The sequence below is a fragment of the Hyperolius riggenbachi genome, chromosome 4, assembly GCF_040937935.1.
Source record: "Hyperolius riggenbachi isolate aHypRig1 chromosome 4, aHypRig1.pri, whole genome shotgun sequence".
Lineage (NCBI taxonomy): Eukaryota > Metazoa > Chordata > Amphibia > Anura > Hyperoliidae > Hyperolius > Hyperolius riggenbachi.
Window position 1 is genome coordinate 94,184,144 of NC_090649.1, and position 72,089 is coordinate 94,256,232.

Consider the following 72,089-nt stretch of genomic DNA (forward strand, 5'->3'; position numbering starts at 1 on the left):
TATCTATAGCACCCTATATGACCTGAGGAAGTTTTTGGAGCCACGAAACGCATTGTCTGAAGTGCTGAATACTAATAAATTATTTAATTTCTTAGAAAAGTCGATGTCTCCTTATATAAGGTAGGCAAAAACCTCTTTTGGATTAATTGTTATAACCGCAATCATATACATTCACCATCAAGGGCACCTCCTACCTCTCAGTATCCTGTTTTACAACCCCACCATGTGGGTCTTCACGACACTTTACTGAAGTGAAGCCTTTTTTAAAGCGGATCCGAGATGAAAAACTAACTATAACAAGTAACTTGTCTATATATCTTATCTAAAGTTTACATAGTTTACACAGAAAATCTAGCTGCAAACAGCGTCAACAGAATATGATTATTTACCAAACACACAAATGGAGAAACTCACTCCCAAACAGTTCTCTGCTGCTTTATAAAGCCTGCAGGCTGCTTATAAGCCAATGAGAAATGCACACATATAATACACCTAGCTTGCAGTGATTAATCAAGCAGAAGCTGAGCAAGTCAGCCAGTCAGTTGGAGAGGGCTTCAGTTGCATATAGACAATGGCTATATGACCAGCAGGGGGCACCAGCGTGCAGGATATTCCCTCTCATCTGCCCCCCTCCTAACTAAACTGCATGGGATACTACAATAAAATTAAAAACAATGGTGCATGAGCCAGCCTGGGGCCCCGGGAACTCTCACTGCCCGGGGCCCCAGAACCAGCATCTAACACCATATGTGAGCGCAGCCAAACCCTTGGAGCTGCCACCCCCAAGGCCTGTCTCCTACTGCTCTAAAACTTACCAAACACACAAATGGAGAAACTCACTCCCAAACAGTTCTCTGCTGCTTTATAAAGCCTGCAGGCTGCTTATAAGCCAATGAGAAATGCACACATATAATACACCTAGCTTGCAGTGATTAATCAAGCAGAAGCTGAGCAAGTCAGCCAGTCAGTTGGAGAGGGCTTCAGTTGCATATAGACAATGGCTATATGACCAGCAGGGGGCACCAGCGTGCAGGATATTCCCTCTCATCTGCCCCCCTCCTAACTAAACTGCATGGGATACTACAATAAAATTAAAAACAATGGTGCATGAGCCAGCCTGGGGCCCCGGGAACTCTCACTGCCCGGGGCCCCAGAACCAGCATCTAACACCATATGTGAGCGCAGCCAAACCCTTGGAGCTGCCACCCCCAAGGCCTGTCTCCTACTGCTCTAAAACTTACCAAACACACAAATGGAGAAACTCACTCCCAAACAGTTCTCTGCTGCTTTATAAAGCCTGCAGGCTGCTTATAAGCCAATGAGAAATGCACACATATAATACACCTAGCTTGCAGTGATTAATCAAGCAGAAGCTGAGCAAGTCAGCCAGTCAGTTGGAGAGGGCTTCAGTTGCATATAGACAATGGCTATATGACCAGCAGGGGGCACCAGCGTGCAGGATATTCCCTCTCATCTGCCCCCCTCCTAACTAAACTGCATGGGATACTACAATAAAATTAAAAACAATGGTGCATGAGCCAGCCTGGGGCCCCGGGAACTCTCACTGCCCGGGGCCCCAGAACCAGCATCTAACACCATATGTGAGCGCAGCCAAACCCTTGGAGCTGCCACCCCCAAGGCCTGTCTCCTACTGCTCTAAAACTTACCAAACACACAAATGGAGAAACTCACTCCCAAACAGTTCTCTGCTGCTTTATAAAGCCTGCAGGCTGCTTATAAGCCAATGAGAAATGCACACATATAATACACCTAGCTTGCAGTGATTAATCAAGCAGAAGCTGAGCAAGTCAGCCAGTCAGTTGGAGAGGGCTTCAGTTGCATATAGACAATGGCTATATGACCAGCAGGGGGCACCAGCGTGCAGGATATTCCCTCTCATCTGCCCCCCTCCTAACTAAACTGCATGGGATACTACAATAAAATTAAAAACAATGGTGCATGAGCCAGCCTGGGGCCCCGGGAACTCTCACTGCCCGGGGCCCCAGAACCAGCATCTAACACCATATGTGAGCGCAGCCAAACCCTTGGAGCTGCCACCCCCAAGGCCTGTCTCCTACTGCTCTAAAACTTACCAAACACACAAATGGAGAAACTCACTCCCAAACAGTTCTCTGCTGCTTTATAAAGCCTGCAGGCTGCTTATAAGCCAATGAGAAATGCACACATATAATACACCTAGCTTGCAGTGATTAATCAAGCAGAAGCTGAGCAAGTCAGCCAGTCAGTTGGAGAGGGCTTCAGTTGCATATAGACAATGGCTATATGACCAGCAGGGGGCACCAGCGTGCAGGATATTCCCTCTCATCTGCCCCCCTCCTAACTAAACTGCATGGGATACTACAATAAAATTAAAAACAATGGTGCATGAGCCAGCCTGGGGCCCCGGGAACTCTCACTGCCCGGGGCCCCAGAACCAGCATCTAACACCATATGTGAGCGCAGCCAAACCCTTGGAGCTGCCACCCCCAAGGCCTGTCTCCTACTGCTCTAAAACTTACCAAACACACAAATGGAGAAACTCACTCCCAAACAGTTCTCTGCTGCTTTATAAAGCCTGCAGGCTGCTTATAAGCCAATGAGAAATGCACACATATAATACACCTAGCTTGCAGTGATTAATCAAGCAGAAGCTGAGCAAGTCAGCCAGTCAGTTGGAGAGGGCTTCAGTTGCATATAGACAATGGCTATATGACCAGCAGGGGGCACCAGCGTGCAGGGGGTGGCAGCTCCAAGGGTTTGGCTGCGCTCACATATGGTGTTAGATGCTGGTTCTGGGGCCCCGGGCAGTGAGAGTTCCCGGGGCCCCAGGCTGGCTCATGCACCATTGTTTTTAATTTTATTGTAGTATCCCATGCAGTTTAGTTAGGAGGGGGGCAGATGAGAGGGAATATCCTGCACGCTGGTGCCCCCTGCTGGTCATATAGCCATTGTCTATATGCAACTGAAGCCCTCTCCAACTGACTGGCTGACTTGCTCAGCTTCTGCTTGATTAATCACTGCAAGCTAGGTGTATTATATGTGTGCATTTCTCATTGGCTTATAAGCAGCCTGCAGGCTTTATAAAGCAGCAGAGAACTGTTTGGGAGTGAGTTTCTCCATTTGTGTGTTTGGTAAGTTTTAGAGCAGTAGGAGACAGGCCTTGGGGGTGGCAGCTCCAAGGGTTTGGCTGCGCTCACATATGGTGTTAGATGCTGGTTCTGGGGCCCCGGGCAGTGAGAGTTCCCGGGGCCCCAGGCTGGCTCATGCACCATTGTTTTTAATTTTATTGTAGTATCCCATGCAGTTTAGTTAGGAGGGGGGCAGATGAGAGGGAATATCCTGCACGCTGGTGCCCCCTGCTGGTCATATAGCCATTGTCTATATGCAACTGAAGCCCTCTCCAACTGACTGGCTGACTTGCTCAGCTTCTGCTTGATTAATCACTGCAAGCTAGGTGTATTATATGTGTGCATTTCTCATTGGCTTATAAGCAGCCTGCAGGCTTTATAAAGCAGCAGAGAACTGTTTGGGAGTGAGTTTCTCCATTTGTGTGTTTGGTAAGTTTTAGAGCAGTAGGAGACAGGCCTTGGGGGTGGCAGCTCCAAGGGTTTGGCTGCGCTCACATATGGTGTTAGATGCTGGTTCTGGGGCCCCGGGCAGTGAGAGTTCCCGGGGCCCCAGGCTGGCTCATGCACCATTGTTTTTAATTTTATAACAGAATATGATTATTTCTTCCTGTGATACAATGACAGCAGCCATGTTCTGTTTGTAATCATTACAACCAGGCAAAGCTGATAGCATCTCCAGCTCTCTGCCTGTGACAAATTCAATCTGCTTTCCTCCTCCCTCCTCCACTCTGCCTCTGAAATCAATGGCTAGTAACCTCCTCCTCCTCCTGCCCAGACTGATCTCCCATAAGCCCTTGCTACAGTGCCAAGGCTCTCTGAAAAAGCTGTGGGCGAGACTTGTTTAGTTTATAGGGAATTCGAGTATTAAAAGAAAACAAAAAAGTATGTAGCTTGAGGAAAGCCCTATAAACTTTATGAAAGGAACACAATTATGCAATGAATAAAAGTTTATCTCGGATCCACTTTAAGGAGCAGCGACCAACCCTGATAAAGACAGAGTGGGGGCGGGACTTCCCCACAAGCCCAGATGAGTGGTTGCTTCTTTCAGCAACCCACAATTGTGAGTATAACATACTCTTGCTCGTAGTCCAAGTACCCGACGATAATATACCAGAAGGGCTCCCGATGCCCCTGTGTTTTTTCTTTTGTTTATCGCAGTCTCTACTACTATAGCCATGCCATTCCTTCCCCCAAGTATACCTTAGCTGTGCATCCAAAAAAAACCACCCCCAGGTTGTCTGTGCCCATTTGTGATTAAAGGTGCAGTTTCATAAGGTACAGTGCCTTGCCTTCTTCGTCTGTTGAAACTTTTTTTTTTTTGAAGTGCTGTACCAGGAAGATTGGTAGTCCAGGAAGGATGTCAGTCAACGTGCATGGCAAAAGTGATTGGCAGTATAGGTGACACTAAACACCAGCACAGCTTCCACAGATTTCTGATACTGCCCTTGAAGCCACTACATATATAAGGCAGTGAAAAAAGTTGAAAAACACAGTGCATCCCTCTGACCGGATTTTTCCTAAAAGAAGAAACAACAAAATCTTCAAGCAGGAAAATGTCCACTGGCCTACGGAGGTGTAAACTTTTGGCTTTTCAACACACTCGGGATCAGTTGTCAATTTACCTACAGTGACCAGATCTCTAAGGCCCAAGCTGGGACAGGCATAGGTGTGGACTGTACTTGACCTTGCATAGTGAGGCTAGGTGCACACTTAGCAGAAACGCTAACATTGTGGAAACCGCGATTTTGCCACTAAGGGTCTGTACACACTGCAGCCCTTTTAAAATCGCATGCGATTTTTAAATCGCAAGCCTTCATGAGAATAGGAAAAGAGCATCACACCAGTGTGTACAGGTCTCCACGATTTTCATTATTTTTCAAAAGACCTTGCGATTAAAAAACGCATGCGATTTGAAAAGCGCAGCGCAAGCACAGCAGTGTGTACAGGCCCTAATGGAAGTCTATGAGCCGCAGGAAAAAACGCATATAAAAAACGCATATGAGTTTTCAAACATGCGTTTTTAAAAACGCATATTTTGTTGAATGGTATTCAAAAACGCATAAAAAACGCACATAATGAAAGTCAATAGAAACGCAATGGTATGCGTTTTTCATGCATTTTTATACGCGTTTCTTTTTTATAAAATTGTTTTGTAATGCATATGCATTTTGTATATGCGAAACGCAAACGCATTAAAATGCACGCAAAACACTTGAAAAACGCATCTGTGGTAAAAAACGCTAACGCAAATGCACCAAAAACACACACAAAAATAAAGGCGACATTTCACGTGCTTGTACACAGACAGGAGAGCGGCCACAATAACAAATACAACAATTTCTAGTTAGATATGTTTAGACTGCCCTTGCGTAGGAATGGTGGGCTCAAGAATGATTCTGGAAGCCTCTGGATTATCAGAGGCTCCCCCCCCCCCCCCCCCCCCCATCATTCATCTTTAAAGAACTGAACAGGCCAGAAGGCAGGCACAGAGCCAATTGTGCGGTCACAGAGTGTGTCAGCTGGGACATGCAGTGGCGTAACTAAGGAACTTGGGGCCCCAGTGCTAGTTTTACATGGGGCCCCAAGCACTCTGTTGGTATGGAAACTAAAAACCTATCAAGGACAGCTGCAGTGTCAGAGGTCTATTTAGAGTAAGGAAACAGTTTAATATGCACATATACAGGTGTCCATTACCAGCATAGCACCAATGAAAAGCTAATAAGATGGATGAAGTAGAGCCTAGGTTCTCAACGTGTGGTACGCGTACCCCAGGGGGTACTTCTGATGGTTCCAGGGGGTACTTGGGCTTGATATACTTAACCAAGCATAACAAAATTAAGAGTTTTAGAAAATGATACATCTTATTTAAACACCACCTAATTAGTGTTTTATTTAAATAAAAGCAATAGTAAATGTTTGGAAATTGTTTAGATCAAATTATCAAGTACAACGATTCCATATATATATTTGTAAAGGGGTACTTGTGATAATGTTTGCTATGCTGGGGGTACTTGGTGAGTACAGGGTTTTAAAAGGGGTACCTACCAATATAATGTTGAGAAACACTGAAGTAGAGCACCTAGTGGGCTTCTCTACTCCAGGGGCCCCGGTGCAGTCGCAACCTCTTCATCACCTACTGCAACACACCTGGCCACCTGGGACGGGGTCCCTAATTCTTGGACAGCTCCAAAGGAAACTGGTAGTGTTGTCCGGATCATGAACGATTCGGATCTTTGATCCGAATCTATTTTGTGAGTCGAATCACCCGAATCATCAAAATGAGTGATTCGGATCGCAAAGGGGGCGGGGCCAGGAGCGACACGCCCCCTCTCAGCGGGCAGCGGGGTCCTGGAAGCAGAGCAGAGATGCATCGCTCTTTTGAAGGGGAGGCAGCCTTGCACAGCCACAGGTAGATGAGAGAGAGGGGACATTGGTGCCACTGCCAGATATGTAGAGCACACATACTGGCTATAATGTGCTGCTCATTATAGGCTGTCTGTTCCGTAGTTGTGCACAGTGAACAAATGGGAAACTTTTGGCTCAGCTCAGTAACGTTACAGGCAGCGTGCTGGGCTAGAACAGGGCAGGCACTGTAATTGCTGTGCAATATGATCCTCATGCACTGCTCTAAACAGCTGCACTTTACTTCTGGGAATGCTTTGAGGAATGGGAGTTGGGAGTATACAGATGGATATATAGGTGAAATATATGTAAAGCATATGATTGCAGCATGTGGGTATTGTGTGCAAACAAACATTTCTACTCCCTGCTCGTCCCTCCTCCCTTCTCTGTCCACTTCCTGCCCTCTATCCAGCTTCTCCCCTTCTCTGTGTGTCCATCCCCCTCCCCTTCTCCTGTCCTGCTAGTTATTTCACCCCCAATGCTTCCCTTGTAAAATGATCCGAGATTCGGATCAAAGATCCGGATCTTTTCAATGATCCGATTTAAATCATCCGGATCATTGAAAAGATCCGAACTTCGCATCTCTAGAAACTGGTCACTGTAATTTACCAGCACAGTTTAAAGGATACCCGAGGTGACATGTGTATGGACAGTGCCTAGCACACAAATAACTATGCTGTGTTCATTTTTTTCTTTCTCTGCCTGAAAGAGGTAAATATCAGTTATGTAAGTGGCTGACTCAGTCCTGACTCAGACAGGAAGTGACTACAGTGTGACCCTGACTGATAAGAAATTCCAACTATCAAACTCTTTCCTAACAGAAAATGGCTTCTGATGCTGGGGATACACGAGTCGACCAGCGGCTCGATTAGCCGCCAGATCGACCCCAGCCGCGTCCCCGCTTGTCCGTGCGGATCGATTACAGCTCACCCCTGCCGGTGCTTCCTTATCAGCTCTCGATTCCCTGCTATTGTCCGCAGGCGGGAATCGAGCGGGCGGGGGTCGAGCGGCTTGATCGGGCCAGCTGAATATTATCAGCTGGCCAATACACGGTGCAGAAACGTACCGTGTATCCCCAGCATTAGAGCAGCAAAGAGATAAAAAGGGACAATAGTTCATAGATTTTAGCTCTGGCTTACTTCAATGAATGTGTCATTGAGAAAAAACAACAAAACAGTTACAACTGAAAAAGTAGATTTAAAGAGACTCTGAAGCGAGAATAAATCTCGCTTCAGAGCTCATAAATAGCAGGGGCACGTGTGCCCCTGCTAAAACGCCGCTATAGCGCGGCTTAACGGGGGTCCCTTCACCCCCAAAACGACCACTGCGACACTTGGTCGCAGATTTGGTCGTGATTTATTGCTTCCTGGAGGCAGGGCTAACGGCTGCAGCCCTGCCTCCAGTCGCGTCTGTCAGCGGCGCATCGCCGCCTCTCCCCCGCCCCTCTCAGTGAAGGAAGACTGAGAGGGGCGGGGGAGAGGCGGAGATACGCGCTGACAGACGCGCGTGGGGCAGGGCTGCGGCGGCTAGCCCTGCCCCAACCAGGAAGCGCTCCCCGGGTGTATCGAGGGGGATTTGGGGGTGAAGGGACCCCCGTTAAGCCGCGCTATAGCGGCGTTTTAGCAGGGGCACACGTGCCCCTGCTATTTATGAGGTCTGAAGCGAGATTTATTCTCGCTTCAGACTCTCTTTAAACATATAATAAAACTATGGAATATCTTAAAAAGTCATATTTAGGAGAAGGAAGAAGATAGATACAATTGTTTATTTCATTAGTTAATTTTCGCCCCAGGTGTCATTTGGTCCTTTTCTGCACTAGTGTCAAGAAGGGAGAGATCACTCATGATGATAAGAAATGATGAAACAAGTTATACACTAATAATAGGCTGCTGGATTTCAGCCTAGCCACATAGAAAGCAATACTGTCCCACTTCAGTGACCAGAAATACACTGTACAACAGCTCCCTTTCCTGTGACATCTCAGCCCAGTCAGCTCAGCAGCACATGCATAGCGTGGAGCGGGTCCCCTCCCAGTCTGTGGTGCAGCACCGCCGCTGCAGGAAGCCGCCACCACGCCCAGCCTTCAGAGCATGAGAAGGCAGAGGGAAAGCCGCAACTCAGTTGCCACAGCAACAATTACGTCATGTCGCCCTGCATCTTATTGAAAGAAACCCCGTGGCCGAAACTGCAACCTGTCCTTCAACCTAGCCCGGCCTCCTCTGCCGCCTCCAGTCCCGCCTTCCGCTCCCGCGCTAAACTCTCATTGGCTAGACGGGCTAAAGGAACGCGGAATTGACAGGCGGACCTTTCCTCCGCGATTGGCTGGCGCTTCGTCACTCCGCCCCTTTGCCAACGCCTGGTAATTGGGTTAGGTAGATTCGGGAGGGTTTCTTTTACGCCGAGGCTCAGTGTGGTGTCTCTCGTTGTCTGTCTTGTCATTTCCACGCCGGTCAGCGGCTCGCACGGTGAGGAGCGCCAGGTGAGTGAGGCGGCCGCAACCTTTACTGCTGCTCCGTCAGTGGCGGCGTTCTTCCACCTGGACGGTGTGTTTCAGCGCTGGAGCTGCCACCAGGCGCCATTACCACCGCTGCCTGCAGTGTGCGGTGGCTGCGCTCTGTCCGCTTCTTGCATTGTGTGTATGGCGGGGAGGGGGCAGTGTGACGCCTGTGTATGGCTGCCTGTGTGTGCAGTGCAGCCACACCTGCTGAGGGTCACCCCATCACCTGCCACAGGTCAGCTCAGGATCCACTGCTGCTGCAGAGGGATACTACTAAAGTAGCAGCTTTGGCTCCCCCTCATGGTTCTTTTTTGTAATCTGAGAGGGGGGCAGAACGTGGTAGTTGGGCCCTCTGACACCCACTAGGCACCAGGTACCTGCCTCTGTGCTTGTGGGTGATCCTGCTCTGCTGATGCTACATGTTATGCTGGGCTGGGGATATTGGCTGCTTCAGTCACCATGCAGGTGCTTTGCATGTGCTTTTTGTGGTTTTTCTCCCATGCCTGCTCCTGAGCCTTCCCCTGATTGGCTGATCACAGCCTTCTCCAATGTGACTGCTACTGGCCAAGAGATGTATGAGGCTGATCTGAACTGTTTGTAGGTCGACAGGTAAATTCTAATAGGCTGGTATGAATTGCCTGCTGTTGACCAGCCATTCAAAAGTTTCAGTCCATCTGCCACATGTGTATTTCAGCTGAAATTGAAAAAGGTATCTGTTGCTACTTTATCTCACCAAGAACTTGTTTCACATTGCGCTTTGATTTTACATTTTAATTATTTATTTTGTGTAGATTTTTCTAAAGGCTAAAAGTTCAATATTTCCACTAGATAATTGTGTGCAAGCAAGCTTTGGATATTTTTAAAGAAAATTGATGTAGTATTTTGGGGAGAAGCATTTGGATTAGTAAAGGGAGGGGGAATCAAATTTTTCATTTGAGTTTTGTATTTTCTTTTTTGCATACAAAGGTTTCTGAGCTCTGGATTATAGTTGGCTAACTTCTGTCACTTTTAAAATGAGGAACTAATTCCCATTCTGTTGGCTTCTGTAGTTCCTGAAGGAATTCAGGTTGCCCCTTGCTAACAGGACTTTAGTCATTGGCATTCTGTACATGTGGGATATGCCACTCCAGCTGATAGTCATCTGACTACCATTGCCATCTATGTCATATGGTTTGTTCCCAGGATGTAGTGTGCTTGTGTATAGGTTTTACAAGCAGAAAATGTATGGTGTGCTTTGCAAGCTCTCCCACCAGTGGTAGGAGGGTGATTTCCCTGTCACCATGACATATTTGCTCTATGAGTGAAGTATTCCTGTGCTCTTGTTGGATGGTTAACTAGCAGTTTGTCTCAGCACTGTATTTAAAAATTGCCATTTTCAGCTAGATGAAGCAATGTAGTGGATTGTCGTCTGGATTAGTAAGGGAGCATGAATATGTGGACTAGTTTGAAATGCAATGTCTGATCACAGAATTCCAACATGTGTTGATTGCTGCTTGGAGATTGGAATGGTTAATTTCTTTTCTCAGGATTTAGACCCATTTGTAATCTGAATGCTGGTGTGTATCTATGTAGCCAACCTGTATTTGATCTAATTTATACAGACTCTGCTGCTCTGCTTTTATTATCTCCAGTTAGAATGCATTCTTTGTATTTGCATGTCTGTCTGTGTGTGTGTGTTGTAGTTGATTTGAAAATTGCAGCACTTGGCTTTTCATTGAGCTCTGCTAGCTTGCATGCTCCGTGAAGCTGCTAGTGTGCTTCTGGGCTCGGGGAAGCTTGCTCCCCTGAGGGGTGGGAGTAATGGAGGGAGAGGCAGCCAGGGTGGGGATGATCCATGGAGCCTGGAGACAAAAGGCAGGGCAGAGATCCATCCCTCCTCCTCCCGTAGTTTGATTTCCATTTCCGTGCTCCTCCTGTCTGACTCATAATTTATTTTTTTAACTCCTTTTGCAAGGAGATATTCCCTTCTTTTTGATGATTCTCCATTTTATTCCATTGAATGGATTACGTGCACTATGGTGCATTTAGTAAGGCATTTCTAGGGCAGCCATCTATTATTATTTTTTTTTTTTTTTTTTTTTTTTTTTTTTATAGCTTTTGTGTCTAGTGAACTAGCCTATCTCATAATTTCTGGGCATCACTATAGGGCGTAACTTAGGAACGTTTTTTTCATTCCTTCTGTAAGCTTTATATATTGCATGTATAATACAAATACCCTACAGATTCTGTCTACTCAAGTAAACAAAATGTGGTTCTTAGCTTGGTCCTAGTTTAGGGGACCCTGAAAGAGACCTCATAGGGAAATTCCACTAATGTGATTGGGTGGCCAGCACCACCCCGAACTGCTAAGTTTCTACATCAGTGCTGTGATTGGACAACTGTTCACTATCAGGTTTACTTTGCTGGGTCCCCTAAACTAGACTCGCGCCAATAGCTTTAGCCTTTTTGCAGAAATGCATCTTCCCTTTATAATTTTTATAAACTCTTGCCATTCATTCTCTTACAGGTTTGGCTGCCTCTTTGTGCTTCGGATCCAGCTAAAACTCCTCACTTGATCCCATCTTAACTTTTCATTCCACGTTTAACTTTTGTTTGCGCTACCAAAATACACATAAACCATGGCAAGCAAGACAGAGCAAATCCAGAAGGCCAAGCTGGCAGAGCAAGCTGAACGTTATGACGATATGGCAGAAAGCATGAAGGCTGTGACAGAATGTGGGGAAGAGCTGTCTAACGAAGAGAGGAATCTCCTTTCTGTTGCTTACAAGAATGTGGTTGGCACAAAGAGGTCCGCTTGGAGGGTCATGTCCAGTATAGAACAGAAAAGTGGTGACCCGGATAAGAAATCACCATTGGTTGTAGAGTACCGGGAGAAAATAGAGGCTGAACTCAAGGATATTTGTGGGACTGTGTTGGTAAGTTGCTTGCCCCACGTGAATTGACCAATATTATGGAACTACCTCTGCAGGCAACTGTGTAGTATAGTATGGTGACTAATCATTTATGGTGGTTGCATCAAAATAAAACTTTTTTAATTTGCTGCTGCTTCACAGGTGATGGATTAAGTCATAGCTTCCGTTGTCAATTAAGTTTTAAACTTCACTGCTGTGTTTTACGATTGCCACAGATCTATTGATGTCTGAGACTGTACGTGGTGAAAGTGGTTTTAATAACTTTTGCAACTTGATCTCATGGGTTTATTGTGTAGTTTCATCTTTTTTTTTTTTTTTTTCATGTATTCTGTACATTTCACACGTGAGGATTTGTAGATCAAGTTAGGGCACCCCCTATCACACAGCTGATTTAGCCCTATTATGGTTGTGGTGACAGTCTGATGAAAGTCCATAGGGAAATTGTGTGGATAGTACCCTCTCTGCCAATTAGAATGCTTCAAGTTGTATTCGTTGCTGTAATTTGAAAATTGTTCACTGTGGACTTTCATGCTGGTGAGCAACTCAACCATAGTAGCTCAGCTGATTCTGCCGGTTTGAATTGTGAAGTGGTGACTTGGTTGGTGAAAGTTGCTGATAAAACTTTGGCTCAGCTATTCAAGACTTGTTCTGGGAGCAATAAGGAGACTATCATTGTTGAGCTACGCTGCCCCTATTCCTTATCTTTTAAAGTGCATCTGTACTAAAACTGTACATCATGGGTCCCCAAACATTTTGGGTCGAGGGCTGGGTCAGACTGCTAAAGGGCTGAAGTATACATAAAATGATGTAGAAGTCTTTGCTGGCCAGACAGTGAATCATACCCAGATGACAACCTGCAGTCCAATTGGGACAGCGGTGTCACCTAATGTGGAATTAGATTGGAAACCAGTGAAATTACCTAGAGCACCCAAGCAGTCTGAAAGATCTGTAGCATGTGACTACAGGTGATGCTGTTACAATTTAGTTCTTGCATATTTAGCAGCTTCTTTGCACTGGTTCATTGGCAGCCTTTTGGTATGACTGCCCTGGAATTTACTAAAAGGGCCCATTTCCACTATCGCGAATTCGCATAGCAATACAAGTGAATGGGACTGTGTCCACTTGTCAGGATTCATTTGCGTTTTTCTGTGCAGAAAAAATTCGCATGGCAGAGCCATCAGAATTCGCAAACCGCTATGCGAATCGCATACAATGTATTTAATAGGAAATTTGCATGCAGTTTGGTTATGCGAATTTTCATGCGAATTCGCATAGAAACAATGGAAAAGCACACCACCACTGCCATGGTTAAATTCGCATACATCGTCGTCGATGCAAATTCGCATAGACCCGCATGCGAATTTTTCCCGCGACGATTCCCACCGCACAAGTGGAAATGCAGCCAAAGGGCAAGTTTTTATTAAGGTGGAGTCGTATTGAAAATCCTTTTTCCTGGTGACACTGTGCGTGATGAGGTTGCAAATAAGTGAACTTAAAGTGGAACTCCAGCTTAACCACTTTACCCCCAGCGGTACGAATTTCTCCGCCCCTTTTTTCCCTCCTAAAAAACCAGGGACGGAGAAATCCGTACCTTCCGCGCTCCCGCCGCTGTCCGCGCTCCCGCCGCTCGTGCGCGCGCACCCGCCACTCATGCACGCCGCTGCCCGCTCGCCCGGAGATCAATGAACGGGAAAATCCATTCCCGTTCGTTGATCTAGCCCCCGCAATGATCTGCTGCTTCTTTCAGAAACAGCGAGATCATTGTGCGTCTCCCAACCTCCTACTGCTTCCTGTAAGCGTCCTTCCGGACGCTTACAGGTCGCATGTAAACAAACACTCAATGGCCATCTTGTGGCCAAATAGTAAACTACACCCTAAAAGCATTTTACATACACAAACATTACATTTACACAATAAATTAACTCATTACCTCCCACACTCCCCAAATTTTTTTTTTTTTTTTGTAATTAAAAAAAAAAAAAATTACAATAAAAAAAAAAGCATAAATAGTTACCTTAGGGACTGAACTTTTTAAATATTTATGTCAAGAGGGTATAACACTGTTACTTTATAAACTGCGGGCTTGTAATTAGGGATGGATGCAAAACTGAAAAAAATGCACCTTTATTTCAAAATAAAATATTGTCGACAAACATTGTGATAGGGACATAATTTAAATGGTTTTATAACCGGGACAAATGGGTTAATACATTTCATGGGTTTTAATTACAGTAGCATGCTTTATTTAAAAACTATAATGGCCGAAAACTGAAAAATAATAATTTTTTCCTATTTCCCCATTAAAACACATTTAGAATAAAATAATTCTTGGTATAATGTCCCACCTAAAGAAAGCCTAATTGGTGGCAAAAAAACAAGATACAGTTCATTTCATTGGGATAAGTAATAATAAAGTTATAGACGAATGAATGGAAGGAGCGCTGAAAGGTGAAAATTGCTCTGGTGGTCAGGGGGTAAAACCCCTCAGTGGTGAAGTGGTTAAAGTAAACATGAGACAAGGATTTTTTTTTTTTTATACATTCTTGGGGCTTGCTTCAGCTCTTGCTGCTATCCTCTGCATCCTGGATGAAACGATAGATGCCCCATTATCTACAGCCGGTCGGGCTTACTGTGCATGTGTGGCCCGGCCACACATACCCCGCAGTGCTCCTGGAGCTTTAGGTGCAGAACACTCCCAGCCACGGGAGTGCGGGTGGGTGGATTTTGATGACTGGCCGAAGATAATGGGGCATTTACCAGATCATCCAGGAGGCGGAGGACGGCGGAGAGGGAGTGATCTGCGTGGAGGGGGCTGGAGGAAGTCCCAGGTATGTAACATTTTTCAACGTTTTCATTTCTAGCCTTTGTCTCCAGTGTGGCTGACCTTGGCGCAGAAAAGGCAATTTCCAAAATGCTAGCATTGGCTCCTAAGCAGGAGTTGGAAATAGAACACCCAATAGAAATACTTGTTTCAGTACCAGCTGTCAAGGGTGGGATTTCCTGTCTATGTAGTGGCATTCCAACCTTCTCTCCTGTCTCTTTGATAGACATATTACAATAGGGACTTGGAGCGTTCTACCTCCCCCCCCCCCCCCCCCCCCATCTGGAGAACCAGTTTAAAGGGAACCTAATATATGGCAGGGATATGTAGTGTATTAGATACTCTTATCCCCTGGCAGCACATCCATTGCCAGGGGTTCTTCATCTGTACCTGTACACAGCATTTCATGTATTGGCTGTCAAATATCAGTCTTCGTTTCATAAACTGTAACAATGCAGAGCTGGTAGCGGCAAAAAGTGTCTTCTAGAGCGAAGGAAACTGCTGCTGTGAGAGACGCTGGCTTTGCCCACACTTTACTGTAAATGAATAGAAGTCAAATCAGTGCATGTCAACTGGAAAATGCTCACTGCGAAGGTCCTCTTTGCTCCTGAAGTACTGCTGCTTTGCCGGTGTTCTCACCAGGCTGTTTTCGCCTGTTGCTCCACCCGTGTAGTTTTGATGGGCACCCGGCTGTCATTGGCTCACCTCCTCTGCTGTAAGCAGAATTGTGCAGAGAAGCACCGACTCTGCATTCTCTTATCTCGCCCTACCCCGCTACTATTTCATGCCACCCGGCTGGAAAAAAATTTCTGGGGAGAACACGGTTTGCTATGCTAATAATTTTGCATTCAGAAATGAGGCACACACTTGAAACTAGCATACAGCCAGGAAAGTCAGAACTTGCATGCTCATGCCTGTTCTTTGCAGAGTAAGATATTCTAGGCTTGTATTGGTGGCATCTTCTTGTTTGGGCATGTCAGTTAAGCTCTATTGCAGGGGTGCCCATTGGGTAGATCGTGATCTACTGGTAAATCGCAAAGGACTTCATGGTAGATCCCAACCCTACTACAGTATCCATTCTGTATATACAAATGTGCTCCTAAAATTGTACATAGGTAGATCATTTTGACTTGCTCATTTTTTTTAAAGTAGCTCACAAGCTGAAAAAGTGTGGGCACCTCTGCTCTATTGCGTTACCTTGACATTTTTAAAGTGGGATTAAACTCAGATTTCCTCTATGGCATAAGTGTCAAGCTCTGGTCCTCGGGCCAAATCTGGCCTGCAGTCCCATTAAAGGGAACCTAAACTGAGAGGGATATGGATGTTTCCTTTTAAACAATACCAGTTTCCTGGTTGTCCTGCTGATCTTTGGCTGCAGTGGTGGTGGAATCACACCTGAAACAAGCATGCAGCTAATCCAGTCAGACTTCAGTCAGAGCACCTGATCTGCATGCTTGTTCAGGGGCTGTGGCTAAAAGTATTAGACACAGGATCAGCAGGAGAGTCGGGCAACTGGTATTTTAAAATGAATAATCCATATCCTTCTCAGTTTAGGTACCCTTTAAATTTGGCATGCAAGCGGTTTCCCACTCTGCATTATGTTTGACCCTCTGGCCCTTGAGTGCTAAGCCCTGAAACTATGAAGGGAGAGGGAGGGGCAGCACAAGACTTATTTGCTTGCATGTGATATCCCTTAGGGCCGGTTCACATGGACGCTTGGCGGCGTCTACCTTCAAGCGTTCGGGACCCATCGGCTAAACTCTCCCATTCAAGTGAATAGGAGCGTTTAGCATTACGCGGTTACCGTCTATTACCGTCGATTGCATAAACGCGGCGTTCTGATCCCGATTTAACGCATCGTTTCGGCCGTCCCTAGAAGCCACATGCAACGTCCAGGGACGGCTAGCCGGCGCGGCTTCATGTCCCCCTGCGGGGACGAGAAACGCCGATCGCGACTATCTCTGTACCGCCACCACCGAACGGGACGTCACAGGACGACGCGACTTCCTGGCCGCCCCAACGTCGCCTGCCGTCCGTGTGAACCGGCCCTTAATGATTTTTGTGAGGTCACTAGACCACCAGGGATGCTATATTTGGGAGGGGTGAGGAAAGTGCTAGACCACTGGGGAAACCAGATGGTGGTGGAGAGTCACTGCTAGACACCAGGAAGCTGTATAGGGGGGGGGGGGCATTAAGGTCACCTCTCTAATCCTGAAATCCTGAGCATGTGTTTCTTTGATTCTCTTCCTCTGGAATGCAAATGGAAAGAGCCTTGTTACTTACACCTACAGCTTCCTTGTCTTGTCTTGCCCCAGGTCATATGTCTAGTACTTGCTTTGCCTCAGAACATCCAAAATAACGTATTATATCAACAGTACAATGAAATAAGTCAAATGCTGCTGCCAAATGACATTTAAAGCACACCCTGAGATGGTTTAAATAAATAAAACTGATACTTGAATAAAAAGAGGGATGCCTTTGGATCCTCCAGAGGATTTCCACATCGTTCCTTGAGACCCTCTTGGCCATGGTTCTGTTTGTGGTCGAGTGTGGCCATACTTGGGACAAGTGGCTTCGGCTTTACCTTGCGGCTGGCTCTACTTGTACATGCGCAGTACAGCCGCACTCATACAGGGCAGAGAAAGATTTTCAGTAGGTCTGTGCTTGGCAACGGCGGGGTTGAGGCACTTCACTTGAAGCACATTGGGTATGAGGCTTTTGAAAACTGGCCAGACCTACCTTTGTCCCTTTAGGCATTTGAAGAGTACACCACTTAATTTAGCTGAGCTGTCCTCCCACCTTTTTTGTAAAATTTAGAAGAGGCCGATTCATATATTCTCTTTATGATAGAAATCTGCAAATCTAATCGAGACAAACATAGCTGTTACTTTGTGGAATAACACATCCACCACATAGCCCCTTTCCTGTCTTAAAAAAAAAAAAAAAAAAGCTATTTAACTTATCATACCATCTGTATTAGTGTGGTCTGAGGTTGTGTAGTAAAAGCTATTCCTATGGCACTCTGCTTGTAACACATCACCTCTCCTTGCTGTGATTTTCATTGTGCGTCCCTGGTTGTCTTCATGTCAGCGGTGCAGCAGCACCACAGTGAAGTTGGCTGGATCAATAATCTTTGCAGCTGCATCAATTCCGTTGTCTGTGGCATTGCAGTATAGAGCCATGCTGCAGACATGAACCTGGCCTTTCTGCAACAGGGGCCACGCACTGGAGAGGGAGTGTCTAGACAGCACCCTTTGGGTTGCAAGCATTGCTTTTATTTAAAGGAACTTGTACTGGAGGAAATGTAGGCTCTCTAACAGAATGCTACATATTATATATTCAACTTTTTTTATTTTATTGTACACATTTTCCATATAAAACACAAAGGTATTTTCTAATGGTATTCAAAAGAAGCGTTTGAAACGGAATAATAAATGCAATCGCAGATCTCAGTAAAGTAATATTTTGACAATCCTGCCTTGTAGTGACACCAAGGAAAATACCTTCCTCTTCCCCCTAAATTGTCCTATGTGCAGTGCTGCTCTAGATCACAGCACTGTATATAAATTACCTTTTGGTTTTCTTTCAGCCCGCCAGCTCCAATCGCGGCTGGCAGACTGTTCGCGGCTGTTTCCCCTTGCACGGAACTCGCACGAGTGCTCATTACCTGCTAATTTCGCAAGGACTGCCATCTCACCAATCTGTGTTAGGCGGTCCAGGGGGAGCCACTTTGTGACCGCCCATCGGCATTATGCTGTTGCAGAGCAGTTTATCCAATTTTTTTCTGCACAAAATTAACATTAAATTTTAATCTCATTGATTATCCCAAATATAATTATTTTAAGCTTGTAGTATGCATATGCTTTGTACTATAGGATGGCCAATGATATGCAAAGAATTCCCAGTTGATGCAGAAAAAGCAACATTTTTATGCAAATCTATGGTGTTTGGAAAGGGGCAAACCGATTTTATACTACCAGTCGGTTACAAGTGCTCAGTTTCTGACCAGATTGCTGTATGTTTGGGCATCATTAGAGAAGCAGCTACGATGTCTGAGGGCTCGTTTCCATACGTGCCACTCGCGGTTGCGGATATGCAGACGAATCCTATCAGCCATGCACGGCTGTGGGATTCACAGCCTCTCGCCCCTAAATGGAAATGTCAGGCGAATCGCTGGCGTAAGCAATTTGGCTAGCGGTGCCATTGTACCCTATGGTAGTTTCCCCGTGTGAATTTGGCGCAGAAATCGCACCAATTGAAACAGGCCCTCACTGTAGAACTGTGTACTAGTTTCCATGTTTCCTCAGCTGAAAGTAGGGAGGAATGTTTTTTTTTTTTTTTTTATTTATTTGGCCCGGAATATTTATAAAGCACTGACCTCTTCAGCAGCCCTTTACATAGGTAGTGTGTAGTCTTGCTGCTAACACTTCCTCAGAGGAGCTTGCAAACTGCCTACCATTGTTTTATGCTATTAGAAAAAAAAGCATTTCTTTTTTAGTATTTCTACAATTTATAACATCCAGGGTTCTAGGTCTGAGCTTTGGGTATTGGAAGGAAATGAGTGAATCCAGGTCTTGTGCTGTCTATTTCCTGTGGTGAAAATTCTTCACAAGGGAAGCACACGCAGAAATAACCTTGACAGGTTATTTTTCCTTTTTTATTCAGAATTTAAATGTCACTAGAGGCTTGAACTGGGCTTTAAAGTGTGAATTAAATGTCTTTTAGTTTTAGTTGGTAAATAAGTAACAAGGATGCTAACCAGGCAATCCAAAAGTTTAAAATCACTTAAGTTTTCTTCTCCATAAAACATCATCATTCCTCAGATTCCCTGGTTCTTATTTGGTACATCTGCTGCAGGAAGTTGCAGTGCATGCTGGGTTTTCTTGACTTTTCCCCTAGACATAGCTAATGCAGCCTGAGTGGCTGAAGCCTTTCTCTCCCGTCTTTCCCCTCCCACACTCTGTGACCAAGATTTCCCATGCTGAGACAATGCACTTTCTACTGCAGAGCTGGGAGGAGGGTGGGCAATGATAGAGTAATGGTGTGTACACACTTGAAAGATTAATGAAAGATCACAGACCAATTTTACCCCATCCATGTAGTATGAGAGCCATACGCCAGTCTATTCTATTGAGCTGAACTCCCCATCAGATGCAAGATGCTGCACACATTTGAAAGATCAGTATCTGCAAAAGATCTGTTCCTGCTAAAGCTGGACACCCAACGGTCCAATTTCTAGCGAAAAATCGTTCGAGCGATCAAATTCGGACGAAAAATCGTTTACTACATCAACTAACCAATCATTGCTTCCTATCTGTCACGACCACCAAGAAAATCCAAATTTTCGTTCGACGAACATTAATTCGGGCGACATTTTTTTCACTCGTTCATAATCGATTGTGTCCACCAATGGAGATTATTTACAACCAATCCGATCAGAATTTCTGATCGCTCAAATGATTTTTCGTTAGAAATTGGACCGTTAGTGGCCAGCTTAAATGCATTTATAGTCTATATATCTGCAGACCTCATACACAACTTGTTTAACATTAATCTGCAGATCAGATCCACCAGGATGGATCTTCAGATCTGCAAATGATTGTCAGATATGCAGATGAATGTCTGTTAAACAAGGTGTGTATTGAGATCTGCAGATATCAGACTATGAATGCATTTTGCAGGGACTGATCTTTTGCAGATACTGATCTGTTGCCTGTGTGCAGAATCTTGCAAAGATTTTATCTGATGGGGATTTCAGCTCAATAGAATAGACTGGAGTATGGCTCTCATACTACATGGAACGGGGTAAAATTGGTCTGAGATCTCTCACTAATCTTTCAAGTGTGTATGTAGCATAAGCGAGAATATGTCAGGATTGGCTTCAAGATACAGTCAAAATGGAAAATCCCAAAGGATTTTCTTTGTACTATAAAAATGACTAAATCACAATATGGACAGTGCAATACATGTTACTTACAGTAAGTAAATACTTACTCTACTTGAATTTTTTTTTCTTTTCTGAGATAGTTTGGCTGACAGCTCCTCTTTAACAATATCTGAGTAAAAACCACAACTAGGTTAGTGGGCCTATTCACTTTGTGTTATTTTCCTTTTGCTGCTGGAGATATTGTAGAAGTGCTGCATGCTGGGGAATGTCTCTCCAGCTAAGCAATGTGTATGTGTGCAATGTATTATTGTGCTTGTCCTGGTTGATGCATATCTGGGCACTGTCACACATTGCATTTGCAATACTGGTGTTGCATGTTAGGCCTGAACGATTTTAGGAAAAGATTGAATCGCATGATTTCTGTCAATTGCAATTTCGATTTTATTCACGATTTTCTTTAAATAGAGATTTAGCACTAAATTCACAATGTACGTTACTAGGAAAAGGTAGGGCGAGTTGCATTGTTGATCAAGCATATCTTTGCCAGCGCCGATTGTCGTCCAATTCAATATTATCGCATTAGATGGGTCGATTGGCTGCTAAATCTGCAGATGTATGGCTACCTTAAACCTCCCTCAGCAATGGTTGCAAGTACAATCAGGAGGAATAAACGACCAAGATATTGCACAGAGGCCTGAAACACACCAGAGGAGTTTTTTCTGAGCGTTTTGAGTTTTTAAATCTGCTGCTAATGTTATCCTATGTGTCTGTGCACACTGGAGCAATGAGGTTTTGTAAAAACCCTATAGCATTACATTGGGAAGAGCTTTTAGAGGTTTCAAAAGCTCTTCCCAATGTAATGCTATGGGGTTTTTTACAAAACCTACCTACACAGTCTATTCTATGGAGCTGAACTCCCCATCAGATAAAATCTTTGCAAGATGCTGCACACAAAGATGCCCTTACACATTCAAAAGATCATTATCTGCAAAAGATCTCTTCCTGCAATAGATCCATTCCTGCAAAATGCATTCATAGTCTATGAGATCTGCAGATCCTCATACACACCTTGTTTAACAGACTTCATCTGCATATCTGGCAATCATCTGCAGATCTGAAAATCCATCCTGGTGGATCTGATCTGCAGATGATTGCCTGCTAAGCAAGGTGTGTATGATGATCTGCAGATCTCATAGACTATGAATGCATTTTGAAGGAATGGATCTATTGCAGGAAGAGCTCTTTTGCAGATAATCTTTTGAATGTGTACAGCATCTGTGTATGCAGCATCTTGCAAAGATTTTATCTGATGGGGAGTGCAGCTCCATAGAATAGACTGTGAAGGTATGGCTCTCATACTACATGGAATGGGGTATAATTGGTCTGTGATCTTGCCTTTTCCAGAGACTTTTATCTCAAGTGTGTATGCAGCATAAGTAATGAGAGGTTTACCTGCTTGCTGTAATCTGTGGTCGTCTTGTGATTACATCCCCTCCCCCCATAGTTCCTAAAAAGTCCCGCTGCCCGTGATTGGCTATTTTGAGGGAGGGGGCAGGACTGTACAACTCCAAATTGCATGGCCACATACATGGCCATGCACACTAGCGACAAGCTGAGGATGGAGGGGGCGGGCCGTGCATAATTGGCAAGCTGCAGCAGATGGAATGAGCAGAAATGGAGGGGGTGGGCTGTCCATGATTGACAAGCTGAAAAGAGAGGCTTGGGCAGGACGTGCACCTGCCGCAGCTGATGCAGGAGCTGTGATGGAGGGGGCGGGACTGGAGGCTTTCCGGCCGAAGTTTAAATTACATTATAGCTGCACACTGCAGTGAAGAGACAGGGGATTTAGCCGGGGGCTGGGGAACAGTGATGAGGTACTAGTAGGAGACAGCCGCCGCTAGTGTGAGAGCTCGTGGGCGGAGTTTGCCATCCATTCTGCTGATTGGCTGCACACTAGTAGGCGGAAGTTGGAGGAGACACTGAGCAGCTTCCGTCACGGCGACTGAAAGTACTGGCGCTGAACCGCCCCAAACCGCTGCTGCATCGAGCGGTAGCGGGGAATGCTGGGCTGACAGAAGAAAGGGATAAAAATCGCCGCTATGGCGATCACGGAATTGTCTTTTCCGTGATCGCGATTTCGATTCAAAAACGATTTATCGTTCAGGCCTATTGCATGTACTTGTCTAGCGGTAAGGATGCCACATTGGATCCACATATGGGGAATGCAGGCACATGTGAAATTTACAGAACAATTGTGGCATTCTGACAAACCTATAGTCTGTGTAACATTATTTTGAACAAAAATAATTCCAGTATTTGTATTGTGCTTTTCTCCTGTCAACTATATGCACACTTTAGACATGGTCACCCAAAACAATCTTGCATAATGATTTGGTAATGGTTTAAATGATATCTGTACTTTCAAACTAGTACAGCTAGGTAGCATTCTGCTTCCTGAAGTTCTACTTAGAGATACTTGAAGATAGTAGCATTGGAGAAAAATCAATACATTGCGAAGCGAGAACTTAAAAATAGAACAAATGATTGGTATTTGTTGTGTAAATTCATTCATCTTGCTTTTTCCACCATGAGCCATCAGGTAATCTTTACTTCCAGTAGAAGAGACAAAAAAAAAAATCAGACTGCACCTACTGCCATTACCAGTATACACCTCTATAAAAACATGCGCACAGAGGGAGCTACTGCTTGTTTGGCAGTTGGCAACAGCTGTTATTTCCCACAATGCAACAAGGTTCACAGGCCTGACATCACACTATGGGAGGGTTTCGCCTCAATATCATCCCTGATGATCTATCTGAGAAAATATAAAGATTTCTTGTGGCAAACGGGGTGTCGGCTACTGATTTGGCACTATGGCGAAAAATTAACATTTAAAATGTGTGCAAACCTAAACAAGAACTTTTTTTTTTTTTTTTTTTTTTTTTTTTTTTCCCTGAGTAAAATGAGCCATACATTTTCTCCTATGCTGTCACTTACAGTAGGCAGTAGAAATCTGAAAAGTGACAGATTTTGGACTAGTCCATCAATTCATAGGGGATTCTCAGAAAGGCTTTTTTCCTTTATAAAGATATTCCCTAAAAAGGATTTAAATGATGCTGGCCAGCCTCCCTGCTCCCTACAGTTTTTTGGCAGTTGGACAGAGCAACTGCCATTCACTAAGTGCTTTTGAAAATAAATATATCCCCGAGAATTCCCTATAAAGAGATGGACTAGTCCAAAACCTCTTCTGTCACTTCTGTCAGATTTCTACAACCTACTGTAAGTGACAGCAACATAAGAGAAAAGTAATTTATGGCTCATTTTACTCTGGAAAAAGTGTAATTTGTATGTTTGCACATATATTAAATTTTCTTACAATTTTTCGCTGTAGTGTCCCTTTAAATTCAATCCTGGGCTAAAGTTGTGTTTTTTTTTGTTTGTTCTTATTTACACATGTGGTTTTAAGGAACTCATTATATTTTATCTAATGTATCAGGTTGGAGTGGCACATGATTGACCGCTTAATACTGTGTACTACCTTGTACACTGGAATAGCTTCATGGTAGGAAGGCATGTTTGGGATTGACTAAGATGTACAGGAAAAATGGGGCATCGTCGTTAGTGTATCACCAGCATTCCCACAAATAGATGGTGCAGTAGCCATAGAGACACTGGTGCAGAAAATTGTGTGTGTACCTAACAGCCTCTGAATTGATGCCATGCTAGGTACACACCATAGAATTTTTGTTATACTTACCTGCCAGATTTTTTCCAACATGTTGTGAAAAAAAAAAATCTATCTGGCAGGTAAGTCTAAGGTGCTTTTTGGCGTGATTTTTCTAGGCATGTGCTTTGCAATTTTCTAATCATGACTAGCGGTGTTTTGTTACAGTAGAGATGTAACTAAACAGCTTCTGTAAGAGACCGTTTCCACTTGTGCCACATGCGTCTGCGAGACACGCGCTGGTGCTTCTGGAATCCAATCAGCCGTGCCATGCACTGCTATGAGATTCGCAGCCTCCCGCACAACTTCGGATGGAAGAGCCGGTCAAATTGCTAGCGCAAGCATTTTGGCCGGCGGCGCTATTATTCCTTATGGCAGCTTCCCAGCGCGATTTGCCTGCAGGGAAACTCTGCGGAAACCGCACAAGTGGAAACGACCCCTTACAAAAACGCTTGGAAGATCGCTCTGATCTAGCACTTTTGGTGCTTTTCTTTTTTTCCCCCTATACTTAACATTGAGGCTGAATAGCTTCAGAAATCAGCTGAAATGTTGCAGGATCCGCGTTTGGGAGAAAATCGCATCACTCTGGTGGGATTCATCCCATTCAAATACATTTGCCAAGCTCTTTTCAAAGTGCTGGCGTTTGTAAAAGCGTTCTTGGTGTGCACCAGAAAACCTAATGCTGGGAATGCACAATGTTTTTGCGGTCGATTTGACGTTCGATCATGTTTCAATTAGTTTTTCAGCTCAATTTCCTGCTCAATTCTCTTATCTTTCCTTGTCAATTTCCATTCACTTCTATCAGAAATCAAGCGGTAAAATGATCGAAAGTGAGATTGGACGTGTTGGAAATTATCTATCAAACCATCTGTTCCCAGCATAACAGAAAATTGTATGTTGTGTACATAGCATGAGATGCTTTAAATGGTTTTTTTCCAGACATGTGCAGACTTCTAGACAAGCACTAAAGAGATAAAATTGTGGGAGGTCCTGAACACATCTGTGTACTGTTGCTACGGTTTCCAGCAAGTCTAGTATGCATATATTAACTTATGGCTTTGCAGATTTTTTTTTTTTTTTTTTTTTTACGTTCCTCCACCCATGCAGGTTTTGTAGCTCTTGTACTTGCTCTGGAGCAGACATCTGTTATCAGCAGCTTAGCTACTTGAGAATATACTACAGAATGTTATGTTAGGATGTTACTACTGTACTTTTTTATTTTACCCTCAAGCCAAGTTGCAGTACATTTTTACTTAATAGGTTTCTGAGCAAATATGCTGAAAATCTGTTTCCCTGAGCTCAATGTTTCGTCACTGCCAGGGAGTGTGGTTACTTTGGCATAAAGACAGACAAAGCGGTTTTCCTTCACTGAAGTGCTCAGGTCAGTGCCACAGCAATCCATTGTATTTCCTTACAAGGCAAAGCTTTTAACAACTATTAATTCAAGCATTTCTAACAAGCTTAGGAAACTTTGATTTATGGTGTCTAGAGAAATGAACTTTCTTTTGAGCACATGGACCTCAATTCATTGTAAAGAGGTTTGCAAACTATTTTTTCTTTTTGTGGGGGGGCAAAAGTGCTCATTGAGTCTGATCAGAGAGATCTGTTAGTTGCCCATAAACCGCAGGCCAATTTCTGTTCGACTTCGTCCATTTAATAATTATCAGACAGTTTTTCGGCCGCTAAGTCGCTAGACTTATGGCCTCCTTTAATCAGGAGCTTTAATCCAGGACTGAACTTCATTCCAATCAGTAACGGGGGGGGGGGGGCTGTATGGCTGATATTGTAGTGAAACCCCTCCCACAGTGTGATGTCATGACCATGGTCCTGACAGTTTGCTGTCTGTGAACCTTGTTGCATTGTGGGAAATAATGGCTTTTTTTGACGACTTGGTTTTTATCGACCAGCCTTGATTTGATTGAAGCCATGGTGTGAGATTGGCACATAGTTCCAATAGTAAAAATATTCCTCCCCACCTCTTTGTGTTGGATAAGCGGTGGTGCTCAGTTGCTACCTATTCTGTGTATAAGCATAGCCAATGTCCTTGAAGTACCTGGACCGCAGCCTCTTCACCACCTGTGACAATAGTGCATTCTGGGAAGCATAATTTGAGTGAGATGCTTTGGAAAAGGACTGTTGCTGAAAGCTGGCATAGAAGTTCCTGCATTCTGCACCACAGATGTCAGAAGGGCAGTGGAATTGGTGCGAAAATTATTTAAACTCCAACTTTGGTAAGGGCCCGTTTCCACTAGCCACTGTGCGTCCTGCAAGACACGCAGCGGCACTTCCTTGTTGTGCAAGGATGCAGCAGAATCCCGGAAGCTGTGATATGCACGGCTATGGGATTCGCTGTCCCCACACTGAAAAATGCTGCAGCACCATCATTCCCTATGTTAGTTTCCCTGTGCGATTGGCCTGCAGGGAAACTGCGGATTCGGCACGATTTCCATGCTAGTGGAAACTGCCCTAACTCCTCAGTTTGAGTTGTTCCTACCACAGCCTTGCAGGGAGTGTGTATTAGCCTGCAGCATTCTGTGTCCTCTGCAATCTGTGCAGTAGAGATGATCAGATATGCAAACTAATCAGTTGATACAAATGTATGCACTTTTTTTATGCAGCTTGAAAATGGACCAATCAGTTTAAACCTGGGTTGAAATTGATTGGTCCATTTTCAAACTGCATACATTTGCATAACATTTTGCACAATTTCAGAATAATTTGCATCTCATGGATCATCCCTACTGTGCAGGTGATGGAATATATATTAAAGAGACTCCGTAACAAAAATTGCATCCTGTTTTTTATCATCCTACATGTTCCAAAAGCTATTCTAATGTGTTCTGGCTAACTGCAGCACTTTCTACTATGACAGTCTCTGTAATAAATCAATGTATCTTTCCCCTGTCAGACTTGTCGGCCTGTGTCTGGAAGGCTGCCAAGTTCTTCAGTGTTGTGGTTCTGCTATGAACTCACCCTTTCTGGCCCCTCTATGCACACTGCCTGTGTGTTATTTAGATAAGAGAGAAGAGAGAAGCTGCTCTAATCAGCTGGATAAATCGTCCTCTGAGCTGGCTGGGCTTTCACATACTGAGGAATTACAAACAAGGGCAAAGCTGTTTGCAAGAAGAAAAGAGCAGCCTGAAACTTCAGTGCATGGGGGAAAGAAACACACAAATGATCTCTTGAGATTCAAAAGGAAGGGTGTATACAGCCTGCTTATGTATGGATGTATTTTCTATGTGTGGACATACTGTACATCAACCTACTTCCTGTTTTGGTGGCCATTTTGTTTGTTTACAAACAAACTTTTTAAAACTGTTTTTAACCACTTTTAATGCGGCGAGGAGCGACGAAGTTGTGACAGAGGGTAATAGATGTCCCCTAACGCACTGGTATGTTTACTTTTGAGCGATTTTAACAATACAGATTCTCTTTAAGTGGATAGAGCCAGACTTTTACAGATTTCTTTTTTTTACCGGACATTTACTGGCAATTTGTAAAACTGTGGAAAACGACCATTAATTGCCCCGATGTGAATGGGCCCTCATTTACTAAAACAATTAACTGTGTATTTTTTTGTAAAACTACCTTTTCTGAGTTATCCCTTCTATTTGGGGTGGTCTTTGTTTTCTGACTCATGTTTCACTTTGTAAAGTTTATATATTTCTAGCCATAATTATGTGCTGTTGGATTGTAATAAACAGACTATATGCTATTTTTCCACAACACCTTCTAGTGGTGGCCCAAAAAAATTCAGAAAATGTGGTAGCGGTCATTGCTGAATGGGATGTCTGTTTGGGTAGCTTCAAATTTTGAGTAAACTTAACTAGCTCGGAAATGAGCCAGTCAAATACAACAGCTGCTGTCAAATGTGATGTTTTTTGCCCACCCTGTAATGCCTCCATGTTTTAAACAATGACGTGTCGGGTTACAAACAGGGATGGGCTTTTGAGTACAGAAGTACTTGAATTCAGAATGCTAATGTAGGTTAGTTAATGCACCTGTGCCTGTAGGATAGGGAGGATTAACTTACCCAGAAGTCCGGGGATGCTATGCATGCCATTGCTGTCATACGCGACCTATGGAATGCATTACATCACCCACTACTGCACTTTGCACTTCCTCCTTCTACCAGGAGGACATGGATGTGCGGTAGTGATTGGTGGAACGCTCACTATAGGAAGCGTATTACAGCAGTGACACACATAGGATCCCCGGACTTCTGGGTAAGTTAACCATCCCTATCCCGCAGGCACAGGTGCATTAATAAACCTACATTAGCATTCCAAACTCTAGTACTTCTGTACTCGAAAGCCCATCACTGGTTGCAAATGCTGCCGTTAGGCTGCAGGTAATTGCAGTCAGAAGGCTCTCAGAGCCAAGAGGCTGAATTGCTTCTCGTGTGCGGTGAAAGATGCTTATGACCCGTTCACACTGGCAATGCCAAGAGCCCAGCACTGCACCTCCACTACAGCTAGCAGGAGTATCCTTTAAGCCTCGTTCACATCTATCAACGCGTGCAGGAGCACTTTCCTGCACGCGTTATATGACCTGTGGTGTGTCGTCGGGGGAATCTGCGGTGCGGCGCAATCAGCGGTGGTAGGTATTAATTGATACCGACGGTAAACGCCGGCTCCCAGCAGATCGACGCTCCCGGGTACGTCGAACTGAAACGCAGTATCTGGTGACAGGTAAAATGAAAGTCTATGGACTTTCATTTTACCTTGATTAACGCAAAGAATTGCCTTTGCGTTGTAACGCACAAAAAGGGCTCTGGTGTGGAAAGAGCCCTTAACACATTCAGCAGCTGTTTATACAAATGTATTGCTTTGCAGAAAACAAACAAAAAAAAGTATGGCCGTCCAGGTCACAGATAATAAAAGGTAATTTTTTTTTTCCCTCCTTACGGGGTAGACAAACCTAAAAATCTGGAAATATTCCCTGCCCAAAACAAAATTTAAATATTTTTGGCTGGAGTTGTACTTTGATATATTAGAGCAAAATGGAAAGCAAGCAATATGTATAAATGTAAACGTTATTGTTAATGTTTAATAGTATGGTGTGAATCCTCACACGACAGCTGGTACTTGCCAGAGCAGTTACATTTGAAAGAACACCTTTCCATAACCCCATTAAGTGATTATATTTCTCTCATTTGAAATACTGTAATTTTGCTAAATAGTTTGGGCTACCATATATCCATGAAACACAAAATTATTGCAAATTGTCCTTGCATGCATTCATACGAACTCTATCTCTCCACTTTATGTACAGTTGGGTTCTTGGTAAGGGCCTATTTCCACTGGGTTGCCGTGTCCCTTTCTGAAGTGGACGAGGGACCTGTGCAGTTGAGAAGCCGCAGCCGAATAATTAAAAACCCTGTCATGCACAGATATATTGATTCAGGTGCGTGCTGTGGTATTGCCATGCACCAACATTTCGATTCTGACCTCAATCCTATTTATAGAATAGGCAGCATCTCTCTGTTCGAATCGCATGCGGAGAAATGCTGCAGATTCCACACTAGTGAAAACTGGCCCTAACCCAATAAAGCCAGACCCACTGACCTCAGGGAGGAATTAGAACCCAGCTGTAATTCTTATATAACTCTGGATTCTGGAATTTGTCAAGCCTGGTTCAGCCCTCCATGAATCTGCTTTAGAAAATTCTAAATTCATCCAGCGGCAATAATGGTTTTTCTCACTCAACTGGAACAGGCATGTGAACCTGCAAAGTCCTCATCTGATCTGTAAGCTTTTTTCAAGTCCATATATCACCAGAGCACGGCTATTGCTGCTTGACAATTGCCATCTTCTTGATTGGAAAAAAATTGAAATATGAATTTTGCTATTGCTGCTTAAACTAGTTTCCTGCCACTTTGGTTTCAGTATTTAAAACTGGTCTGGAGAAAGCATGCTGCCAGTAAAGTTGGAGCATGTGATCCTCATTTTGTTCAGTAACTATTACTACAGCTGTCAGCTACTCAAGCAGTTGCATTAGCAAGACAGTATTGTCACCAATGAGTCATGTTTCAGTACAGATGTTTCTGTACTTGGAGGCAATTTGAGTACAGCATATATTGTATATGTGGATACATGTTTTTCTTTTAGACAACTCTAGATTTGGATGTGCAGTATAACATTCTAACAACCTTTTAAAACAGTTTTACATTTGTTACATAACATAGTACAGTGCACTCGACAAAGGGGCCGTCTGCACTTGCGAATGTGAGCCGATGCGGCTACGCATCACTTCCGCATCTCCCGATGTGGGAGTGTATTGGAAGAGACGGCGGGTGGATGCGGCTGTGTGAGACTCTGCAGCATGCTGCAGATTCTCAGATCGGACCGCTCCGCAAAACCAGCACACGATGGAAACTGTTCCATTGTTGTTGGCTACAGTACAGCCGCGGTGTGATGTCTGTAGCCACATTGGGCCCATTTCCATTACACGTGGTGCAAACCTAGTACAGTGCACTCTGTATATGAAGACAACCCTGTAGTGTGCTATCTCTTGATTTGATTTAATTTGAGGTCTATAACTTGGGTTCATCCAAAACCACAGTAGTTCCTCAAAGTGGAACTCTAGTCAAAATATCGCTCCTACTTCAATAAGTTAGCTCAGGCCTGGGCAAACTTAGCCCTCCAGCTGTTAAGGAACTACAAGTCCCACAATGCATTTGCCTTTGAGTCATGACTGTGGCTGTCAAGGAACTTCAAGTCCCACAATGCATTGCAGGAGTCTGACAGCCACAGTCATGACTCAAAGGCAAATGCATTGTGGGACTTGTAGTTCCTTAACAGCTGGAGGGCTAAGTTTGCCCAGGCCTGGGTTAAGTTCCCAAAGAGCACAAATAAAATATAATTAAGGTAAGAGAAGTAATGTTAAAATGAAGTTCATCAGGAACAACTTATTTTGAGTGATTTATTTTGCTTGTAAATGCGTTGAAAGGTTATTTTTATCAATTGGGTGATGATTAAGACATTTGACAAGTTTTGTGAATAGAGCCCAATGAGGTGGTGGGGTGTTTTTTATATTCACTCGCCAATCCTATTTACGATTGCTTTCCATTCACATCTATGAGAAAATCGAGCAGAAAAAGATCTAAATCATATTGGACCTAATAGAAATTATGTATCAAGCCAATGATCTGCCAAAAACCTCAGTGTATTCCCTGCATGAGAATTCATATAAAACAATGACTTGCTGAAAAGGTTGGTTAATTGTCTTAAGCCGCATCTACACGAGTAGATGCGGCCGCGATGCTTATCAATCGAGCCGCTGATGCGGCTCGATTGATAAGATCCGACAGGACGGATCTCCGTACCGCCGATTCCCTGCTCGATCCCCGCAAGGGGACAATGGCAGGGAATCGTGCGGGAGATAAGCGGGGAATCGAATGCGGGGACGCGGCGGGCTCGCGGAAGAGGCGATCCGGCGGCTAATCGAGCCGCCGGATCGCTACAATGTCCCTCCGTGTAGATGGGGCTTTAAAGAGAACCCGAGGTGTGTTTAAAGAATGTTATCTGCATACAGAGGCTGGATCTGCCTATACAGCCCAGCCTCTGTTGCTATCCCAAACCCCACTAAGGTCAATCCCTCATAAATCACAGCCGTGCTGTGAGGCTGTGTTTACATCTGTAGTGTCAGTCTCAGCTGCTCCCCCGCCTCCTGCATAGCTCCAGTCCCTGCCCCCGTCCCTTCCCTCCAATTAGCAGGGAGGGAAGGGACACAGGCGGGGACTGGAGTTCTGCAGGAGGCGGGGAGAGCAGCAGACTGACACTATAGAGATAAACACAGCCAGCTCTGACAAGCTATTTGTCAGCAGCGTGGCTGTGATTTATGAGAGATTGCAGAGTGCAGGGGGACCTTAGGGGGGTTTGGGATAGCAACAGAGGCTGGGCTGTATAGGCAGATCCAGCCTCTGTATGCAGATAATATTCTTCAAACCCACCTCGGGTTCTCTTTAAGCCTGCCATGCATTGGTCAATGTGGCCAACAGATCATTCTCTTATCGGATTGTGATCAGAGAGGGATATAAATGATTAAATCCCTCCACACACTGTACACAGATTGTCAATAGATTTCAGCATGAAAATCTGTGGAGCTTGTGCACTGCTTGCTGATTTATCAAGATCTTCTCCGTGCGATGAAATGATTGTATTGATATTGGCGCTAAAACCTTTGGAAACTTATCAGTTTCATGTCCACTGCCTTACAGCTTCCCTGTTAATTTTCATCCCTAAAGGTGGCCATACACTGGCCCGATTTGCGCCCGTTTCGACAGCAGATTCGATCACTGGGATCGAATCTGCTGCCAATCGTTCACGCTACACGCCGAATTTCGATCCATTCCGTCCGATCGCGCCGTGCGGAAAATATCCGTCGATCGCCCGCGGGTAAAGAGCGCATCGCTAGCGGCGTTCGAGTGCCCGACGACCAACGCAATAGAGCCGCATACATTACCTGCTCCGCCGGCGCGACTCCCGGGTCTCCGCTCTTCTCCGTATCGGCTCTGGTCTTGTCTCCTCCGGCATCCTTCCCTTCTTCCTGTCCCGGCAGGAAGTTTAAACAGTAGAGGGCGCTCTACGGTTTAAACATCCCCCAGACAGGAAGAAGGGAAGCATGCCGGAGACCAGAGTAGACCAGAGCGGAGACTGAGAAGAAGAGCGGCGACCGGGGGCAGTCGCACCAGCGGAGCAGGTAATGTATGCGGGCGGGGGGAGCGGCAGCACCACCACAACAGATTGTGATCGGTTTCAGGCTGAAATCGGTTCACAATCTGTTTGCAGTAAAGGTAGCCATACGATCCCTCTCTGATCAGATTCCATCAGACAGGGATCTGTCTGTTGGTCGAATCTGATGGCAAATCGACCAGTGTATGGCTACCTTTATTGTCGCTAAGGGCCTATTTCCACTGCTGCAGAATCCGCAGTGTTTCCCAGCAAGCAGTTTGAGTGGGGAAATGCTGCCTACTCCACCAATAGCCCTTCCGTCCGAATCTCATGCTGGCGTGATATCATAGCAGCATGCACACAAATCTCTATAGCTGTACATGGCTACAGGGATTTGGACGTACGCTCATCAATGGAAATCGGCCCTATAGCAAAATGGTTTGTATGATCCACTGATGTTGAGCAGCTAAAATTTACTGGTAGGGATGAGCAACGGATTAAATCCGAATGGGTTTCAGTCTGACTTCATCCTCAATTAGTGTGTGTGTGTGTGTTAAACTTGCGTAGCATGCATCTTCATCCGTTCCACAGCGCCTCCCACGCTGTTTCAAGTCGTCACGTGACTACAAACACTTCCTTCAACCCTATGCATGTTACAGGGCCAGAGTTAGGACACCTACGTTTACCTGGGTAGTGTAGCTGACTATGCATAAGAATGCATTCTTCTGTGAACTAAGACCCCCGGCTTTTAACTTGGCTGTAGGGATAACAGTGGTGCCTGGATGAGTGAATCTGTGAATGTGTTTGCTTGAACATTTGCATGCGAGTGTGCGAAGAGTTCGTTGTTTTTTACTGAGTTGGCAGCGCCACATGAAGTTTTAGGTTAGTAGAGCAAGCTATTAACAGGCATTTCATGAGTATGCTGCATACAACCATATGAGCAAAGCCAGAAACTGAAATGTTGTTGTCATGCAACATCCAAGGCAAATGTAGCCAAACAGTCATATTGTTAATGTAAGCATATAGACTGCATATTTTCTGTTGCTAGATTCCTGATCTCAGTGCTGCATAGCTAAAGCAGTCTTGTCACATGTATGATAAATAGAAACAGCCCATTTCCTTTCAGGAATGTCCAGAGTACTACAGCCAGTAGTGCCTCAAAGCCGCTCCCAGCACCGTCAGACTTGATGCTTGCAGAATTTGGAAGCTGTCATCCTTGTGCAATTTTTTTTTTAATATGTATTAATACAGTACATTGCATGTGGCCCGGGATTCATTTATTTCTTTTTTTCTCTTTCAGAACCTGCTTGATAAGTTTTTGATCCCAAAAGCGACACAACCAGAGTGTAAGGTTTTCTATCTTAAGATGAAGGGAGACTACTACCGATACCTTTCTGAGGTGGCAACAGAGGACGAGCGAGCCCGTGAGTATTCTGTTTCTAGGCTGCTCCCTTCTTAATTGCCAGAGGCACACTGATGACCTGACCATGATAAAATGATCTTTATTTCCCAATTTGATTTTTCACTCAAAAGATCAACGTTGTGCACACATAGCGTGACACACACACTGGGCTAAACTCTGCCAAGGAGGCTGATAAAGGTCGCTTCTGGTGAGAATCTGTGTATGGGAGCCCCCTGATGTTGCCTAAATATTTGGCTTGCCAGATATGAAATTAGCACTCAAAGGGCTTGATTCACTATAGCGTAATATGTGCTATCACAGCAGTTGTCACGCAAACTGCCGCTCTTTGAGTGATAAGTGAAGGTTTGCGCATGATCACGTGCGCTTTTCACCGCCATAGTGTTCTAGCTTGCAAGTGCTTATGGGAACACCTCGTGGGGAGGGAGGTGCAGACTCGTAAGGAGGGGCGTAGCCAGCGAGCGGCTTCAAATGCTAACAGTGTGCTCACAGCATCAGGTTGTATCGCGCCAACTTCATTCATAACATACTCGTCGGTGAAGGAAGCGTGGGTGGTTGTGCTTTGGGCGTCTTCATTCATATTCTACTTGCTAGTATAGGAAGAACTGGGCAGATAGATGCTGCAGGACACTTGCAACTGTGCTGCCGGGGGGGGGGGGGGGGGTCGGTGGCTCGATCCTCCCGCAAAACAGCCGAAGTTCCATTGCAGCCTCCTTCCACCACAGCCATCCACTCTTCCTTCACCGGCGAGTAGAATATGAATGACTGTGGATACCACGTGATGCTCACTGTTAGGAAGAGGAGAAATAATTACAACGGCCCACCGTAAAATTACATATATTTGATGTGTTATACAAACAGCTGTTCAGTGGGGATTTGTCAAGTTTGGATGGAGCTGTAATCTACTTTGCTCAGAGGCAATTGTCTTTTCTAAGGCAGAGGGGAGAAGGGATTTCACAGGCAAGGGGGAGGAGAGGGGCGGAGATGTATGCTATTGAGGAGAGGAATATGGCTGCCCTGATTTTTGTAAGAAGTAGAAACTATAAAATGCTAATAAAGCTGTTTGCAATTGCTTTTACTATGTAAGGGCTGGTTCAGACGGACACTTGCGGAGCGTTTACCGCAAGCGTTTGGAACGTCGCGGTAAACGCTCCCATTCAAGTGAATGGGTGCGTTTACACCGAGCTTTTGCGTGCTTTTACCCGAACGCGGCGTTCGCGTCCTGATTTTCGTTAGCGTTCGAGCTGCCCCTGGAAGTGACTTGTTGCTTCCAGGGAGCGGCCAACCGCGACGGCTAATGTTCCTCTAGGGGAAAAAAAACCGCGACCGCATCGGAACGCGACCGAAGGCTACTGAAAGCCTGAACGCGCAGCCGCCGCAATGCCCCAGACGCGACGCCACGGGCTGGTTCAGACGTTAGTCTGAACCAGTCCTAAACTGCATAAATTTTGTTTAATATGTAATTGGGTGAACCAAGGCGCCAGCAGGCTAAAGGGTACTAAAGTTTAACATTCCTCAGGAGGTGGTGGTGGACTCGCCTCCTTGAAGTAGACAAGATACTGTCAGCTTTTTAACAGGTTTATTTATATACTCCAGACAACCATGCAATGCGTTTCGCAGGTATATTCCTGCTTCCTCAGGCAATAACTAGGGGTACACGCAGTACAGTCTCAAGGTCACGATAAGTGCCTCTTTAATATGTGAAGACCAATTACTTGGTATAGTTTTTTTTTTTTTCGGATCCACTTTAAGGAATACATACTCCTTCAAATCAATTTGTGGTGAGCTAATCACACTGGAAATCTGATCAGAGAGGGATCTATAGGCTGCCTAACTATTTCCAATAGACTTTAGCATGGGGTGGGGCTACATGCTGTCAGGCAATTTACACATACTTTTGATAAGTCACACAAACTATAACCAAAGCAAAAGTGATGTATTGTCCGCAACACTAGAAAGAGAGTGTGCTAGGGCTCAAAGGAAACAGATGCAAAAGTAAAGAGAAAGAAAGCCCATATGACTAGCACCACTCAAAAGTATAACAAAGTTTATTCACAAATTGTATATATAACTACAAATACATATGACATATTGGAGTGTCAAAAACATAGATAAAAACTATTAAAACCGACCGAATGGTCGTATGTAGTAGCAGCTGCAAACAATCATGTCCATATAGGTGATGAAAAGTAAGGTTATGAAACCACCATATATATCACAAGACAATGGCAATATATGCCCAAATAATTGCCTCAGTGTGCATCTAAATAGAGCACACAAAAGGTTGAACCCGGGTTCAGTAAAGTGCAACATATACAAATAAACACAAATACATACACATTAATACATATATAGTGTAACGTGCAAGTTGTCAATACTGACATATATCATGTGCAAAATGAGCAAGGAGGCTGCTATATAAACCAATCACCCAGAGGCAGCCTATATTCTGGAGTGCATAGAGAAAAGAGAAGTGAAAAAAATGAAGGAGAAATACTTAGCCCGGGTATACCAAGGAGGCTGGAACAGTGCAGCTGCAGATATGAGGGAGTCCCTTCAAGACAGTCCCGCAAGCTCCGCGGGCGTCACCCCGCTTTGGGAGGAGAGGGATACCATGCTGACAAACGCCAGATCGGCGTTTAAATAGAAGAGATGGAGAGCGGGCGTGCGCCCCAGAAGTCTCCACGCGTCCACCGGAAGTGACAACGCGGAAGGGGAGGTAGAGCGAGGTAAGGAGTAAGGAAGTGAGGACCACGCTGGAGCGCAAGCGGCAGATGCCGGAAGGTGAGTCATAGCCATCAGCCAATAGTGAGCAGGCAAACCTGGAGACAATAGATGGATAGACAGCCACCAGAGAGCAAGAGAGTAAACACCAGAGGGAGCCAGACCCAAAGCCGCTCACAATGGCTAAGCTGACAATACAATCATACACATAATTCAATATACTTAATAGCTTGATGATAAAGTACATACATTTAAAAAAAATGTTATTATTTCATTATCCATGCATAACAATATATAAGGATTTTTTTACAACTCTTAACAAAGAGGGGGTTCAAGTGTGGAAATACTGGGGTCCAAAGGAGGCAAGGTAACTGATTGTACATTTCATACAAATATTTAAAGGGACAGGCAGTCCAAAAGTTCAAAAAGGGGGGCAATAGGTCCAAAAGGTCTCATTTGACCAAGTAAACAGTCCAAGAGGTGTGTATAAGCAATCTTGAGTCCATATGATGTTCGAAAAAGGTCCAGGCATAAGGCATATAGCCATAGCACAAAAGAGGGTCCTAGGCAAGGTCCCAAAAACGTCCATACATCAAAATGAGCATCAGACAGGAATACATTGATCTACATAGGAATATATGGAAAGAATACATTATTGGTCATCAAACACAGTAGGTATATAAATATCCATAGGACACACATGTACGTATCACTCAATATACAGTGTACAACAGCAATTTGACTTGGCCAAAACATTATGTCCAGATATCTAAAGATCAGATATCGACGTAGCATCCCTATACCTGTGTTGAAGAAAATTAGGTGAGGAATGAATGAAAAGATGATATATAGGTATATCCATTATGTCAAGAACCCTGTCCAATCGATCTCCTCATTCAAACCTTGCGGGGCCATGCTCTTGAGTTGGTAAATCCATCTGGCCTCACGTTTAAGCAAAGTGGCTACCAAATCACCACCTCTCAAACCTAATTTGATCTGGTCAATGCCGCAGACCCGTAGGCCCGCTGCATTGCCACAGTGTTCTGCAAGAAAATGGGATGCCACTGATGTTAATACTTGATTATTCTCTAGATCACGCTTAGCTAGTCTAATCTTGGATAAATGCTGTTGAATCCTGGTTTTCAACATATTTTTGGTTTGCCCAACATATATCTTCCCACAGGGGCAAGTCAAGGTATATATTACTCCCCTGGTTTTACAATTAACATATCCATGTAGGTGGAACTGTCTAATCCCATAGGTATCATGGACAACCCGTTGGGGATGCATGTAAACACATACATTGCATTCCCCACATGGATAGCTACCTTTCAAAGGTCCTCTGCATTTCTTCTTTCCTTCGACAAAGTGGCTTGAACATAATCTGTCTTTTAAGCTAGGACATCTCTTAGCTGTAATAGAGGCATTAGGAGTGATAAATCTAGCAATAGTTGTATCAGACAAAAGAGTCGGCCAAGATTTATTAAGGATCCTGTAGAGATCTCTCCATTGGTTGTTGAAGGTGGTGCTCAATCTTACCAGCTGATTAGATGATTTTGATGCCTGATGAAGTAATGAAGACCTGTCCATATCTTTAGCTCTTCGATATGCCTGAGAAACAACCTTCCTGGGATAGCCCCTGTCCTTGAACCGATCCGTCAGTCCCCGTGCCTGTGTAGAAAAGTCATTAATATTTGAACAAACACGACGTATTCGCAAAAATTGACCAGTTGGAATATTATCACGAAGGGACTTAGTATGCGCACTTTGATAATGTAATAGAGAATTCACTGATGTTGGCTTACGAAAGAGATCCGTGCTGAGTTGACCCTCCGCACTAATCCTGATCTTGATATCGAGTAAATCGATTTCTGTAGATGAAATATGGCTGGTTAGATGAATGTTCATAGTATTATTATTTAGAGCAGCTAGGAACCTAGTGCAATCCTCCTGGGAACCCCCCCACAACATAAAGATGTCATCAATAAATCTGTGCCATCCCAAGATATGTGGCTGGAATTCTTCAAAGGGGGGCCCAAAAACTACTTCACGCTCCCAGAAACCTAGAAACAGGTTAGCTATGGACGGAGCGCATTTTGCGCCCATGGCTACACCGCACGTCTGTTTGAAGAACTGTCCATTGAAGAGGAAATAATTGTGGCTCAAGACGAAATCCGCCAAGCCCACAAGTAATCGTCTCAAATCTCCTTGCTGATTACTTTCCATATCAAGAAAATAAGTCATTGTTTTAAGAGCCCATTGATGTGTAATATTGGTATATAATGATTCTACATCAAATGAAACCAAAAGGGTACCTGGAGCCACTGTTAAATGTTAAACGCGACCGAAGGCTACTGAAAGCCTGAACGCGCAGCCGCCGCAATGCCCCAGACGCGACGCCACGGGCTGGTTCAGACGTTAGTCTGAACCAGTCCTAAACTGCATAAATTTTGTTTAATATGTAATTGGGTGAACCAAGGCGCCAGCAGGCTAAAGGGTACTAAAGTTTAACATTCCTCAGGAGGTGGTGGTGGACTCGCCTCCTTGAAGTAGACAAGATACTGTCAGCTTTTTAACAGGTTTATTTATATACTCCAGACAACCATGCAATGCGTTTCGCAGGTATATTCCTGCTTCCTCAGGCAATAACTAGGGGTACACGCAGTACAGTCTCAAGGTCACGATAAGTGCCTCTTTAATATGTGAAGACCAATTACTTGGTATAGTTTTTTTTTTCCGGATCCACTTTAAGGAATACATACTCCTTCAAATCAATTTGTGGTGAGCTAATCACACTGGAAATCTGATCAGAGAGGGATCTATAGGCTGCCTAACTATTTCCAATAGACTTTAGCATGGGGTGGGGCTACATGCTGTCAGGCAATTTACACATACTTTTGATAAGTCACACAAACTATAACCAAAGGTTATACAAAAAATGTAAGGCTCCTTAAACGGGAGGAGTCCTAAATATCATATGCCCAACTCTGAGATTTCTCAATCAATTGGAACAATGAGTGAAAAATGTGGAACACTTTTTTTTTTTTTTTTTTTTCAAATTATTTATATATACATTTATCAGAATAGAGACCATAAATCACAAGCAAGGCAACCACAAGATGACATACACTTTACTTTTTCAATCACTTGATTATAATGCACCATCTATTTTGAAGCCAAGGGAAAAATATGAAAGTGATCTGACCAATCTAAAAACTCAATGTGCAAACAGAACATGGCATACATTTTACTTTACTGCAAACTCTTAATCATAAAGCAAAATCTAGTTTGTAAACAAAGGAATACATACTGTAAATGACCTGATCTGTATATATTATATACACTGATTATTCCCAGTTTGCAATGCCGGGAAGGTCAATGTTTAAGGTATGACTATACAAGATATAGAATCGACGAATATCCAAGCAGATAATGTCATTGGCTTTTAATATAAAGTTCATATTTACCAATCGTATGGAATATGGGATCCTGCCAGGCCTATGGTGTCACCCCAATCTCTCCCTCTGGAGCCTTCTTAGGTGTATCCAGGTGATGCTTGTATGGGTGAGTGTCCTGCAGTGACTGTCTCCCAATTTATCCCTCATTTCTATCTAAAACTCAACCCCGGGGATTAAACTCTATCCAACTGGAGTTGGAGGGTGTATCTCTACTTACACTATCACTGGCTCATTTGAATATTTACTTTTTAACATGCAATATTCACAATTGCCTGTAGACGGCACTATTGCTTTAAACATCATGATCTGAAAATATTACAAAAACTGAATAAATAACCCTTGACCTCAATCCAGTGTACAAATTACTGTTGACACTTACTTTCTTCAAGTTCAATACTTTATGATTGCTAATCCTTTCAATACAGAACATATGCTTGTGAATACACAACCAGCCAGGACCAGCTATTCTACAAGGCTGTCATCACCTGTCTGGTCAGCAAAATTAATCATTCAGTTTAACAAACATGCTGGGTTTTTGGTCTGCAGAAACATCTTAGAATCCTTCTGTATATGCTAATATCTGATATTAGATATGTATTTCAGCTTCTATCTTTCTATATAAAAGAATGAAAATGTTTATCCGATCACTATATAAACCATACTATTTGATATATTTAGTATTCCTAAATATGAAAGGATTCACACAGAAAATATATCTATTTGGCCCGCACATTCTAAACTCAGACTTCCTAACCTACCCTTTGGACTCAAATGGAAGCTAAACTGAGAAGGATATGGATTTTTCCTTTATAAAATACCAGTTGCCTGACCCTCCTGCTGATTCAGTGTCTCTAAGGGCCCGTTTCCACTTGTGCGGTGGGAGTCGCCATGGTAAAAATTTGCATGCTGATACGAATTTCGCATGCGGTTGTATACAAATTTTCATGCAAATTCAAATACGATTTCGCCTGGACGACAATGTATGTGAATTTAACCATAGCAGTGCCTGTTTTTCCATTGATTCCATGCGAATTCGCATGAAAATTTGCATACCATTGCCGCATGCGAAATTCCCTATTAAATACATTGTATGCGATTCGCGTAGCGGTATGCAAATTCTGATGGCTCTGCCGTGCAGATTTTTTTTTCTGCACAGAAAAACGCAAAGGAATCCTGACAAGTGGAAACAGTCACACTTTTTTATTGGCTATGCGAATTTGCATGCGGCAAACGCATACGAATTCGTGATGGTGGAAACAGGCCCTCATACTTTTAGCCACAGCCCCTCAAGCATGCAGATCAGGTGCTCTGAAGTCAGACTGGATTAGCTGCATGCTTGTTTCAGGTGTGTAATTCAGCCACTACTGCAGCCAAAGAGATCAGCAGGACTGACAGGCAACTGGTGTTTTAGAAGGCAACATCTCAGTTAAGGTTCGCTTTAACTTAAAGGACTTCCGAGGCCAAATTTAATAAAATCACACTGTACCTTTTTATTATCAGAATCCACGGAGGACGTCCTGCCCGTCCTCCGCTCCGTCCCGCCATCAATGCAGGATTTTCCGTTCCCCTATTGCTTGGCCCGACCCCACCGAACGGGTCGCATCGATTCCACCTGTAAGATGGCCGCCGCCATGCTCCGCGGCTGCGCAGTACGCTTTGCCGCTAGCGCGACTGCGCAGCCTATTGCCCGCCTTCCGCCACGTATTAGGTCCCGGCATGCTCCCCAAGTGTAGGGCAATAGGCTGCGCAGCCGCGCTGGCGGCAAAGCGTACTGCGCAGCCGCGGAGCATGGCGGCGGCCATCTTACAGGTGGAATCGATGCGACCCCTTCGGTGGGGTCGGGCCAAGCCATAGGGAAATGGAAAAACCTGCATTGATTGCGGAAAGGAGCGGAGGACGGGCAGGACGTCCTCCGTGGATTATGATAATAAAAAGGTACAGTGTGATTTTATTTTTGGCCTCGGAAGTCCTTTAAGACAATAAAGGCTAGATCAGGATAGCTTTTATTATACCATGTTTTGAGACACATTATGAGTTGTTTGTGTGTTTTTGGTTGTTTTGTTCTGTTTTTGTAAAATATCCTGTCGCGATCGGGAAATTTGCTTAAAGCCTGTTACCATGTTTTCTCCTTTCTTAACAGAAACAATAGAAGATTCACAAGCTGCTTACCAACAAGCATTTGACATCAGCAAGCAGCAGATGCAACCAACGCACCCTATTCGCCTGGGCTTGGCCCTAAATTTCTCCGTATTCTATTATGAAATTCTTAATAGTCCAGAAAAGGCCTGTTTACTGGCAAAGACTGTAAGTATCTATATGAATATTTTTGTCGCACATAAATACTGTCTTAGCTACTCTGTGACCACCTAACGCTGATGAGCGGTTGCAGAGCCAATTGGCGTTGAGCTGTGGGTGGAGATTAGTGGGGAATGCCCTAACAGATGTGCACGCATCCTCGCCAAGTTAGGGAGCTCCACTCTAAACAGCCTGCCAGCCGTGATCAGAGCTTTTTTTTTTTTTTTTTTTTTTTTCCATTTGCACAGTGCTGCGATTTAGTGCAGCGCGGTAGGGGGACAGCTTTGTCTCTTCGAGTGGCTCACAATCTGATTCCTCTCATAGGCCAATGCCTATGAGAGGTGATCACAATGAGTGGATCTCTGGTGGGAGCAAGTGAAGATGTGAGGAACATGAAAGAGAATTCTTTTTTTATTTTTTTATTTTTTTTATTATAATAAAAAATAAAAAAATCGCGGCAGCAATCAGATACCACTGACCGAAAGCTCTGCTGGTGAGCAGAAAAGGAAGTAAAATTAATTTGACAGCTGTATGGCCGAGTAATAAACTGTTAAGGCTGCAGAGTGCAGAATTGTAAAAAAAAAAAAAAAAACCTGGTCACTAGGTGTGTCCGCAAGAGGTTAAAGGGACTCTTAAGCCAGAAAATTTTACTCACCTGGGGCTTCTACCAGCCCCCTGCAGCAGTCCTGAGCCCTCGCAGCCACTCACTAATCCTCTGGTCCCCCGCTGCCAGCTAGTTTCGTTTGTGCTGACAGGCCTGTCAGGACTGGCCACGCGTAGCTTTTTCCGCATTCCCGACTGTAATTGGCGCTATTAAAATATGCGTTGCCGCATTACGTACGCATAGATATGCGGCAACGCGTATTTTTGTATGCGTTGCGGCCCGCAATAGCGCTAATTACAGTCGGGAATGCGGAAAAAGCTACGCGTGGCCAGTCCTGACGGGCCTGTCGGCAAAAACAAACTAGCTGGCAGCGGGGGACCAGAGGATTAGTGAGTGGCTGTGAGGGCACAGGACTGCTGCAGGGGGCTTTTTTTCCTGGCTAAGGTTCACTTTAAAGGCAGGGCTGTAGAGTCTGTACAAAAATCATCTGACTCCTCGGTTTATGAAACCTCCGACTCCACAGTCCTGCTTAAAACACTCCTAAATTGTGTTGAAACTTTTATAAACGTGGTGAGCTAGAGTACCCATTATTTGTAATTTTGCAGTCTTCAGGGTTCCTCAGTTCCCCATTTCTATCCCCCTCCTTCTCCAATTTCCCAGATGTTCACCACCCCGGTGAACAAGCTATTCTAAACTGGGCATGCACAAGTTATGTACCGCACATGCCCAGTGAAAGACAGCACTTGCACACATCTTTCATGCACTACCAGTACTTTTTATTTATTTTTTTCTGGGCCTGCGCGGTTTGGAACTTGTGCACGCCCAGTTCAATTTTGCTTGTGCACAGCTACTGTTCCCCTCAGATTATTTGACTGATGGCCCAAAGGACAGGGGACGAGTGTCAGCAGCAGGTTGTCTCACCCACCACGGGCTTAATTCACAATTTTTTTTTTACTTCAGGGGATAGTTTAACCACTTCAAGCAATGGGTTGAAGGGAACAAATGCACAGGCATACACTCTTCCCCTTTGCTCGGTGCACTTTGGCAGAATAGCCAGCATTGTATTAATGTCTTATTTGCACCAAAAATGCACAGATAGGATATTTATAAATGTCCATATTACAGGAAGGGGTTAAACGTATTTTTTTTATACCTACCCTCCTACTTTACCTGAAATGGAATGGTTTCAGTTGTTAATATAGCATTTGTAAATGTCCCCAAAGTTAGCATCTTATCCTCCTATGTTCCTGTTAAAACGTTACTGAAGTTTATGCTGCAGGTCAAGGGACGACTTGTACTCTGCTGTATAGCAATAAACTGACTGCAAGGCAGAGGAATGATCAGCCCATCTGCAGAAATTCCAATAGAAAAATGTCAATTCATGACTTTTATCTAACTTTAAAAATCATTGAAAATCTGAGTAGAGCTGACAGTCTACAGTCAGAAATAGCCCGAGTGACTTGGAATGAGAAGTGATGAGCGAGCAGAAATCACTACAATGATTAAAAGATTCTTAAATGGTTCCAAAACACATTTTCAGGTTGTGGCATGTGACAAATGGTCCCAAGTGAGTACTGATGTAAGCTGTATATACGTATATATATATATTTTTTTTTTTTTTTTGTACTGACTCCACAGCCCTGCTATATAGCACTATCCTGTGTGGGCTCCTTCACATTACATAAAGCTTGCAGGTGCTGATATTCTATAGACTTTCATTTTACCTTGCAATGTATTGTTTGTGGCAAAATGCCAGAAATCAGCTCTGGTGTAAATGAGCCCTCAGATCAGTTGTTTTGCCTTCTGATTACCTTCAGGAGAGCTGCTTCTGTATCAGACTTCTAGTCTGACTGCCTCATTTGCATTGGTAAAACACTGGTTTTATTAAACCTTGCAGTGTGAGAAATGAACAGAGATGGGTACAATTTGTGCCAATGTTTCTCATGTCAAATGTTCAAGAAAGCTTAAACTTCAAAAGGAGAGAAAAAAAAATTATCCTTTTTTTTTTTTTTAGTACTCCTGAGATGGGGTGCAATAAAGTATACGTACTTGAGGCTTTCTACAGCCTGATTGCTTCCATCCTCTGCCTGCAGCTTCCATAACTGGCCCTGGTAAGTTGTCCAGTCGGTGTGCGCTACCCCGTTGCTCTCCCATGGCCGGGAACTACTGCATAAGTGCTAAATGTTCCCGGACGTGGGGGTGAGCCACTGGCCCACATATGTATATTTGCAGAGGCTGCAGGCAGCAGAGGACGGTGGCGAGGGAACAGTCAGACTGGAGGAAGCAGGGCTGGAGCTGTTTTGGGTACCTGGAGTCGGTAGTTTTAATAAACATTGGGAGTCAATTTTATAACCAAATCCATAGCCTTTGTAAAAATTTGACCAGGGAGTCGGAGCAATTTTGGGTACTGAGTCTGTATCAAAAACTAAGGAGTCGGAAGATTTTTGTACCAACTCCACAGCCCTGGGAGGAAGCCCCATGTATGTTTTTTTTTTTTTTGTTGTTTTTTTCTCCTTCCTTCCTCCCCATCTCAGATTCTATTTAATCATTTTGGTTAGTTTGTTCTGATGTTTTTGTTGTGTTTTTTGTTTGTTTTTTTTCTCTTCTGCTGGAAGAGGTTTGTTGCAAGAAGACCTTTACACTGACATTTCCTTCCTTACAGGCATTCGATGAGGCCATTGCAGAGTTGGATACTCTGAATGAAGAGTCCTATAAAGACAGCACCCTTATCATGCAGTTGCTTAGAGACAACTTAACAGTAAGTGTTTTGCCTCTCCCATTACACAGTTCTCCAACATCCTTCAGTTTATAGCAAGGAATCTATTCTGAAGAATTGTAATTTTGTGCATAGGCCTCAATTAACTAAGCATTACGGCATTCAGAAATGCTTAAAACGGCTGATTTTACTGATCACCTTGCCAAATTTAAATTAAAACTATTTCGGACTGAAAAGCTAAATTACAGAATGTGTCGATGAAAAATATGCTGCACTTCTACTGGTAATGCAGTGCATGCAGTGGGTTGCTATGCCGCAACTCGCCCACTGCACTGTGAATGTCGGAAGGTGGTGCAGTAAGCCACTCAGCATGTGGGCTGAGTCCTTTCACACATGGTAGACTGTCTGTTTTGCTGTCAATTGGTTGTTCTCAAACTATTCCAGGTCAAGGGACTCTTGATGATGATTTTTTGCAAAACTACCAAAATGCACACTTGCCATTTTACACACCCTTTGTCCTCCTCTGTCCTGTGTCTTCCTTTGACCCTTTTTGTGTACCTGATTGTTCCATGTCCTCCTTTGTGTCCCCATGTCTGTATCCTGTGTCATCGTCCTTCTCCCTTTGTGTCCTCGTTTGTCCCATGTCCTTCTTTGTCCCTCCTTGTGTCCCAGTTGGTCTTGTGTCATCCTCCGCCCCCTCTGTATTCTCATTTATCCCATGTGTCCTCCTTCATCCCCTTGTCTTTTTGGTCTCTTGTGTGTTCTTTCATTCCTTGCTCATCCCCCTTTGTTTACTTGGTCCCTGTGTCCTCCGTGTCCCCTGTGTCCTCCTCTGCTCCTCACCCGCTGATTGTGTCTCGCCTGATCCTGGGAGCCGGCGGCAATTGGAGATCTATCTCTTCCCTCACTCTACCACCTAGTGCTGGTCGTGTTTTTAATGGCCTGCTCAAAAAAAAAAAGGGAAGACCAAGTGAGCGGAGAAGCTGCTGATCGCTGCATGTGCCCTTGGATCAGGTGAGAGACGTGATCGGCAGGAGAAATGGGGACCCGTGACTTGGAGGGAAGCCACTGTGCACCAAGGTGCCACGGCACCCAGTTTGAGAACCTCTGTATTAGACTTGAATATGGCTACTTTCGCTTTTTCTTTTGTGCAGTTTTACAGATGGTGAGATTATGATTTTCAGCACCAGTCCAGTTACAGTAGATTAATGGCAACAACTAAACAGGGGTCTTCCACTGGCTGCAATTATTTGTGTTTTTGCATATGGTTTGCGACCTCCAGAGGGCAAGAACACTGGCTTTTTTTAACGGGTGTGTTTCCATTGGGTGGAAGCAAAACGTCAATCCTCCTGCATTTTTATTGCATTTGTGTAGACAGTATAGCCATGCAAATTTTTTTAATTTTGCAAAACGGCAATTTAAAAATTTCTTTTCTTGCAAATCACGAACTGTCATGCTGGGATACCCACCAGATTGTGTGATAATTGCATTGGCAACACATGAACTAGGTGTATGCAAGATCGGGAATGTGATTGCTAGTGGAAAATGGCCCCAGAGCTTCCATATATTAGATTTTCATTGCCTAAGATTGATCAGCATTTTTAATTTGAAAATCCAATGCAAATACAGGTGTCCAACAAACTATGTACTTGATGAGCAAGGATGTTTTGCGTCTCAACAGGGGTGCTGCAGACTTGCCCAAACTAGCCCTATCTTCCTACCCGCTGAAATGCAAACTATAACTAGTTAGTTTAGGCCCTGCATATTCTGGCAAGCACATGCTGTGCCTTTAAAGTGTACCAAAGCTCAGGGAAATAAAGATTTATACATACCTGGGGCTTCCTCCAGCCCCATACGCTCTTATCGATCCCTTGCTGCTGTCCTGTCTTCTGCAGCGCCAGTACCAGGTCCCCGCACTGTCAGTCGAAGCCAGTCTGACATAAGAGAAGTGTGCCCTCTACATATCTCTCCAGCAGCTGCTGGAGAAATGAGCAAGGAGCGCACTTCTCGTGTGTAGATTGGCTCCGACTGACGGAAGGTCGGGGACCCGGACTGGCGCTGCAGAAGACTGAGGACAGTGGCAAGGGAGCGATCGGAAAGTATGGGGCTGGAGGAAGCCCCAAATATATCTATCTCTCTCGTACACTTTAAAGGGAACCTAAACTGAGAAGTATATGGATTTTTCCTTTTAAAATCTCAGTTGCCTGACTACCCTGCTGATCCTGTCACTAATACTTTTAGCCACAGCCCCTGAACAGGCATGCAGATCAGGTGCTCTGACTGAAGTCAGACTGGATTAGCTGCATGCTTGTTTCAGGTGTGTGATTCAGCCACTACTGCAGCAAAAGAGATCAGGACTGACAAGCAACTGATACTGTTTAACCTCCCTGGTGGTCTATTAAAACCGCTAGGGGGCAGTGCAGCACTTAACATTTTTTTTTTCCAATCATGTAGCTAGCCTAGCGCTAGCTACAGGATAGCCGCTGTGCAGTGGCATCCCCCCACCCCCTTCGATCGCCTTTGGCGATCAGTGCAAACAGTAAATCCCGTTCAGAACGGGATTTCCTTTTAGGCTTCCCCGTCGCCATGGCGACAATTGAGATGATGTCAGAGGGAGTCCCGATCCACCCCACAGCGCTGCCTGGCACTGATTGGCCAGGCTGCGCACGGGGTCTGGGGGGGGGCCTTTAATGTGGCGAATTGGCGGCGATCTAGCTATGCACGCAGCTAGCAAAGTGCTAGCTGCGTGCAACACAAAAAATTTTACAAATCGGCCCAACAGGGCCTGGGCAATCCTCCGCGGCGGCTTAGCCTGTGCTCAGCACGGGCTTACCGCCAGGGAGGTTAAAAGGAAACGTCCACATCACTCTCAGTTCAGGTTCCCTTAAAATGATGTGCAGCAAGCCGGTTCTGCTTGGTTAGTGCACACACCTCCTGTTTCTCATGTGCAATAGGATAAAATCCTCAAAGCCCCCTCCGCAGCCATTTTCCGCCTCCGTCCCCCTCCGGCGTTTCCCTTCCTCCTATGGGCAGCGCAGGACGGAGATCCGTCCTGCGCCGCCTACAACAGATGCCGGCGAATGAGAATGCGGCGATCCCCGGCCAATCAGAGGCCGGGGATCGCCGATCTGCCTTACGGCGCTGCTGCGCAGCAGCGCCGTATGATGTAAACAGCGGGGATTTCTTCCCCGCCTGTTTACATATTGCCGCGAGCGGCGGCTCTCCGGCAGTTCACGGAGACACCCTCCGTGAACTGACATGGAAAGGCCGCTCGATCGAGCGGCCGTTTCCATGGTAACCCGCAGACGACCAGTTTACGCCAATCGGCGTTAGCTGGTCGTCAAGAGGTTAAGGCATGGGACCCACTAGCAGTGCTATCCTAAGCGCTAGTAATCTGAAAAGCTCTTAACCACCCTGGCGTTCTATTAAGATTGCCAGGGCGGCTGCGGGAGGGTTTTTTTTAAATAAAAAAAAACTATTTCATGCAGCCAACTGAAAGTTGGCTGCATGAAAGCCCACAATGAGCGGCCTTCCGTGTTTTGCTTACTGAGCGGAGTGACGTCATGGACGTCAGCCGCCTCCGATCCAGCCCTTAGCGCCGTCTGGAACTATTTCGGCTGCGCAGGGCTCGGGCGGCTGGGGGGGACCCTCTTTCGCCGCTGCTCGCGGCGGATCGCCGCAGAGCGGCGGCGATCAGGCAGCACACGCAGCTGGCAAAGTGCCGGCTGCGTGTGCTGCTTTTTATTTGAGGAAAATCGGCCCAGCAGGGCCTGAGCGGCACCCTCTGGCGGTAATGGACGAGCTGAGCTTGTCCATAACGCTAAGGTGGTTAAGCAATGCTATGGATGATTTTTATAAAATTAAATCTCATATGGGATCACTCCCATAGCATTACATTAGCAAGAGCATGATGGTCAAGTAGATGCAAATAACTGAGTTGATGCAAATTTATGCAGCTTGAAAATGAACCAATCACATCCTGCTAAGGTAAAATTCGATTGATTTTCAAGTTGCATACATTTGCATACAAATTTGCATCTACTTGACCATCACTAATCACAAGCGCTTAGAAAAGCGCTGCTAGGTTTCAGGCTAAAGTGTAGTACAATTTTTATAACCAGGTTGTTGCTTTGTTTCCTTCCAGTTATGGACATCAGACACTGCAGGAGAAGAGAATGATGCTGCTGACCAAGTGGAAAACAACTAACCTGCAGCAGACACTTCTGTCCCCTCAAACCAACCCTTTTTACACGTTTCCATTCCTAATCGCTCCACGTGGAATTCCTATAGCTAAGAGTCCATCCATGTGTATTGGAAATAAAGTTTATAGTCTCTTCACACTGCAGCTTTGGGAAAATTCCATTACTTTTTTTTTGTTTGTTTGTTTACTTTGTTGTTTTTCTTCCCCTTTTTTTATTTTATTTTGAGGTTAACTTTTTTTGGTGTGCGGTTACTGCTGTAGAAAAGTATTAATGGTTTCACTTCATGTAAAAGTTAAAAATCTAAAAAAAAAAAAAAAAAAAAAAATTGCACATAAGTAATTACAGGACACTTATGTTGAGGACTTGAAGTTTTTTTTTTTTTCTGATATTTAAATTAAAACAGAAAATGGAACCACCAGTTTCTGCAAATTACTTTTTCTGTGGATAATGTACAGTGTAAGGAATCTGCTGCAGCCAAATTGGTTTGTAATAATTGCCCCATATTTTTTTTTTTTTTCTTCTTCTTTTGGTCCACAAATATTTTTATTCCTACGAAGCGTTTTATTTCCTTTATACGCCCTTTAAAAGCGCAACTTTGTATTCTGGGGGAAGTGAAGGCCATTTGTAAATTTTGGGTGCGGCTATTGGATTGAATGAAATTGCTGCTGGCAGGTTATGTACGCTCTCTCTATTTTGCAGCCCTTCACTGTAAAGTTTTTCAGAAGCTGCTGACAAATGTGGAAATCTCATGTTTTCTTGCTGCTGTTCAGTTGACAAACCTCTGCCTACTCCAATAAATCATCATTACACTCCTGGCCTAGTTGTCCTGGTGTTCACTTAGCATGTGACTAATGCATGTTGTGCACACGGTAATATGCCATGAAATCACGTCGGCACACTGGAACGTCAGTGGCGTCAGGAGCCTCTGTTACTTTGGATACCACTTTTTTTTTTTTTTCTCCTCAACATTTAGATTTATTACTGTAATGAGTTGTTGCATTTTATTCTGTTATTGTTTAAACACCTCTGCTGGCTTTTTTTTTGTTGATCATTTTAGTTCCATATGAACAGATAAAAGACCTTGTGCATTTTATCCCTTCTGTTATGGAAATGGCATATGAAAATAAAAATGGCATTTTGTAAACCACGTCTGTTGCAATTCAGATGTAAAAGTCGAAGGCATGGAGTTGGGAATATCGCATTTCCAGATACCTTTCCTTGGCATGATGGTTTGGTTTGGTTCCCATTAGCTTTTGCAAACGGAACCAACCGAACGGTTCCGTTGTCCCGCTGAACGCACAAAAAATAGCAGCAGGACCCAATTTTCCGGACCGTTTCGCTCTGCGGAACGGATACAGATGGTTTTGCAGCTACATAAGAACAAATAGAGAAACTGACAGTTTACAGCACACTGGCTGTAAAAACTGACCGTTTTTACCTGATCCTGATGGGTGGATCTGTATGGCCAGCTCCACAAAAAAACGCATATGTGAACCGGGCCTTAAAGAGGAACTCCAGTGAAAATAATGTAGTAAAAAAAGTGCTTCATTTTTTACCATAATTATGTATAAATGATTTAGTCAGTGTTTGCTCATTGTAAAATCTTTCCTCTCCCAGATTCACATTCTGACATTTATTACATGGAGACATTGTTACTGTGGGCAGGTTATTTAGCTGTTTCTAGCTGCTCTGGCTGTTAGACAGCTAATAACAGCTGTTTCCTGTCTCTGAACATTGTTACATTGTGGCTGTTTGCCAGGAGTACCGCGGTCTTCAGAGGTTCTTGTGGGAGGGATTTCAGCACAAAATCAGTCACACAGCGCCCCCTGATGGTCTGTTTGTGAAAATCATTGTCTTTCTCATGTAAAATGGGGTATCAGCTACTGATTGGGAAAAAGTTCAATTCTTGGTTGGAGTTTCTCTTTAAGGTTGTTCAGTGAGATGCACATTTTTTTGTGTTCATGCAGATTTATGTGAATTTTTTTCTTTTAATGCAAATAGAGCTTGAAACTAGACCAATCAAATCCCACCCAGGTTTAAATTGATTGATTGGTCCATTTTCAAGCAGATCATAGGGCTGGTGCACACCAAAACCCGCTAGCAGATCCGCAAAATGCTAGCAGATTTTTAAACACTTTTTTTTATTTTTATGAGGCGTTTTGCGGATTGCTGCTGCGGTTTTCAGTATAGTAGATTTCATATATTGTTACAGTAAAGCTGTTACTGAACAGCTACTGTAACAAAAACCGCCTGGCAAACCGCTCTGAAGTGCCATTTTTCAGAGCGGTTTGTGTTTTTCCTATACTTAACATTGAGGCAGAAACGCATCCGCAATCCAAAAAAATGCCTCACCCAGGCATTTTTCGTTTCTGCAAAACGCCTCCCGCTCTGGTGTGCACCACCCCATTGAGATACATTGACCAAGCAGATCCGCAAGCGGATCTGAAAACGCCCAAAGAGCCGCTCGGTGTGCACCAGCCCTTACACAGTAAAAAAAAAAAAAATCTTGCCACTAGTTTAAATGAAGCACCAGCTCTTGGGTAACTTAAAGGTGGCTATATGCAATCTGCAAAATCGACTTTCCTATTTTTCAATTAAATTAAGAAAAATATGAAGGTACTTATCCGTTAGCCGGGTGCATCCGGCAGGTGGCGCTGTTGATGGTAATTCCAATCATAATTACTTCACGTCAACCTGTGAATGTAAACAGCCAGATGCGCCCGGCTTAAACAGATCAAGCCGCCGGCTTGCTTCGTGAGTGTCTCGCTCTCCTCCCCCTCTTGCCCTCTCTCGTATGAGCCTTGGGGAGGGGACATGCGTGTCCCCCCAGAGTCGTTCGTCGCGGCATTGCGACGAACGACTCTGGGGGACACGCATGTCCCCTCCCCAGTGTTCTATAGGAGAGAGGGCAAGAGGGGGAGACGAGCGAGACACGAAGCAAGCCGGCGGCTTGATCTGTTTAAGCCGGGCGCATCCGGCGTTTACATTCACAGGTTGACGTGAAGTAATTATGATTGGAATTAACATCAACAGGGCCACCTGCCGGATGCGCCCGGCTAATGGATAAGTACTAATATGAATTTTAGATCATGTGTTAAGAAAAAAGTAAATCAGACAAACACAAACTGGATTTTGTTAAATTTTATTTTATCTTCCACCTCAAATCTTCAGAATTGATGCTGAGTGCGTTGATTTATTTATTGGCTACATTTTGCAAATTAATCTATCGGATTTCTTCAAAAACAAAATTGAATAATTCAAAAAATGCAGTCCTGACAGGGTACAGCCTCCTTTTTAAATACCTAGATGTTTCCTCATCTGGACAGAATGATGGGGAAAAAAATCCTTAGTGTCTTAATATTAAACTATAACCTCATATGACTGTATTACATTATTTAGCAATAATAAGACAGTCAAAATGCAGAAGCAGTGAGTGAAAAATGAAGTACGCTCTCTCCAATTTCAAAGGTGTTTAGGGAGTCGGCAGCAGCCAGTTGCTTCTAAACAAATACACTTCATTCACTGAGCAGTGATCACCTATGTAAAGGTGTTTTTGTAGTTTGTCAATCTTAGAGCATTTAGATGTACATGTTTTTTGGGTCTGTAACACGCAATTTTTCTTCCCCAAAAATGAGAACAAAAGTCCCTCCATCTTATAGTCTGAATACAGGGAGGCCCTGATATACGATCGCCCACTGATATGAACTGCTGTGAAGTCTGACTCCCTGGTGTCATGCTCTGTCCCTGTTTAAATGTAATTATCGGCTATCACTCACCTACTACTGGGAGCCTGTGGTGATGAGCTGCTGGCCCCCTCATGTTCATGACACCCTTGGACGCACCAGGTTCAGTTTTTTTTTCTCGTTTTTGCCTTCTAAACCTAGGTGTACATCATAGTCTGAAAAGTACAGTATGTAAAAAAAATTGTGCCCCCAAAAAATTACCCCTCATTTGAAAGATAAACCAGCCCAACAATGACTTAAAGTGACAACGCAGAGTTGCTTATATAAGAAATGCTCGGCTACAGACGATGTAGTTATCAGGGAAGTTGATGTCAAATGGGTAAGAAAGATCTGAGACTTAACCTCTTGAGGACTGCAGGGCTAAACCCCCTAGTGACCAGGCAATTTTTAGTTTAAAAGGCCACTGCAGCTTTAAGGCCAAGCTGCAGGGCTGCACAACATAGCACACGAGTGATTACCCCCCCCCTTTTCTCCCCACCAACAGAGCTCTCTGTTGGTGGGGTCTGATCGCTCCCCCATTTTTTTATTTTTTTTTTATATTTGTGTTGCCGTTTAAAAAAAAAAAAAAAAAAAACCTCTTCCTTTAACCACCCTGGCGTTCTGATAAGATCGCCAGGGAGGCTGCGGGAGGGTTTTTTTTAAATTAAAAAAAAACTATTTCATGCAGCCAACTGAAAGTTGGCTGCATGAAAGCCCACTAGAGGGCGCTCCGGAGGCGTTCTTCCGATCGCCTCCGGCGCCCAGAATAAACAAGGAAGGCCGCAATGAGCGGCCTTCCTTGTTTTGCTTACACCGTCGCCATAGCGACGAGCGGAGTGACGTCATGGACGTCAGCCGACGTCCTGACGTCAGACGCCTCCGATCCAGCCCTTAGCGCTGGCCGGAACTTTTTGTTCCGGCTGCGCAGGGCTCAGGCGGCTAGGGGGACCCTCTTTCGCCGCTGCTCGCGGCGATTCGCCGCTGCTCGCGGCGAATCGCCGCAGAGCGGCGGCGATCGGGCAGCACACGCGGCTGGCAAAGTGCCGGCTGCGTGTGCTGCTCTTTATTTGGCGCAAATCGGCCCAGCAGGGCCTGAGCGGCAGCCTCCGGCGGTGATGGACGAGCTGAGCTCGTCCATACCGCCCAGGTGGTTAAATCCCCTCGCTCCCTCCCTCCCCACAGCCGGCCAATTATGGCGATCGGCTGTCATAGGCTTCTGCCTATGAGAGCCGATCGCTCTCTTGTCCCCAGTGCAGCGCTGCACAGAGTAAATAGACGGCGATCACTCCGTCTAACAGTCTCCCGAGCGGCAATAGCCGCTCGGAGACTGAAGGCGGGGCGGAGCCCTGCCCCCCAGGCAGGAGATGCGCGCGCAGCCTGCGCGCGATCTCCTGCAAAACAGAGCCCCAGGACTTTACGCCAATTGGTGTTAGGCGGTCCTGGGGCTACCGCCGCGGCCATGCCTACTGGTGTGATGTGGTCGGCAAGAGGTTAAGGGGCCCATACACTTACCGGTTTTCCCGCCGATATACAGCCGATTCGATCACTGTGATTGAATCGGCTGTGAAATTGTTGTGCAAACGCTGATGGAACAATCGATTTCTGTCCAAAATCGATCGTTCCCGACTAGTCCCGTCCATGCAGAAGATTTCCCTTGATCGCCGGCGGGTCGGGAGTGCATCGATAGTGGTGTTCGAATGACCGACGCAATACAGCGGGAATACCTTACCTGCTCCGGCTGGTGTAAGTCTATGCTGGGTTCCGGCTGGCTACTTCCTGTCCTGGCAGGAAGTTTAAACAGTAGAGTGCCCCCAGTGTCGGGCATACTGCTAAGGAGTTTAAAGGCATACCCATGATAGGTGTTTGGAGTCCCCTTTTTTTTTTTTTTTTTATTTGGTTTCAAATTGGTTTGATGAAAATCTTGAAGTTTAACCTGCTTCCATGGCCATCTTAGTCCCCTGACTACAATCCTATTGAGCATTTGTTGGGTGAAGTCGAAAGATCATTTCAAAGCTTGGAAACGCCAGCATCCAATCTGACCCAACTTGGAAATGCCATTATGTCAGCGTGGGCCAATATTCCACAGCAATGGTATTAGCATCTTGCTGAGTGCATGCCAAGAAGAAACCTCAGTTGTGATCAGAGCTAAGGCCCTATTCACACTTGAAAGCGCACAACTTGCGGGAGTGGTTTTTCCACGATTTCATGTGGAAAAATCACTGGACAATGCAGCCATTTTCCTGCGATTGGTGTTTAACGCTTCTATAGCACTGACATGAGATCTCGCCTAAAAATGGTGCAGGCTACGCGTTTGACGGTTTAATTGCCGGCAACTAATGCAAATGGCCCAAGTAAGAACGGGCCTATAGGGTATCATAGCACTAGCGTTTGAGCGGTTTGCTGAAATTGCTGGCAAAACACTCTAGTGTGAATGGGCCCTAAAGGTGGACCAACTTGTTGTTAGAGGGTGTCAAACATTTTGACCACTCAGTGTTTGTAGAGTATATGTAATTCAACGTGAAAGTGATACTGTATATGAAATGGACTTTTGAATTCAACTGTTACTTGCCTGTAAGGACATGTAAAGCCAGAGATTTCAAGCCTTTTTGGATATATTGATAATGACTTTCAACTTATGAGAACCCCAAAATCCAAATGCCCATTTAAATTGTAGGCTTAGTGTCAGACTATAATCTGCTAATTAATCTAAAACGCCTGCAAAGGGTTCCTATTTCATATATTGGGTTCACTTTTTATTTCTGAAATGAATGGCCTATTGCACAATATTCTAATTTTTTTTTTTTGTTTCACCTGCAAGACAAATAGATGAATGCGTGTCTTGTTGGGATAACTCTTCATAAGGGCTTAAACCCACTAGAGCGATTCAAACCGCTAGTGATTTCCCTAAACGCTCAGCTAATGTTAATGGATGGGCCAAATTCCACTGGAGCGATTACCAATATTGCAAACACAGGACATGCAGCATTTTTAGCCATTAGCGTTTCTGCAATGTAAAGTATATCGATGCTGGCATACTCGCTCGTCAAACCCTACACAGTGATTTTGCTAGTGTGTTTACCTTACTGCACACTAACAAATTTAAATAAATTAAAAGGACCATTAAGAATTAAAAACGCTAATAGCTACACAACTGCTGGCAAAAAGCTGACACTTTAAAAACGCTACCAAAAGCTCCAGCAATCGTGAAATTGCTTTATTAACCGCTCATTAAAAATGTTAGCGATTGTGATTAGTGAGTGTTTTGTAGTGGGTTCCAGGCCTAAGGAAAGGTGGTGGATGGTATATACTAATGCTGCACAACAAGTGATGTGTAGGAAGTGCTGAAAAGACAAAGCAGGAGAGTGTACCTAATAGTCTATTACCATTTAATTTAAAAATCTCAGTAGCACAAATAGGTCATGTAGTAGACCATGGACATGACCTGAAGACGTAAGGGGTTGAAACGTGCTGTCAAAATGGCATACTGAGCCAGTGAGCAGAGAGGTATTGCACTCCAAGCGGCACAGTTTGCACATCCCTCAGTTTAATTCGGAGTTGGGAGGATAGTACCTCATGAGAGAGAAGCTTTTATTGTCTACTACATTGTACACATATGCCATTGTGCTATTGAGCGGTTTAAATTAAAGGGTATTACACTATAAGAGCGTCGTCCTTCTTTTTGTTTGTTCAGATGCATTTAAATACAATTAACCACTTCAGGACTCAGCTTTTACCCCCCCCCCTTAAGGACCAGCGCTGATTTAGAAGATCTGTGCTGGGTGGGCTCTACAGCCCTCAGCACAGATCAAATAGCAGGCAGAGCAACCAGATCGCCCCCCTTTTTTCCCCACTAGGGGGATGATGTGCTGGGGGGTCTGATCGCTGCTGACTGCGTGTGGCTGGTGGGGGGGCACCTCAAAGCCCCCTCCACCGCAGGATTCCCCCTCTCCTCCCTCCCTGCCCTGGAGATCGGAGGCTGCACAGGAACGGATCTGTCCTGTGCAGCCTCTAACAGGCTCCTGCCTGTCATGTGACAGCGATCCCTGGCCGCTGATTGGCCGGGGATCGCTGATCTAGTACAACGCTGCTGCTATAGCAGTGTTGTAAAAATGTAAATAAAGCGGATTATTTCCGCTTGTGTTTACATTTAGCCTGCGAGCCGCGATCGGCGGCCCGCAGGCTATTCACGGAGCCCCCCGCCGTGAATTGACAGGAAGTGGCTGTTTCCTGATTAATTAGCCTGCAGCCGGCGACGCAGATGTGCGTCACTGGTCCTGCAGCCACCACTTTGCCGACGCGCGTTATGAGTGCGCGGTCGGCAAGTGGTTAAAGAGGGAAGCGTTTTGCAGTGATTTTAGAGAAGTAATAATTACCAGAATCTATCTGGAAAGGGTTATAAAGCCATTTCCAAACAGTTTGAAATCTTTCTACAGTGGGAGATTATTCACAAGCTGAAAACATTGAGGCTGGTTTCACACTGTAAACCAGCATTCGTGGTGCGTTGCGCCTGACGCACCGCACCATCAAAAACAGGCATTCAGGGAACACTGCTATTGCGCAGTGTTCCCTGTCTGGCCACCAGCCAAGCAGGAAGTGACACGTGCGTAACTTCCTGCTTCGGGTATGTGAAGCTTATTGTTAAAATGCACATGCGCTGCGATGTCACGTCAGTAATTGTTTTAAAATCCACGCATCGTCATAGACTAACCTGACTTCTGGGATGACACAGATCGCCGCAAGTCGACACATCAACCTAGTTAACCTGCGTTCGGGATGTGGCGAACACATCACTTCCGTTGCGTCACCGCGGAAGTATGAAAGTCTCTATAGACTCATTGTTTTATTGCACCACCCTGGTGTGAAAGGGCCATTAAGATAGCTGCCAGTTTTTGCAAGGAAGGGTTGCTGGGATTAATCTCTCAACGGCTTAGATTTGCAGTGTTGCATCTTAACCACTTGCGGGCGGGGTTAACCCCCCCCCCCCCCCTAAAGACCAGGCCATTTTTTAACAAATAGGCCACTGCAGCTTTAAAGGGAACTAGAGATGAATGTTTCACACAAAATAAACATATCAGTCGATAGCTTGTAAAGAATAAATGCTCTACCTGATAATTTCGCCGCTCTGGTGTACCTTTTTTTAGTGTTTTTTTTTTTTTAATCCATTATTGCTCCAGGAAAAATCAAATATTGCCACCGGCTCATATCCCTTCTGCTGCCGGGTTATGAGTTGTTCTGGATGTGCTGTCTAGGCTATATGAGACTAGGCTGCTGTCTAGGCTATATGAGAAAGGCTGCTGCAACCTTTCATCTGTGTGCTTTCATTTTGGTATGATGTGCAGCTGCCTGTAGGAAGTCTCTCATAGGAATGAAATTGCAGTCATCATCAGTATCTATGCAGACAGAGCACACAGATTATTGCAGCCACACTTGTCTGTTTCAGAGATTCTCCCTCAGCAGGAGCAGCCCCTCCCATGTCATTACAGCTCTCCGTATGCAAAGCAGGAAATCTGAGCCAGGAGGTGGCAGGTTTGGGCTTGAAAAGACTCCACAGAAGAGTGACTCAGCTATAATGATTCCAGGTCAAACCTAGACTGAGCCAGTCGGGGATTCTTATCACAGCTGATAATATACTAATTAAGCAGATAAGAAGGAAACTAAATTCAGGGTAGGTGTTTACTGTCATGTTCCCACTGATAAATGTAATAAAATACATGAGGGTGCTTTGTCTCTCTTTCTCTTTAAGGCCTCGCTGCAGGCCCTGCTACAGCCAATTATCTTTTCCGCTGTTAGCATTCTGTGCTTCAGTCTCACCTTTTCTTGTACTGAGCTGGAGCCTGAACCATAGTCATAGATGATGTGATCCATTCGATGATCGCAGTGTAGAACTGCACCATTTATTTTTGTGGTAGGTCAAATGTTTTCCACTGCCCTGTGGTGGTACATTTTCTGTTGCGCTTTCTTTTTAGTGACAATATTGTTGTCCCATTTTAGGTTATTGGAGATTGTGGACCCAAGAAACTTGAATAACTACTTGAGTTACTCTTGATTCATTTATGGTTGGGGAAGGTGCTGGATGGGGAATGGGTTCTCCTAAGGTCTATTATCTCCATGGTCTTAAAGGACAGGTGCGAGGAAAAATAAAAAAACAGGATCTACTTACCTGGGGCTTCCGGCAGCCGATATGTCCATCGCTGCAACTCTGGTGTCCTGGGATACCCTCCGTTTCAGATGTTGACCTCGCCAGGTTGGCATCTACTGCGCCTGTGCAAGCGTGCACTCACGCCACTGGTGATAGCGCTCACATGGTTTTGAGTGTTCTGCGCAGGTGCAGCACTTCTGCGCCTGTGCAGAACGCCCCAGGCCACGTGAGCGCAGTTGAGATCCGTTTTTTTATTTTACCTCACACCTGTTCTTTAACTTTAGCAGTAATCCTGAGTCGGGCTCGAGACTGAAATCCGCAGCTAAGAGTGGTAACCCTGAATAGGAGTAGGTAAGCTCTGGCTCCCTCCATTATACATTGTAACAAGTTTTACAGCATGTATCTGGATGGGTAGCAGGGACAGGGGGCCCAGGTGAGGGTGGGGGACGTTCCCGCCAACCGCTACCACCCCCGTCCTGCCTGCTGTACCCTCCAGCATGGCGGCTGCCTCTCCCCCCACAGCTGGGCATACGTTTCCATGGACTGGAAATGTATGCTTCAACAAGGCATTTTTAGGAAAAACTGTAGGAAGAAAAATTTTTTTTAAATGGATCTGTTTAAAACTGACCTGATCTGCAACGGACCTAGTGTGGACCTAGCCTAAGCTGTTGCACGAGGTGAAAAGCAGTAGTAGTTGGCTGAAGCCATTTGTCAGACAACCGTGTTTACTCTTTTTGAATCATAATCACTACACAAACTACCCAAATGGCCCTGACCAAAACTTTACATACCATGGTGATTTGGCCTGACAACATGCACACAAACTGGTTTCAATTAAAGGTAACCTGCGATCTGCTTCAATTAGTGGGTGTGTATAAAAGGTCAATTAATTTCTGGACTTCTAAAAAGACCCTTTCACCCAATGCCACACTGATATTTTTCAGATTCTAAATCATGGGGAAAGCAAAAGAAATGTTGAGGAACTATAGCTGAATGCTATAAAACCGGAAAGGGATATAAGAAAATATCCAAGGAATTGAGAATGTCAATCAGCAGTGTTCAAACTCTAACTTCCTCCAATCGGCTTCCAGAGGCGGGGAGGGAAGGGACACAGGCGGGGAGCTGCGCTATAGAGGAGGCTGGGGAGCGGTGCTGAGTGGGTGCCAAAAGGCAAACAGCCGACTAACGACAATCTGCGTGTCGCTAGCCTGGCGGTTTTTATAATGAGGGACAGCAGAGCACGGGGGGAGACTGGGGGGGACACTATAAGGACAAAGAAGCTGGGCATTGTATGCAGAATGTGCCTCTGTGTCCTAATATTGATGTCAGAAACCCACCTCGGGTTCTCATTACATTTTAGCCACAACGGCCAGAAAAAAAGACTCCGAAAAAAAAGTGGTTTGGCAGTTTCAAGATGGACAATGAAGAGGCACTTCAAAAAATATGGGCTGCATGGTCGAGTTGCCAAGAGAGGGCTGGTGCACACCAAGAGCGGTTATGAGCGTTTTTAAAACCGCTTGCGCTTTGCTGATGTATTTCAATGGGATGGTGCACACTAGAGCAATTTGTTTTTTCCCCAAACGCAAACTCGGGCCCTGCAGCATTTTTTTACGATTTCTGAAGCGATTCAGTCTCTGTGTTAAGTATAGGAAAGTGGAAAAGCGCTAGATCAGAGAGATTTTCCAAGTGTTTTTATTACAGAAGCTGTTCAGATATAGCTCTACTGTAACAAAAATTAAAAAAAATGCTACTCAAAAACACTAGGCATGTGTAGAAAATTGCTAGGCACATGCCTAGAATCACTCTAAAAAATCACTACAAAAAGTGCTGAGTGTTTGCGATTACGCTAACGCTTTTTGGTGTGGACTGGGCCAGAAAGCCATTACTACACATGTCACAAAGTATCCTGCTTACAATATGCCAAACATCACAGAGACAAGATCCTCTGGCTCTAAAATACTTTTAGCTATAGATCCTGAACAAGCCCTTATGCAGGTAAGCTGTTTAACTGACGTTTGGCTTGAATTGCAGCATGCTTTTGACAGGTCAGTGATTTGGAATATTACTGGCGCATGAAAGATCAGCAGGACAACAGGCAAATGGTACTGTTTAAATGGAAATAACTATAACAGTCTCCGTATGCCTCTCACTTTAGGTGTTCTTTAAAGTGTACCCGAGGTGACGTGTGACATGACCAGATAAACCTGTCTATGCACAGTACAAAACATATTCATAGCAAGGCTGTTTTATTTTTATTTTGCTGCCTGAAAGAGTTAATTTCTAGCATGTAACAACTTCTGTCTTTTCAGTACCTTGTCGGGAATATAGTAAACATCACTGAGAAGCACTTTACAGCCATGAAGTTTTCCTGGCAGAATACAACTTCTGAGAGCAGAGAGAGATAAAATACATGAACTATTGATCTTTTTCTAACTCTGGAACACTTATAAGGCTGCCACTGAGCAGAGGCAACAAAACATCCAATCTACTTTGTAAATGTTTAACCTCCTTGCCGGTTATCCCAAGCTCAGCTCGGGGTAACCTGTGCAGGAGGATTTCTCAGGCTCCGCTGGGCCGATTAGCATAATTTTTTTTTATTGCACGCTGCTAGCACTTTGCTAGCTGCGTGCATATTACGATCGGCGCGGATTCGCCGCTACCCGCCCCCCCCCCCCCCCCCCCCCAGATCCCTTGCGCAGCCTGGCCAATCAGTGCCAGGCAGCGCTGAGGGGTGGATCGGGATTCCCTATGACGTCGTCGGTGACGTCATCCCGCCCCGTCGCCATGGCAACAGGGGAAGCCCAGCAGGAAATCCCGTAGCGAGCCCTGGGCTGAGCTCGCTACAGGATTAAAAATTTTTTTTTTTTAAAGTGCTGCGCCGTCCCCTTGCCGACACAATTGGAACGGCAAGGGGGTTAAATATAAAATAAAACCATGGGATAGCTAAAAAAAAGCAATTTATTAAGAGTTGGAGTATAAATACAAAAGTTTATCTCATGAGTTTATTTTCACCTCAGATTCACTTTAACCTCCCTGGCGTTCTAATAAGATCGCCAGGGCGGCTGCGGGAGGGTTTTTTTTAAATAAAAAAAAAACTATTCCATGCAGCCAACTGAAAGTTGGCTGCATGAAAGCCCACTAGAGGGCGCTCCGGATCCGTAATTCTGATCGCCTCCGGCGACCAGAATAAACAAGGAAGGCCGCAATGAGCAGCCTTCCTTGTTTTGATTACCTCGTCGCCATGGCAACGAGCGGAGTGACGTCCTGGTCGTCAGCCGCCTCCGATCCAGCCCTTAACGCTAGCCGGAACGCTGGGCTCGGGCGGCTGGGGGGACGGCGATCAGGTAGCACACGCGGCTGGCAAAGCGCCGGCTGCGTGTGCTGCTTTTTATTTGGAGAAAGTCGGCCCAGCAGGGCCTGAGCGGCAGCCTCCGGCGGTGATGGACGAGCTGAGCTCGTCCAGACCGCTCAGGAGGTTAATGGACAGAAGGGTCCAGTGACTGCCATTTAACCAGAATAATAAATGTCCTCACATTTAATAGATGCGTCCCCCCTCTCAGTCCCCACAGTTTCTTTGTATGTTGCAATAGACACTGGGAAGAGATGGAAAAGTAAGTGGCATTCAGAGGGATCACAAATGCGGTGATCTCAGCAGTAAATGTATCAATCTGTTCCAAAATGAAGTGATCCTGGTACAGCTCCAAATGAGATGACAGGCTGCCCATTTGTCCACACTCATGCCAACAGCTATCATCTAAAGCTCTGAACATTTGGGCCAGTCCAGCGGGAGTCCTGTACCATCTAGCCAAGATATTGAAATTTGTTTCTTTGTACATAGAACATTTTCAGTCTCTGCCTCTAGTCAAATGTCATTCCCAACTTCTTTTCCCATTCCATAAGATAAGAGGGAGTATTCCCTGTGTCATACTTCAAAATCATTTGGTAGAATAGAAAGATCCTGACCCATATGCAATTAACTTTTTCTCCTGAGTTTTCTCCTTGGAGATAATTTTTTAAAAACATTTTTTTAAACTGGAGGATCGTTGATTGACGGTGTGGGCACAGGGCGGCTGCAAGGGCCTGGTAGAAGCCCCAGGTTAGTGAAACCCATTTTTTTTATTCGGTTTAGATTCACTTTAAGGCTTCTTGCACACAGGGAGGTTATAGGCGCACGTTAGTGCAGCCTGTAACGCTCCCTCAACGCACAGCAATGTAACATAAGTGGGCTGTTCACACTGCCCACGTTGCGTTACATTGTAATGCAGCAAAGTGCTGCATGCTGTGCGTTCTAGGCGGCTAAGCCGCGTTAGACTGTTTGCACATGCTCAGTCATGTTGGGGAGGAGAGGAGAGCGGCCAGGCACATGGCTAATTAATATTCACTGCACGCAGTGACGTGCAGTGTTTACTTCCTGGAGCGGCCGCTCTGTGCGGCGATTGGCCGGGTGGGACCACGTGATGCCGCATGCGCACAAGAGTACGCATCACGGACGCCAGAGTGAGCTGCACAACGCGGCTCACTCCGACGTCCACACCAGAGAGCACCAGGCGTTGCGTTAGGGGCACGTTATGCGACCATAACGTCCCCTAAAACGCAACGTCCTGGTGTGTCGCTAGCCTAAAGGGAAAAAAATTCTCTTTCAGATAGAATCCCTTGAACAATACTGCTGAGAATTACCAAGTAATTGTAGCCATGGATTTCTTTCAACTCAAGGAAACCAGCTAAGCCCCCTTAAAGAAAACTTGTACTGAAAAAAAGGGCGGGGGGTTGGGGGTGTACTTACCTCAGCAGGGGAAAGCCTCTCAATCCTAATGAGGCTTCCCTGTCCTCTTCACCCCGGGTATCTAGTGCTGCAGGAGCTGTAGAAGAACATGTGGCCGGTCCCGAGGTGTGCATGCGCACTTGTGGCTCCCTGCTCAGACTCCGGCAGATATAGCCAAGCCCGATTGAGTCCGCTCTACTGCACAGGCGCAAGGCATCTGCACCTACGCAGCTCAGCTATTTCTGCCAGAGCCTGAGCCGGTAGTCACTAGTGCTCAGGGGCGCAGCCCCCAACAAGGAGATTTTCGGGTGTCCCATGCTGGATCCCCTCTGGTGATGAGGACAGGGGAAGTCTCTTTAGGATCCATAGGCTTCCTCCTCCTGAGGTAAATACCCCCCAGAGGCCCTTATTTTTCCCTTACAGGCTCAGTTTAAATGCAGATATAGAATTTGCCATAACTACTTCCTGTGGTAATATATTCCACATTTTAATCACTCTTACCGTAAAGAACCCGCTCCAAATAAATGGAAAAAAACTTTTTTCCTCCACGCACGGATCATGTCCCCTAGCCCTTTGCACAGGCCTAGGGACAAAAATCTAATCTTATGTATTTCTACATGTGAATTAAATCTTCTCTAGGTGTCTTTTCTCTCTACTAAATAAGCCCAGTTTATCTAACCATTTGCCACTAATTTGTTGATGTTGTAGAATTACCCAGTGTGGGGGTAGAAATCCTGGGGGGCAAAGTCAAGTTTCGCTCTGAGCGTTGTTCTACCTAAAGCTTGACCGGCAGTCTTATAAAATGAGCAATCCTAGGTGGTTAGCAAACAAATGACATCGGAGCACCTTTGAACTTAGCTTCCACCAGGACCGATCGGTCTACATGGATGACAATCACTCTTTTACTGTCGTTTTGATGCTTTTATATCGATTCTTAACCAACCTGCCATTCCTTGTTTGTTTTGAGCGGCGCTTAATGCCAGCCCTGCCTCTCTCACACAGTGGCTGTTCTTGTAAAGGTGTAATGTTCTGTATCCTGTGATTATGGTACATGCCGTGCAGGGTGGAGGAGGGAAGTTGACCCAATGTAACATTTGACACGCAAGTGCTGAACAGGACTGCAGCGCACATCATGGGCTCAGAAGCTCATTGCAGTCATTGTGCCCTGCTTGTCTGATTAATTTATGAATGAAACATAGAATCAGACAGACAGACAAATGAAAGCACTCAAGGCTGCACCTGCATTGTAGACCAACAGAGGCAATGCAGAGCCCCACTGGAGCTAAATACATGCCTTGAATGCAATGCAGATACAAATTATGTACTAATTCTAATCTAAAAGTTTTGAAAGTAGATATGAAGCAATGAATGCAGCTAGCCACTAGTATACTTATGTTCAATTTGTACAGCGGGAGACATGGCAGCGCTTTCAAACAGAAGTTTTACCTAAATTACTTATCTGCATGGATGTGCAGAGCTCCAGTAACTGGACAATATTACACACCTAGCACTCACTACAGGCAAAGGGGGGTGTTGGCTTCAGTGATAACGTGGGCACAGATTATTACCTAATAGACTTCCCCACGGTGGTGACGGACCCCCTCTGGGAAGACCTAACACTAGTCTAGCAATAAAAACATAATATCCTCATGCTGCTAATCATAAATGGTATACACATTTCATCAAATAGACAGACAGATAAATGACAGCGCTCAAGGTTGCACCTTGAATGTAGACCAACAGAGGCAATGCAGAGCCCCACTGGGATTAAATACATGCCTTGAATGCAAAGCAGATGCAAATTATGTACTAATTCTAATCTAGTGTCAGGTCTTCCACGAGGGGGTCCGTCACCGCCGTGGGGAAGTCTATTAGGTAATAACTGTGCACACATTATCACTGAACATAATAACCCATTTGCCTGTAGTGAGTGCTAGTTGTGTAATATAGTTCAGTTACTGGAGCTCTGCACATCCATGCAGATAAATCATTCAGGTATAAGTTCTGTTTGAAAGCGCTGCCATGTCTCCCACTGTGCAAATTGAAACATAAAATCTGACTGAAATGTTTCTGTGGGTTTCCTACCACATTGCAAAATCATAATTAAAGGGAACCTTAACTGGCGGGGAAAAATAAATTCACTTACCTGGGGGTTTTCCCAAGCCTCCTGCAGCCGTCCTGTGCCCGCGCCGGTCCTTCGGTGCCCTTCGGTCTCCCTCCGCCGCTATGTTTCGTTTTCGGATGACTGCAAGTCGTCCTCGGGCAAAGCGTCCTCTTCTTCCGCATTCCCCGTCGTAAAGAGCCGTAAAGCGCGTCCGCATGACGCCAAACGCGTCATGCGGACGCGCTTTACGACGAGGAATGCGGAAGAAGAGGACGCTTTGCCCGAGGGCGACTGGTAGTCGTCCGAAAACGAAACTTAGCGGCGGAGGGAGACCGGAGGGCACCGAAGGACCGGCGCGGGCACAGGACGGCTGCAGGAGGCTTGGGAAAGCCCCCAGGTAAGTGAATTTATTTTTCCCCGCCAGTTAAGGTTCCCTTTAAGTTAACCACTTCAGCCTACAGTGTTGTTCACCTTATGCATCCGAGCAACTTTCACCTCCCATTCATTTGCCAATAACGTTATAACTACTTATCACAATTAATTGATCTATAGCTTGTTTTTTTCCGCCACTAATTAGGCTTTCTTTGGGTGGTACATTTTGCTAAGAATTATTTTTTTCTAAATCCATTTTAACAGGAAGATTAAGAAAGAAATGGAAAAAAAATCATTATTTCTCAGATTTTGGCCGTTATAGCTAAGGATGGGCTTTAACAGCAAGAGACCATCGAGAGATACGCCTGTTGTGGACCATTGCCACCTTGCTCATTCGGTCTCTGATTGGCCTGAAGAACATCAATCAGCGTTTAAACTGCTACCATGGCCAGCTCAGTCCCCTGACAAAGGTCCTATTGTGCATTTGTGGGGCGAAGTCGAAAGATCATTTCAAAGCTTGAAAAGCCACCATCAAATCTGTACCAACTTAGAGCAGCTATTATGTCAGCATGGGCCAACACTCCTCAGCAACGCTATCAGCATCTTGTTGAATGCATTCCAAGAAGAATATCGGCAGTGATCAGAGCTAAAGGTGGACCAGCTCGTTATTAGAGGGTGTCTCATTTTTTTGCCACTTTGTGTATATTAGGATATATCTGTCCAGATAGACTGTGAAGCTCCTGCTGCCTGAGGCGCGCTCCCGCCGCCTGCCGTTAGCCCCCCTGATCAATGAATGGGAATATACTTCCCATTCATCGATCTAAGTCCCCCGCAGAAAAACCGACTGTCTCTTATCAGAAGCCGCGGTCTTTCTGCAAAAAAAAATAAAAAAATTCCCGTCCTCTTTCTAGTTCCTGGAAGCGTGATCGTTCGCTTCCAGGACTTTGTGACTGTAAACTACACCCACATACATTTTTTATGAAATACACTATGTTACATTTAAAATTAACTGTTTACCTCCCACACCAAAAATTACCCAAATAATTTTTTTAATAATAAAACAAAACAAAACACATATATAGTTACCTAAGGGTCTGAACTTTTTAAATATGCATGTCAAGAGAGTATATTATTATATTTTTTTAAATTATAAGATTGTAAATAGTGATGGATGCAAAACTGAAAAAATGCACCTTTATTTCTAAATAAAATATTGGCGCCATAAATTGTGATAGGGACATAATTTAAACAGTGTAAAAGCCAGGACAAATGGGCAAATAAAATACATGAGTTTTCATTACGGTAGCATGTATTAATTTCAAACTATAATGGCCAAAAACTGAGAAATAATGAATTTTTTCCATTTCTTTCTTAACCTTCCTGTTAAAATGGATTTAGAGAAAAATTATTCTTAGCAAAATGTACCACCCAATGAAAGCCTAATTAGTGGCGGAAGCAACAAGATATAGATCAATTAATTGTGATAAGTAGTTATAAAGTTATTGGTGAATGAATGGGAGGTGAAAGTTGCATAAGGTGAACAACACTGTAGGCTGAAGTGTTAAGAACAGGCCTAGCTTATACAGTTATACATATGATAAATTAAAGTACATCTGTAATGAAAAAGAAAACAGCCCCTATGGGATACTAGGGAGGGGGAAGCCTCAGGATCCCAATGAGGCTTCCCTATTCTCTTTAGCCTGGGGGATCCAGCGCTGGCTCCCCTGACAAGCGATGCGCAGGCGCAACAATATTTACCTGCCGCGATTCAGCGCGGCCATAGTAGCGGCTTAACGTTCAGGCTTAGGCAGAAACAGACGAGCCCAATCAGGGCTCAGAGTCATGTCCCGAGTACGGAACATTGATTGCTGTATTCCAGACCTCCATTCCCACCCCACCAAAGCAGATTTGTGCTGGCTAGATTGGTCCATTTTGTAATCAGTGTGATGTACAGATCCATTTCACTTTGTCTCCCATGCTCGGGTGTCTGGAAAAATCGCGGTAGCACCAAACTTGGAGTTTAGCGGAGCGTGCGGAATGGATCAGTTGGAACAGACCAATGTGAACAGATCCATAGGTTAACAATGGATCCATTTGCATCCGTTGGGATCCGTTCCGTTCCCATTTGCGACCGAACTGCCTTTTTAGCGCCAGTGTGAACTGGGCAAGTTGGCCTTCACCACTTTGAGTACTGACGGGTGTTTTATTCTGGTTGGTTGAGACTGCTAGTTGAATTCTGGATAACAGTGACTCTACTGTACATTTACCACTAACTCATTTTTTTTTATCAGTGGCTGGATAAACATCCATCGGCAGGTCGGCGCATGCACACTCCCACGCCACCAAGCACATCCTGCGTCCGATGACGTGGGTGTGTTACAGAACAATAAATAGGTATTGTGGGGAATGGCCACAGTTTGCAGAAACACTGATACTGAAACAGGAATGTGCAAAAAGGAGTTTTATTAAAGGGAGGTTCAGGGACGCCTTGAAAAAAATAAAAATCCATATCCACTTACCTTCGGCTTCCTCCAGCCCGTGGCAGGCAGGAGGTGCCCTCGCTGCCGCTCCAGAGGCTCCCGGTCGTCTTCGGTGGCAGCCGGCCTGGCCAGGTCGGGCTCTTCTGCGCTCCAAGCACGGGCTCTTCTGCGTCCCACGCGGGCGCGCTGACGTCATCGGACGTCCGCCGGGCTGTACTGCGCAGGCGCAGAACTACTGCGCCTGCGCAGTACAGCCAGGAGGAGGTCCGATGACGTCAGCGCGCCCGCGTGGGACGCAGAAGAGCCCGACCTGGCAGCCGGCCACCGAAGACGACCGGGAGCCTCTGGAGCGGCGGCGAGGGCACCTCCTGCCTGCCACGGGCTGGAGGAAGCCCCAGGTAAGTGGATATGGATTTTTATTTTTTTCAAGGCATCCCTGAACCTTCCCTTTAAGAACCAAATCATGCAAATAACATGCAACCACATGCACACAATATATACAGTGAATCTCCCGCAAACAAAACAGTGTGCACACATATAACCAAAACCCTGACTAACTATCTATCTATTTATAAACGGCGTGCAGGAGATATATATATACAAATATGTACAAGCAAAACTATATACAATAACGCGGTATCAAAGGGAGCGGGCAAAGACAGGTCAAAACGGAATATCAGAGTCAGCAACGGGTAATCAGATACATACGAGGTACAGAGGAATAAACAGAAGCAGAGTCAGGACAAGCAAGGTTCAGCAGCAGGTAATCAGATCACAGAACACAAGGAATCAGGTATAAGGTAACATAGGTGTCCAGAGACTCAGACCTATAACAAAGGAAGTTCTGGCAATGACTAGGAGGAATGGGCAGACTTATATAGGCCCTGAAGCAAGAGGCAGCTGGAGATAATTGATATAAGTCCCATTAGAGACATCTGCAGGCCAGACATTGAACTGCAAGTCTTTTGCAAAAGTAGCACAAGGCCACCCACTGGAGGAAGGCAGAACTGCAGGGCTGCTACATGCCCAAAAAGCCCTCTGCTGGTGGCACAGTGAAAGTTCAGGATAGACCAAGTAAATACTGCCACCAGCAGGCAGGAGAAGGAAATTCATGAGTCGTAACAGGGTGCATTTGCGAGCAGGCGTGCGCCAGCATATAAGCGCTGACTTGCCAGCAGGTTGGCCAGCCTTACGGACGGCCAGTGGGAAACACTGGAGCTTCAGCGAGGGACCCAGAAGACTCCTTGGGGCTGGAAGAAGCCCCAGGTAAGTAAAGATACATATCCCTGCTCACCTCGTTTGTTTTTTTAAAGGACACCTGAAGTGAGAGGTATATGAATTCTACCATATTTATTTCCTTTTAATCGAGCTAAACGTGTCAGATTTTACTAAAACGTCAAACACCTGATCTGCTGTGTGCTTGTTCAGAGTCTAAAGTTGGCCACACACCATACAATTAAATATCTGTTCAATTCAAGAATTGTAATCAATTTTTTTGACAGATTGTAACATTTCAAAAATATGACCAATGTACCACACACCTGTGTTCAATTTCTCCCCAATTATGATAAAAAAATGATTGTAAACTCTCAGAAAATCGCTAGGTTTTATATAAAATCCATTCCTGCAAATTGCAATGATAGTCTATGAGATCTGCAGATCATCATACACACGATTTAACTGACATTCATCTGCAGATCAAGCAATCATGTGCAGATCTGAAAATCCATCCTGGTGGATCTGATCTGCAGATGAATGTCAGTTAAATCATGTGTGTATGATGATCTGCAGATCTCATAGACTATCATTGTAATTTGCAGGAATGGATTTTTGGCAGGAACTGATCTTTTGCAGATACTGATCTTTTGTGTCTGTACAGCATCTGTGTGTGCAGCATCTTGCAAAGATTTTTTTCTGATGTGGAGTTCAGCTCCATAGAAAAGACTGTGTAGGTATGGCTCTCATACTACATGAAGGGTGGTAAGATTGGTCTGTGATCTTTCATTTTCCAAAGACTATAGTCTGATGTGTGTATGCACCTTAAA

The 72,089-nt window shown here is 44.8% G+C and overlaps 1 protein-coding gene across 1 annotated transcript; it reads left to right on the top strand.

The window, feature by feature from the left end:
- Window positions 1-8,895: 8,895 nt before the first annotated feature.
- YWHAQ (tyrosine 3-monooxygenase/tryptophan 5-monooxygenase activation protein theta) lies at window positions 8,896-51,281 on the top strand. Its single transcript, XM_068280314.1, has 6 exons — window positions 8,896-9,009; window positions 11,534-11,942; window positions 34,347-34,470; window positions 42,789-42,952; window positions 46,210-46,305; window positions 50,408-51,281. Exons 2-6 carry the CDS (start codon window positions 11,646-11,648, stop codon window positions 50,468-50,470), a joined length of 744 nt encoding a protein of 247 aa, XP_068136415.1. The 5' UTR covers window positions 8,896-9,009; window positions 11,534-11,645; the 3' UTR covers window positions 50,471-51,281.
- The last annotated feature ends 20,808 nt before the right edge of the window (window positions 51,282-72,089 follow it).

Excerpts from the sequence above, each read along its gene's own strand:
- YWHAQ (XM_068280314.1), top strand. The coding sequence starts at position 11,646 with ATGGCAAGCAAGACAGAGCAAATCCAGAAGGCCAAGCTGGCAGAGCAA. Across the intron at positions 11,943-34,346 it reads ATATTTGTGGGACTGTGTTG|AACCTGCTTGATAAGTTTTT; the intron begins GTAAGTTGCTTG and ends TTTCTCTTTCAG. Across the intron at positions 34,471-42,788 it reads AACAGAGGACGAGCGAGCCC|AAACAATAGAAGATTCACAA; the intron begins GTGAGTATTCTG and ends CTTTCTTAACAG.